At 39.0% G+C, this 72,089-nt stretch overlaps 1 protein-coding gene across 1 annotated transcript; it reads right to left on the bottom strand.

Moving 5' to 3' along the window:
* Positions 1 to 24,524: 24,524 nt before the first annotated feature.
* Positions 24,525 to 55,252, bottom strand: FH (fumarate hydratase). Its single transcript, XM_049633862.1, has 10 exons — positions 55,097 to 55,252; positions 48,120 to 48,254; positions 45,112 to 45,222; positions 43,241 to 43,417; positions 40,484 to 40,666; positions 37,584 to 37,749; positions 32,124 to 32,327; positions 30,058 to 30,185; positions 27,972 to 28,125; positions 24,525 to 24,906 (listed from the first exon to the last, which is right to left on the bottom strand). The coding sequence occupies exons 1-10, from the start codon at positions 55,220 to 55,222 to the stop codon at positions 24,764 to 24,766; spliced, it is 1,527 nt and encodes a 508-aa protein (XP_049489819.1). The 5' UTR covers positions 55,223 to 55,252; the 3' UTR covers positions 24,525 to 24,763.
* Between the last annotated feature and the right edge of the window lie 16,837 nt (positions 55,253 to 72,089).

Below are 72,089 nucleotides of genomic sequence, written 5' to 3'. Positions count from 1 at the left end.
CTTAGATTCTTGTTTATCATTTAGACCTTAAGGCTAATGAAGATCCAAAGACGTAATGTGTTACTTATTGTTGAAAGAATGTTTGTTACATAGCCCATATATATATATATATATATACACCTCACCAGTGTCTTTGAGTTTGAATTTGTGTATTAATAAAGGAGACAAGTTTACAGCATTCGCCATTCAGGTCGTCTTCCTTAGCCAGTATCGAATCTTTGAACACTCCAGCTCTGAGGTGTAGTGAAAAACAAACTCAATACTCCTAGATGTTCCACTTGTAATTCATTTTCCCACTGAAAAATGAAACTCACAATATTGTGTTATATTTTGCTGTGTCGTAACTAGGGAAGCTGTCTATTTTAATTCTCACAGAACTATTTGATCTATTTATCATGCTTGGAAACAGCTCTTCTGTTTAGGTTTTTCAACAGTATGCAAAGCTTCGCTAATGCAAATGCTTCACTAATCAACCAACACGTGGTGTATGTTTCCTCTGGAAAACAGTTTATGAGAGCTTGTTACAATGAGTTTCATGTTTCAATAGGAGACTAAACCAGATAACCTTTGGATGTGTGCCAGCTTTGTGCTTCTGTGGTGTAGCAGCACAACAGGGTTTACATTCAATGCTTGGTCTCCCTGTGAGATAATCTTCCCAAACCCTATTTATCACACAGTTGAAATGAAAACTGAATTATGAAGTGACAGTATTCTAACTGCATATCCCTGAAACACAAAACTTCATACAACTGGGGATAGAACTATAACAGGGCAGCTAAGCAATTGTATATTTGGAAATCTACTTTAAAATAAATTTGCTTTAGGGGCACCTGGGTGGCTCAGTCGGTTAAGTGTCCGACTTCGGCTCAGGTCATGATCTCACAGTTTGTGAGTTCGAGCCCTGCATCAGGCTCTGTGCTGACAGCTCAGAGCCTGGAAACTGCTTCAGACTCTGTGTCCCCCTCTCTCTCTGCCCCTGCTCTGCTTGTGCTTTGTCTATCTCTCAAAAATAAATAAACATTAAAAAAAATAAAAATTAAAATAAATTTGCTTTGACAATGTGGGTAATGATTCCAACTTTCACATTAAGCTAGATTCTTCTTATTATGTAGATTTCTCCCCTTATGCTACCTCTCCCCCCCCCCCCCCCAGCCCCTGCCACAGTAATGGTTTTGTGACTAAGACTGGTGTCACCATAATGTTCTTGGGACAAAATGATAGTCCAATGACTCATCAGGCACTAGAAAGGGAAAATATTCAAGAAACATAACATCATTGGCATTTGAAATATTTCAATACTGTGAATCTCTTCCTAAAAATAAAGACAACTAAAAAACTTGATTCACTGATAAAAGCCACAAATCGAAACAAGTGTGACAGAGTACAGAACAAATTATAATTACTTAAAGAATCATTATGATTACTCATAAATACCTTAACATTTGCCAAACAATTTTTCCTGTCAAAATACATTGTTTCTTCTGGGGCTCATACCCTCAATTTGCCCAATTACTTTCCACAAATGTTCTTTTTGGTGGCTGAGATGCACGATGATATTTTGCTTCCAAAGGCTTTTTTCTGTAGGAACAACATTTGAGAAGCAGATGAATACCTTTCAAAGGCAATTGTAGTTGAGGATGTGGGTGAGAAACATGGAAAAAACATTATCTGGGACTCTGGCTTATGCCAAGAAGTCATTGAGTGGAGCAGAAAGTCTGAAATGCAGCTCACGTAGCTGATGGCATGCAGTATTCAAGATGGCTAGCATCCTATTTTTCTTTCTTTCCCTTGTTTTCCCTGGCTTCTCCCTCCCTTCACTCAATCCGTGTGTCCATCACTTCTCTTTCCCTCCTTTGTCTTCCTTTTTCCGTCCTTCTCTCTGTGCATATTGACCTTTTGAGGTTTACACCTCAGAGACAACTAGGTGTGGGACCTACAAAAATGGGTGTTAATGCCTTTCTGGTTACACCTCTGGGAAATGTTAACCACGCCCAAGATATGATTAATTCCACAGCAACTCATTTCTAGTAAGCTAGAGACTCAGGCACATTAAATGTTGTATCAGCACAGAACTCACCCTGGAAAGTTGTCCATACCTTATTTAAGTGGCTGTTTTCATGAATTTACTCCTTGCTTTGAGTGATCCTCTTCCAATGCTTTTCCCTACTGGCTGTTCAACTGCCTGCCCCCAAAGCACAGCCATGCCTCCCTAACCCAACAGTATCCTGCACTCCTGACCTTCTTTCATCAAAATTATGTCTCATTCCTCTAAGATACTGTTATGTGACTGAAGCCAACTTGGTTGATTACTGTAAGCCAACACCTTAATAATTTAATAGATAATGTTTGCATTTATCAGGGATGGTCACCTAGAATTGAGATTTTCTCAAAGAAGTGATTCAAATAAAGTTCTTATTTGATCAGCAAATATTTATGAAGTTCTTATTATGTTCCATGGACTGTGTGAGACGTTGGTTATTCAGATGCAGACAAAATGTACCTGGTCCCTGATAAGGTTTTGGGGTGATGGTGGTGGGGTTCGGAGCCAATGGACAAGAAAGAATTCTTGAGACGTCTAATAAAAAGGTGATTTTATTAAACCACAGGGACAGGACCTGTGGGCAGGAAGAGCTGCCCAGGGACCTTGAGGAGAGATTTGTTATATACTATGGAGTTGGGGGAGGTAAAGTCAAGGAGAAGTTTCTAAAGAGATTTTCATATGCTAAAGAAGACTCACAGGATACTGGAAGCCTACGTATTGTCAAACTAAGGTTGCTTTTTCCCTCTAGAAAAGTATTAACATTACGACAGTAGTGGGTTCCTGGAGAAACTACTCTGCCTGTCTCAAGTATTTGTCAGTAGACTGCAGGTTATAAGGACATTTAATTTTATCTGCCATTTCCTTCTGCCTTTGTTTCCTACATTAGTCCCTAGGCCCTATTTTCATGGAGACTTATAATGCAGTGGCTTCTTAAGTCAACGTTATACAGAGTGCACCAGACCCACAACTCCATACATTTTCATACCTTTTAAATCACATCAGGTATGGTGACTACCTACTTGGTCACCACATGAATTGCAGAAATTTTTAAGTCATTCTTGGTAGCATTTAGATTCTGGAACACATCCCAGCACAGACAACAATCATGTGAGTTAGAAAATTCTATACTCATTTTGCAAAGGAAATTGGCTTCACAAAGTCCTCTCTACAGTGTCAGGATCTGGAGAAGACTTTGGATCCTAAGTCCATCATTGTCCATCCAACCATAGGTGTCGCTTTAAATCCTTCCCGAGGCCACTTGGATATGTACTCGGTAGATAATCAGGAATCACATGGCATCTTCAGCTTCTCATTAGACCACACCATTCTTTCCCACTGGAATTATAGGACTGCAAGGTAGTTTTAAACTATTACTATTATAATAGCCTTATGCTAATAATGTGTCATTCTTACTGCATAAAATATTCTGGCTAAAGTCATTCAGCCAGTACCATCTTTGTCCTTTATAAACTCACCCTATTTCCATGTCTTCCCCACAAGTGTCAATATGGCACTGTGGGTAGATTACAGTTGGTCTTTTTCTGTCTGGTACTTTATCTCTAGGTACACATCTGCCACCCATTACTCATCATTCTCTTATGTCAGTTGATCAACAAGTGGCTTAGTCCCCCAGCTCACCCTCAATAATCATGCATTACATTGGTGGTACAAGGAGTTGATGAAGCATGAGAAGAGCATGGTACTGCTTTACAATTATTCTATAAATGAACCCAAGATGGCTTCCGTTTATTGGTCCCTAGGTTATTCATTTCTTCACTGAAGACAAAGACCTATTAGTTCAAGAGCCTGCTATCACCAAACTTAAATTTTTACATATCCAATTCTCTTAAATATTGTCTGAAAAAAGCAGATTTTTGGCCATTTAGATCTTTCCTGTTTTATATACCTCATGTAACCACAGCCAACATTTGCTATCAATAGATAAGATAAGCCTCATGTCATAAAGACCTCAAGCTGCTGTTGCCCTTTGGAGCTCTCTGACTCCAAGACTCCTGATGTGCTCTGAGTAGCTTTCCCTGGATACAGAAACCCCCTTTCCAGATTCTCCTCTAACCTGGGAGTTCCCCTGCCCTCCTCCTCTGAGTGGTTTCCTGAACCTGAGACTCTGGAGGGTCTCTCTCTGTGAGGGACTTCCCTCTCCAGCAAATCTGTCAGGATCACCCAGCAAGACTTGTGTATACTCCTGCCACCTTGTGGTCATGTCCTTCCTTGATTCCCTCCCAGATCCCTTAAAACCCCTGAAAATAATCTGAAGTATTTATTCTTGGTTTCATTTGAAGACACACACACACCATACACACAACTCCATACATTAGATGTGATTTTAGCTTTTTATTTTTCATTTACGAGTGGTTTTTGGCAATATTTATTTACCTGTTAGTATTGTGTGGCACTGTCATCACTTCAGAGGCACACAATTTTTATTTTACAGTCTTATTGGTTATAACAGAAGTGAACTAATTCACAGAGTAAATAATTACTAGTCATGTTAACTCATGAATTTTCAAAGGTAACACTTTGTCCACATAGAATCAGTCTTATTTCATCATAGAAATGTTTGAAGATTACATACAGACAAAATGAAGACCATTCTATGGTGCCAGGAAAGTAACGAAACACTCACAAAAATCTGACAACTTGTCACATGAACACAAGGTCCAACCTAAATGGCTGAATTTAGCGAAAACTGAATCACAAAACAGATAATAATAATAGAAATTTTAACATGGAGAATAAAAGTTCATAATGTCATACTGTTACAAATAAATGAAAAAAATAAGCAAGTAACTGGAGAGAAGAAACAGATCTGCCTTACAGTAAGGTATAGGGGGAGGGGGGAGGAGTTAAGATGGCAGAGCAGCATGGAGACCCTGAGCTTGTCTCCTCCTTAAAATACAGCTAGATCAGCACCAAAACATTTCGAACACCTAGGAAATTGATCTGAGGACTAACACAACAATGTGCAAATTTTAGCCACAGAACTAAACTGACAGGTGAACTGAGGGAGAAAAAAGCGGTGGAGAGTAGGGAACTGTTTTTGCAGAGAAAGGATAGATAAAGAGAAAGGGGAAGAGTGCATCCATGGGTATCATGCAAGAAAAACACTCTTTCGAAAGTACCTGGAAAGAAAGAAGGAAAACAATCTCTGGGGACTGAATGGGAAATCTGTCCCCCAAAGCCACTGATGGGAAGAAAGGAGAGGGTTTCACTACCACCAGGATTCTATAAACAGTGAAGCACAGAGCCTGAAGTTACAGAGCTCAGTGTCTGGCAGTGCTCTGGTGAGAAAATAGGGTGAATCACCAAAAGCAGACAGTGGGGTCTAAGGGGTATGTGTGCCACACAAAGAGAAGCAGTTCCCTTGCTTGGAGAGCATTTGATAGAGGCCATATGGCCTCCCCACAGGCAAATTTCCAGCGGACCCTGGAGAGCAATGTTTGCTGGTATCGGGACAAAGACAAGAGAGTGTGGTGAAACCTGGCACCAGCTATGTGTTGTGATTTGCCATACTCTCTGAACTTCTTCCACTGCACGATTGCATGAACATTTTCTGGGTGAAACCAGTACCCAGCCATTGCTTAGCAACACCATCCCCCAGAGAGTTGGCATGGGTTCAAGTGTGGAGTTTTGAAACAGAACCCCATCTAAGATAAAACTCTGGTGGGAGGTGCTGCCTGGCAGGCAGACAACTTGGGCATGGACAGGGTAGAAGCAGGGAGTGGATGGATACCTGAGAGAAAAGAGGAGTGCTTGATCACAGGTGGGTGAGAGCTCAAAGTTCCTGTGCCAGAGACTAGGGAGCTGGGTGAAGCCCTTTTCACCTCTCCCATGCAGGCCCATGTGCACATGCACAGAGATCGACCCACTCCAGCAAGCTAAGCAGTGCCACCTAGTAGAGAACAGAGCAATTACACCAAGCCCCAGCCAACTACACACTCCAAACACATCCCCTAGAAGACCAGCACAAGTCCCTCCACCTGCTTAGTGTATGGACTACAGAGGTCTTCAGAGTTTTATTTCTAGGGGAAACTGGATGTATCTTCATTTGGGTTTCATTCTGTTTGCTGATTCACTTATTTGTTCATTATCTTTGCTTCTACTTTTGCTTAAATTGTATTCTGTTTTCTTCCATTTCATCCTCATTGGATACAGAAAGAAAAATTCCTTTTTATGTTATTTTTTTACTTTATTTTTGATTTTTAAAAATTTTTTATTTTAGTTTATTTTATCATTTTATTGTTTTATTTTTTAATTTTTCTTAATTTTTTTCTTTTTTCTCTTTTTTCCCTTTTCTTTCCCCTTTTTCTCTATTCTAGCAAGCTTCTTTCAACAAGAAGCCCAAAATAAACTTAGGATCTAGCTTCCTATATTTAATTTTTTTGTTTTGTTTTTAATTTTTATTTTATTAATTTTGTTCCTCCTGCAAAATGGCAAAACTAAGGAATTCACCCCAAAGAACAGGAAGAAATTACAACCAGGGGCTAAATCAGCACAGATATAAACAAGATGTCTAAACTAGAATTTAGAACCACTATAGTAAGAATACTAGCTGAGGTTGAAAAAAAGCATAGAATCCCTCTCTGTGGAGATAAAACAAATAAAATCTAGTCAGGACAAAATTAAACATGCTATAACCAAGATGCAATCTCAAAAGGATGCCACAACGGCAAGGATGGATGAAGCAGAGCAGTGAATCAGGGATATAGAAGGTAAAATTGTGGAGAATAATGAAGCAGAAAAAAGGAAGGAAACAAAAGCAAAAGAGCACAATACAAGACTAAGAGAACTCAGTGACTTATTAAAAAAGAATAACATCTGGATCATAGGAGTCCCAGAAGATAGAGAGAGAAAAAGGAGCAGAAAGTTTATGTGAGCAAATTATAGTGGAAAACTTTTCTAATATGGGAAGGACACAGACATAAAAACCCAGGAAGCACAGAGAACTCCCATTAGATTCAACAAAACCTGACCATCACCAAGGCATCTATCAGGCAAATTCACAAAACACACAGACAAGGAAATAATACTGAACTCAGCAAGAGAAAAACAGTCCTTAACCTATAAGGGAAAACAGATCAGGTTTGAAGCAGACCTATCCACAGAAACGTGGCAGGCCAGAAAGGAGTGGCAGGATATATTCAATGTGCTGAATCAGAAAAAGTATGCAGCCTAGAATTCTTTATCCAGCATTGTGTCATTCAAAATAGAAGGAGAGGTAAAGAGTTTGCCAGACAAACAAAAACTAAAGGAGTTCGTGACCACTAAAAGAGTCCTGCAAGAAATTTTAAGGGGAATTCTTTGGAGAAAAGACAAAACAAAACAAAACAGACCAAAAGCAACAAAGACTAGAAAAGATCGGAAACATCACCAGAAACACCATCTCTACAGGTAACACAATGGCACTAAAGTCATATCTTTCAGTACTCACTGTAAATGTCAATGGACTAAACACTCCAATCAAAAGATATAAGGTATCAGAATGGATAAATAAAAAAAACCCCAATATCTATCTATATGCTACTTTACAAGAGACTCATTTTAGACCTAAAGACACCTGCAGATTGAAAGTAAGGGGATGGAGAACCATCTATCATGCTAATAGTCATCAAAAGAAAGCTGGAGTAGCCATACTTATATCAGTCAAACTAGATTTTAAAATAAAGACTGTAACAAGAGATGAAGAAGGGCATTATACCACAGTTAAGGGTTTCTACCAAGAAGATCTAACAAGTGTAAGTATTTATGCCCTCAATATGAAATATATAAATCGATAAATCACAAACGTGTATTGATAATACAATAATGGTAGGGGACTTCAACACCCCACTTACAACAATGCATGGATCATGTAGGCAGAAAATCAAGGAAATCAATGGCTTTGAATGACACACAATGTTTAAATGAATAAACACTTTTTAAAACATTTAAAAAGAACATCAAATAAAGCCCCAAGCCAGAAGGAAATGTGATATGTCACATTAATAAAAGAAAGGATAAGAACCACACGATCCTCTCAACAGATGAAGAAAAGCATTTGACAAAATACAGCATCCTTTCTTGATAAAAACTCTCAAGAAAGTAGGAATAGAAGGATCATACCTCAAGATCATAAAGGCCATTTATGAAAGAACCACTGCTAATATCATCCTCAATGGGGAAAAACTGAGAGGCTTCCTCTTAGTGTCAGGAATACAACAAGGATGTTGACTCTCCCCACTGTTATTCAACATATGGTTGGATATCCTAGCCTCAGAAATCAGACAGCACAAAGGAATAAAAGGCATCCAAATCGGCAAGGAGGAAGTAAAATTTTCACTCTTTGTAGATGACACAATATGTGGAAAATCCAAAAGGTTCCACCAAAAAACTGCTAGAACATGAATTCGGCAAAGTTGTAGGATATAAAATCAATGTGCAGAAATTGGTTGAATTTCTTTACACCAATAATGAAGAATCAGAAAGAGAAATCAAGGAATTGATCTCATTTACAATTCCACCAAAAACCATAGAATACCTAGGAGTAAACCTAACCAAACAGGTGAAAAAGCTACACACTGAAAACTATAGAAAGCTTATGGAATAAATTGAAGAAGACACAAAGAAATGGAAAAACATTCCATGCTCATGGATTGGAAGAACAACTACTATTAAAATGTTGATACTACCCAGGGGCGCCTGGGTGGCTCAGTTGGTTGAGCGTCCGACTTCAGCTCAGCTCATGATCTCACAGTCCATGAGTTTGAGCCCTGCATAGGGCTCTGTGCTGACAGCTTAGAGCCTGGAGCCTGCTTCAGATTCTGTGTCTCCCTCTCTCTGCTCCTTCCCTGCTCATCCTCTGTCTCTCTCTCTGTCTCAGAAATAAATTAAAAAAAAAAAAAAATGTTGATACTACCCAAAGCAATCTACATATTCAATGCAATCCCTGTCAAAATAACACCAGCATTCTTCACAGAGCTAGAACAAACAATCCCAAAATTTGTATGGAACCAAAAAAGACCCCAAATAGCCAAAGCAATCCTAAAAAAGAAACCCAGAGCTGGAGTCATCAAATTCCAGACTTTAAGCTGTATTACAAAGCTGTAGTCATCAAGACAGTATGGTACAAAAACAGAGACATAGATCAATGAAGCAGAATAGAGAACCCAGGAATGGACCCACAAATGTATGGACTACTAATTTTTGAAAAAGCAGGAAAGAATATCCAATGAGAAAAAAGACAGCCTCTTCAGCAAACAGTGTTGGAAAAACTGGACAGTGACATGCAGAAGAATGAACCTGAACCACATTCTTACACCATACACAAAAATAAACTCAAAATAGAGGAAAGACCCAAATGTAAGACAGGAAGCCACCAAGATCCTAGAGGAGAAAACAGGCAACAACCTCTGTGACCTTGACTTCAGCAACTTCTTACTCAACCAGTCTCCAGACACAAGGGAAACAAAACCAAAAATGAACTATTGGGACCTCATCAAGATAAAAAGCTTCTGCACAGTGAAGGAAACAATCAATAAAATTAAAAGGCAACCAACGGAATGGAAGAAGATATTTGCAAATGACATATCAGATAAAGGGTTAGTGTCCAAAATCTATAAGGAAATTATCAAACTCAACACCCAAAAACAAATAACCCACTTAAGAAATGGGCAGAAGACATGAATAGACACTTTTCCAAAGAAGATATACAGATGGCTAACAGACACATGAAAGATACTCAACATCACTCATCATGGAAATACAAATAAAAACCACAATGAGCTACCACCTCACACCTGTCAGAATGGGTAAAATTAACAACTCAGGCAACAACAGATGTTGGTGAGCATGCGGAGAAAGAAGAACCCTTTTGCACTGCTGGTAGGAATACAAACTGGTGCAGCCACTCTGGAAAACAGTATGGAAGTTCCTCAAAAAGTTAAAAATAGAACTACCCTAGAACCCAGCAACTGAACTACTAAGTATTTATCCAAAGGATACAGGTGTGCTGTATATGTTTTTCAAGAAGCACATGCACTCCAATATTTATAGCAGCACTATCAACAATAGCCAAAGTCTGGAAGGAGCCCAAATGTCCATTGACAGATGAATGGATAAAGAAGATGTGGTGTGTATATATATATATATATATATATATATATATATTCCAATATATCACCTGGCAATCAAAAAGAAGGAAATCTTGCCATTTGCAACAAGGTGGATGGAACTAGAGTGTATTATATTAAGCGATATTATATTAAGCAGGGCATTAAGGAGGGCACTTGGAATGAGCACTGGGTGTGATATATGTGATGAATCACTAACTTCTATTCCTGAAGTCATTATTACACTATATGTTAACTAACTTGTGTTTAAATTTTTTTAAGTTAAAATTAAACAAAAATAGAGAATCACTACTAAGCAAATGCCACCACAATAACTGTTGCAGATAAGATCCATTATGGATGCAAAAATTGGTGAGTGACAGTTTGAGGAGAAATAGGATTTGTATAGTTTCAATATATCTACCCCAGATAGTAACTGCAAAGGGAGAGACAGTAACTTTACCGTAGAAAAACCAACAACAGTCATAAATTTAACCATGTGATTCTGGTAAATAGCATTGGTAATAAGAAATAGACATCATGTGCCTCTTGGTATGATACACTGAGAACACCACATCATTTCTGTTCTATTCATGTAAAAAATGGATAATTTCATTGCAAGCATGAGACAATATCAGAAGAATCCAATGGAAGAACATTCTATAAAATAACTGGTCTATACTCTTTCCAGGTATCAAGGTCATAAAAGATAAGAAAAGTGTGAGAAACAGATACAGACTGGGAAAGACTAAGAAGGGTTAACAACTAAATGCAATTTGGGACATCAGACAAGATCCTGGAACAGATGAAGGATAATAGTGAGGCATATGATGAAATTTGAGAACGAGACTATAGTTTATTAATAATATTGTACCGGGGTGCCTGGGTGGCTCAGTTGGTTAAGCGTCCAACATCGGCTCAGGTCATGATCTCACAGTTCACGAGTTCAAGCCCCGCGTTGGGCTCTGTGCTGACAGCTCAGAGCGTGGAGCCTGCTTCAGATTCTGTGTCTTCCTCTCTTTCTGTCCCATTCCCACTCATGTTCTGTCTCTTTCTGTCTTAAAAAAAAATTTTAAAGTAATATTTTACCAACATTAGCTTCCTGATCTTGAGCACCGTACCGTGGTTGTGTAAGATGTTTACATTAGGGGAAACAGGTTGAAAGATGTAAAGGAACTTTTTATATTATTTTCCCAACTTTTCTGTAAATCTAAAATAGTTCAAAATAAGAACCTTATTTTATAAAAAGGAAAACAAAAATAGTGGTGATCAATGAGGCAAACACTAGGATTTTAATGAAACAGCTGGAAAAATGAAGTGAAGTTGGATGACAAGCAGGATTTGATTCAATTTTCAGTTCAAAAAATTGAAATGAAAAAGTGCTATGATTTACCCAAAGCAACGTAGACACAAATACCCTGGTTTTAGCTCAGGTTTGACCATTGCTGTTGTAGGCAAGCTGGGTCCGAGGGCCCAGAGGGGGCTGGGCAGGACCAGCCAAGAGGGTCCCTGGCTACACGCAGGATAGAAATCAAACGTGAGCCAACAGGAAGTGAGAGCAGAGTTTGTTGAGGGTATAAAGAGAGAGCAGATACAGAGTATCTGGGAGACTCAGAAAGGAAAGGAGAGAAAGTCTGGTCTTTGCTTGGGATCTGGGGTTTTTATTGAGGAACATGGTCTAGTGTACGTGTCCTCTCAGGCATCCAGGAACTGGTCAGAACAAGGACAAAGATGTAGGTGTCCTCACAAGTCACTTGTTCCTTGGAGCTGGGGGTCTGGACATCGACATGTCTAGCACTGGGTCTGGAATACACACATGGTGGCTTCATTCGATCATTCTCACCCAGCCCTTCCTTAGATGCTACCTAGTGTGCTGGAAGACGCTAATGAAGTCATAAATCTTTTCTTTTAATGTTTATTTATTATTTATTTTGTGAGAAAGAGAGCTAGCAAGCAGGGAAGGGGCAAGGAGAGAGGGAAAGAGAGAGTCCAAAGTAGGCTCCGCACTGTCAGCACAGAGCCTGACACAGGGCTTGTGCCTACAAACCGTGAGATCATGATCTGAGCCAAAACCAAGAGTTGATCACTTTATTTTTATTTATTTATTTTTTTTTTAATTTTTTTTTTCCACGTTTTTTTTTTTTATTTATTTTTGGGACAGAGAGAGACAGAGCATGAACGGGGGAGGGGCAGAGAGAGAGGGAGACACAGAATCGGAAACAGGCTCCAGGCTCCGAGCCATCAGCCCAGAGCCCGACGCGGGGCTCGAACTCACGGACCGCGAGATCGTGACCTGGCTGAAGTCGGACGCTTAACCGACTGCGCCACCCAGGCGCCCCAAGAGTTGATCACTTTAACCAACCGAGCCACCCAGGTGCGTATCATTAACTCCTTGACCTTATAAGGAGGATACAAGACAAGTGTAAGGTGGGGGTTCAGGTCCTAGAAAGAATAGAAGCAGAAAAAGGAACCAAAAACAAATTTTTATGGAGTCTTTCAGTTTCCTTATCTCATATATATCCTGTGACAAGGATAATTATATAAAATGAGAAAGCATTATGTGGTATATTACTGTGTTTTAGCTTTTGTGACTGTAAAGTTAGGATGATCTTCCGAAATACATGTTCTTTTATGGTTAGGGAGTATTGAAAGTCATGGTGAGGAATGTCAATAAAACTACATCTAATAATTATGAAAATATAAAGTCAAATATTGCTTAAGTTAAAATCAGAATAACCATACACAGTACGTACTAAGTGTGGGGAGTCTGGGGGGGTCCTTCTTATTTTGGGAAAACATCAAAAAATTCCAAGAAACTATGGTCTCTCTATTCTCATCAGAAGGCTGTTAGTAATACAGCAAAACTGTTTATGAAAAATATTTAATCATTAAGATAAAATGTCCATGAAAATTTCTCCCTTAATAATCAGAGTGCCTTTAGGATTTGAGAAAATAAAGAAGTAACTGGAGAATTTACAAGAACAACAGTGATTGGTCATGCAAAATCTTGCCAGATGATTTAAACAGCTTTATAACATGAATAGCACAAGGTGCACTTATTAGACATACTAAAAATGATTTTAATTTTATCTGGAATATAATGAGTTGCTTACTTATGTATTGAAATATTATCATTATGTTATACAAATTGGTGGTTCCTAGCCCTGGTGATCCATAAAAATCACCTGAGAAGCTTTTCATTAAAAAAATGCCAATGCCTGGCATCATTCCTCAGAAATTCTGATTTAATTCATGAGTGATGGAGCAAGACATTGATATTTTTTAGAAGTTGCCAGAGATTCTAATATGCTGCCCTTCCGCCACCAGCTGGGGTGAGAAAAACTGTTATAGTTGCTTTTTGTTCAAATATATCTGTAATGTGATTTTCAAGATAAACCCTGTAATCAAAAATTACATTTTGGTTGGGGCACCTAGGTGGCTCAGTGGTTGAGCATCTGACTCTTGATTTGGCTCAGGTCATGATCACAGTATTGTGAGATCAAGCCCTGAGTCAGACTCCATGCTGAGTGTGGAGCCTGCTTGAGACTCTCTCTCTCTCTCTCTCTCTCTCTCTCTTTCTCTGCACCCCTTCCCCACTTGCACTCTCTCTCTTCCTGTCTCTCTCAAAAAAAAATTGATGCCAGAAAATATGTTAAATAAATTGAATGTCAATAATTATAGTATAAACATGACCAAAGATTATTGCAATCAGAATTCAGTTTGTCATTATCTCATCTCAGTAAAACGAAAACTCACCCTATTTAAGATTTTTTACTATAAAAAATGTGGTCAGTTTAAACACCCAGCAACCCTCTCTGAAAAAGACTATAGTGTGTGAATCTAAACCTGTGTTTTGTTTTGCATGTCTATCTATACATCAAATAGAATCATATGTAGTTACATAATCTAAAACCAAGAATTCAGAACTTATATTTGTTAATATTCTTGATTAATGCATCAATAATTAAACACACACACACATACACACAAGGAAACAATCCTCTGCTGAGTTATTTGCTTGCAAGGCATTTCTCACCTTGTAAAAACTGTGAAATGTATTTGGAATAGATTTAATTAAAATTAACACATTTTTAGCTACTGTTGTGAGGTGACTATTTCCATCATCTTTGCTGTTGGTCTGATGATTGCAAAAACATACAGGTTTTATTTAGAGAATTGATCCAGAAATCTAGGTGGTGGTTTTCTCAGCATTTCAGTATGCAGTACAGGATTAAAATCCTGCAGGTTAGCCTTTGGCTGGAAAGACAGTTAACTTTGTCTATTTTGTCTCTCAAACTCTCTTATCTCTCAAACTACAGCCCTGTCTTTTTTGTTGTTGTTTCCAAATATCTCGAAAGAGCTCAAGAAGAAAGTTGATGGATTTCCTGCACACCAAACATTCAGAAACTCAGCTATTAGGCAAAAGTAAAACTGGGAGAAAATATCTACATGAAATATGTCAAAGAGTCAATCAACTTGATATATATAAAGCTCATTGAAGTTAATATGAAGACAAAAAACCCAAGAGAAAAATAAGCAAAGTTCGACTAACAAATGAATCCAAAAATTAACATCAATGGTAATAGAAGAAATTCAAACTAAAACAATGAGGTATCTTAAAAGGAAAAAAAAAAAACGTTCAACAATTTTTTGACATGGCAATGCTTATTATAAGCTGAAATAGTATCCTCATACAATTGCTACCAGCAACATAAATTTGTAAAACTTTTCTGGAAAAGAGTTTGGTAATACAGCCAATCTTCATTATTTGTGGATTTTATCTTTGTTAATTCACCTCCTGGCTAAAATATATTTGTAACCCCAAGTCAGTACTGCCAGCACTTTTGAGGCCATTGGTGGACATGAAAAATATAGTGCAAAACCTGGGTCACGTGACCTGCACTCCCAGTGCGTTCAAATAAGGCAATCTCTGCCTTCTTGTTTCAGCTTTCATTCTGCAAACAGCAGTGTAGAGGCCAAGGGCAGGCTCCAAAAATGTGCCACCTTGGCATATTGATTATCTTAAATAAAAGTTTGTTATAAACAACCAGCACAAGACACTCAGACTCTCCTCTGTCCCCCTGAAAGCAGGAAACAAATCTCCCATATGAAAAACATTTTCCCTATACTAAGAAGTAAAAAAAAATCCTCAGTCTTTTAAGACAATGACCTTAAAGTTGAAAAACCTGCAGAAATAAACCTTGTTACTTTACCATCTACTACCTCAGCTGCTTAGAATTCCTCAAGTTCATTATTGGTCCTCTGTGTGCACATAATAAAACTTCGGAGGTATTTTCTCCTGTTAATCTATCCCATGTCAATTCAATTTTTGATCCAGCTGGAAGACCTTGAGAGTGGAGGAAAAATTTTCTTTCCCCAACAGTGTTCTTTTCATGGTCTATTTGAGGCTGTGGTGTGCCTCACAGAGAAAGTACATTTGTCAGGTAAGCTTAGTTTAGGCGTGAGTCACAGTGCTGCCAGCCAGGAGTTCTACATTAATGAATCAACAATGTATATTAAATAAAAGATTTTTAAGCATAAACACATAAAACAAGGTATTGATCAGTTGAGGAAGTGTGTTGACCAGAGTCTTGCAGGATCCCAACCTTGAATTTCTTGCAGGGGCGGTCGTTCAGTATTTGCTAACTTGGTCTTTGCCATGACTTTTACAGAACATAACTGCCAGGAAAAATGAGAATCGATGGAATATATTAAAAGTACTCTTACAACTTCATACTCTCAACACCCCAAACCTCCCGGTACTGTGTATCTAGGAAAGTAATTAGAAGAGTGGCCAGTAGTTGATGGCAGTGTTAAAATAATAAAAATTAAAAATAGTCAGTGGTGGTGGGAAGGTGTATGTGATGTGGCCATCCTGCCAGAAAGAGCGGAGGAAAATGTGACATGAAAGCAAATGCAAGCAGCCTCTAGACGCTGGAAAAGGCAGGGCAACAGATGGATTCCTCCCTGGAACCTCCAGAAAGAACCAGACCTGCCAGCAAGTGAAACTGACTTTGGACTTCCAACCTCCAAAACTAACTATAGGAGAATAACTCTGTGTGGTTTTAAGCCACTAATTTTGTGGCAGTTTGTTACTCCAGCAATAGCAAACCAAAATAGGCCTATATTGCATTACACATGGGCAGGAAATACAGGCGGAGCCATCTTGCCACAGAGCATATGGCGAATGATTTGAGCGCACCTGCCACAAGCGTTTTGAGGTTTATTGTATACCACAAATATACAACTATTTACTTATTATTTGGTAAATGGTTTTTTTTAAAGATTTTAATAAGCCTCGTCAGAAGGAATAAACTCAAAAACAGGTTCATTTTTTAAAATAATTTTTTCTTAATGTTTATTTTTTAGAGAATACAAAAATGACAGAATACAAAAACAGAATACAAGCTGGGGAGGGAAGAGAGAAGGGTGGGAGGGACAGAGGATCCAAAGCAGGCTCCATGCTGACAGCAGTGAGCTTGATGAGGGGCTCGAACTCATGGATCTCTCACGAGATCATGACCTGAGCTCAACCCACTGAACCACCCAGGCACCTCACAAAGTGCATTTCCATCTCACTCTGTGAAGCATAGCTTTTTCATTTACTTTTAATGACAATCCTACAAAGTGAATTTCATTTGTTCCTGCTTGCAAGTTTTCTTGTGCTCACACCAGAAGTGAAGCTATAATGCACGTGACTGTGCATTTGTCCAAACCCGTGCGATACTAAGGGGGAACCCTAATGTAAACCATGGTCTCTGGGTGATAATGATGTGTTAATGTAGGGTTATCACTGGCACAAATGTACCAACTGGTGCAGGATAGTGATAATAAGGGCCATTGTGCACGGGTAGGAGCAGGGATAAATGGAAAATCTTTTACTTTCCTCTCAATGTTGCTGTAAACCTAAAACTAGTCAAAGAAAAATAAAGTACTAAAAAAAAAAAAATGAAGCCATAAAGTTGGGTTCATTAACAGAAGAGTTACATTTTTGTATTAGTCATCAAGTGTTTCAAACAGGAAGTCAGTTATCTCCAATGATGATCAAAATCTATTTTTGTTGAGTTGTTGGAAGTGAAAAAGCATCATGAGTATTATTGTAAATGCTATTAAAAAGTTCAACATTGAGGATAAATGTTTTTAATCTTGTAGCAATATAGATACTTATTTTGGTGAAACACAGTGTGGTGGTAAAAACAATGTTTTCACTAATTTAAGAAGCTTATGGAGCAAAAGCATACTTGGAACTGGTTATGGTCTAAACACAATTCAAATAAGCTGTGATATTTTCCTCGCTGAAATAGAAGATGTCCTTATCAAAATATATAAACATGTTACATACTTACTTAATCAAAATTTCTTGCTAACAAGCTGACATTTGAAAATTATTTAAGCTAGGGTAGCACACAATGCTTTTAAAGAATGACTTCATAAATCATTGTGACATCCAGTAGAACTGAATTTTTTGTAAATGCAGCTTCTAAATTGTAATTGCATTTTGTTCAGAATTGTTTGGTGTAGTATGCTAAATAGTGACTGTCAAAGATATCTAGGTCCTAATTTCTAGATCCTGTGAATGTTACTTCATATGGTAAAAGGGACTCTGCAGATTTGATCAAGTAAAGGATCTTGAGATGGTCAGCTTGTCCTGGATTATCCAGGTGGACCCCAAAGGCAGCCACATGTATCTTCACTCTTGTAAGAGACAAAGAGGGAAATTTGACACAGGCAGAAGAGGAGGCCATGTGAGCATGGGATCAGAGATTGGCAGGATGCAGCCACAGGATTGCCCCCAAACACCAGAAGCTGAGAGGTGAGAAGAGATTCTCCCCAGGAGCTCAGGAGGGGTGTGGCCTTGTAGACACTGACTGTGGCCAGTGAGATGGATTTCAGACTTTGGGCAACCAGAACTAAATGTCTGTGTGGTAAGCCATCAAATGCGTAGTAATTTATTACAGTAGCCACAGGTAACTAATAAAATTGGAGATTTTTAATCTACATATTTGATAAATGGAGCACCAACAGCTTTAGGTAGTTCAGCTTTTTCTATTTTAATGTTTATTTATTATTTTTGAGAAAGAGAGAGAGTGCGAGAAAGAGACAGAGTGCGAGTGGGGAAGGGGCAGAGAGGGATACACAGAATCCGAAGCAGGCTCCAGGGTCTGAGCTGTTAGCACAGAGCCCGACACCGGGCCTGAACCCACGAACTGAGAGACCACGATAAGAGCCAAAGTCAAACCGACAAAGTTTAACCGACTGAGCCACCCAGGCGCCCCAGGTATTCTAGCTTTGTAATTTGAATTGCAATGATTGAAAACAAAGCTTGCAAACAAGGAAGACATTGAAATTTGTCCCAACAAAAACAAGAGGACTAAACCAATTCCATGATGAATGCTCCAACCATGCATGATTTCACTTGGAGCATCTCAGCTTTTGAGAAAACTTTTTGTATGAAGTTCCTACTTATAATTGTGCAAATTAACATTCTGTTTTGGAATAGGATGAATACCAAAATCCTACGATTTCACAGCATCCAAATATGGCAAACAAATCATAAATAAAAAAACTTCTGGGGCGCCTGGGTGGCGCAGTCGGTTAAGCGTCCGACTTCAGCCAGGTCACGATCTCGCGGTCTGTGAGTTCGAGCCCCGCGTCAGGCTCTGGGCTGATGGCTCGGAGCCTGGAGCCTGTTTCCGATTCTGTGTCTCCCTCTCTCTCTGCCCCTCCCCCGTTCATGCTCTGTCTCTCTCTGTCCCAAAAATAAATAAAAAACGTTGAAAAAAAAAAATTAAAAAAAAAAAAAACTTCTTTGTTTACGTATTACACTTAGCATGTAACGTATTATGCTAAGCGTAGTAAGTCAGCCAGAGAAAGACAAATAGCATGTGATTTCACTTTGATGTGGAATCTAAAACAAAACAAAACAAAGGAATAAATAAAAAGCAGAATCAGACCTATAAATACAGAGAACAAACTGGTGATTGCCAGAGGGAAGTGGGAGGGATGGGCAAAATGGAGGAAAGAGAGTGAGAGATACAGTCTTCTGGTTATGGAAGGAATAAGTCCTGGGGATAGAAAGCACAGTACAGGCATATAGTCAATGGCATTGTAATAGCGTTGGTGAAAGACCGCAGCTGCACTTGTGGTGAGCACAGCATAAGGTATAGAGATGTTGAGTCACTATATTGTATGCCTAAAACCAATGTAACATTGTGTGTCAACTATACTCAAATTTAAAAATTAAAAAAAAAAAAAAAAAAAAAACCACCTATCAAAGTTAGCCTGAATGGGGGCAAAAAGAGAAATTGGGTCAAAATACTACACATGTCAATACAAAAATAATATTATAAGTATCCTCAATTTAACAGAATTTACTATGAGCTTATCGGGTGCGTCAGCAGCTATAGAAAGACTAATTGCTCAATTAAAAATATCATATAGTCTACAAAGGAGAGTAAATTTAAAATAGCAAACTTTCACATTTATTAACCATTAACACAATTTTAAAGATTACAGACAATTTTGTGTAAAATTTGAAAATAATAAGACCCTACTGGAAAAAATACATTCCTAAAAAAAAAAAAAAGTGACATTTTATTAGAGGAAGATAATCAGGAACTGACCAGGAGTGCCTGGGTGGCTCAGTCAGTTCAGGTTATGATCTCATGGTTTGTGAGTTCAAGCCCCGCCACACAAGTCTGACGACACGAGCTGTGGACATGAGCCCCATGCCGGGCTCTGCACTGACAGCTTGGAACATGCTTGGGATTCTCTCTCCCTCTCTCTGCCCCTCCCCTGCTAACACTCTCTTTCTCTCTCAAAATAAATAAACTTTAGAAAAAAAAAAACAAGGAACTCACCAAATTCTACGAATAGGTACCAAGAGTTTTTGCTTCTATTTTTAATGTTCAGAAAATCAGAATTGTTTAAAATTTTGCTTTTTAATGTACATACACATACATATGTGTTGTTTATTATTTTGGAGAGAATTCTATTTTTGAGATTAGCTTTTGAGTAGCACTATTTGTAGGTCCACCAATATGATAAAAATAATTGGTTCATAAACATTTCAAAAATTGTATAATTTCAATTATTTGATGACCTCCTTTAATTCTACAAAGTGTTCCAGCTTGGTTGATAAATTACACAGCTGGACACTCTTGAGGGGAAAAATGGCCAACTCTGATCTCACCCCAGTCTCATCCTTTTAAAAATCAGTTCAGTATTTGGCAATTGTGCCCATTGTCTTCAAGGAATGAAACGGAGAAGCTAACTGGGGCAGGCATTGTGCTGGGTACTTTATATACTCGCGTGAGCCTAGGGATATAAGTATGAATATGTATCAATAGCTTCATTGTAAGGATAAGGTGATGGGTCTACAGGTCTTGAGTTGTGACCAGAAAGCCCCCCAGGAGGCAGCAGAGGTGGAACTGAACTCCACTGGATCTACCTGCTTTCTCCTCCTCCTCCTCCAAGTGCCTAGAGTATGAGCCACTCCGATTAACCTCCATGCCCACATCTGTCTCCTTCAGTGGTTACCTCTCATTTTCCTTGTGTGTCTTGCTTGGCCATTCTTCATACAGCTTCACATTTCACCTCTGCTTGAACATCTGATGTGATGAATAGCCCTGAGTTGCTGAAGAAAACATGCAGCTCTCATGAAGAAGTGAGAATTCCTTTCTCATCGGACTGAGGCAAAATGAATATTCTTGACCACAGATTCCTTATTTATTTTTTACAAATCATTCCTTTTTTTTTTAAGTTTGTTTATTTATTTTGAGAGAGAGAGAGAAAAAAAGAGCAAGCAGGGAAGGGGCAGAGAGAGGGGGAGAGAGAGAATCTCAAGCAGGCTCCGCACTGTCAGTGCACAGCCTGATGTGGGGTTCAAACTCATGAACCATGAGATCAAGACCTGAGCCAAAGTCAGACGCTCAACTGACTGAGCCACCCAGGTGCCCCTTGACCACAGATTCTTAAAGAGGAGGCTCATCAGTTAGAGTGTAGCGTTTGCATTAGGAAACCTTCATTCTCTCCTACCCTTCAATCCCAGAGACTTCTCATTCCAGAGGCTCACGGGTGGATACGTTTGGTATCCACCAGTGAGCTTTTTGGTGCTCATCTTAGCGAACTGATCTGTAGCTGGGGACCCGTCTCCAGTCTGGGAGAAAACCCTGAAGTGCAGGGTGGGTGCAATGTTGGCAGAGGTCTCCAGGATGATCAGAAGATACCAACACAGTGGCCTCAGCTGTCTGGCGTGACAGTGTTGCATATGCTCTGCCTCTGGACATCACAAATGGCAGACAAGAATCAGCAGCTTCTTTCTCCTCACCCAAACTGCAGGTGGGAGCAGCTTGAGATCAGTCGCTCAAAAGCCAGTCACTGAATGTAAATTTAATAAACTTGCTATTAAAAAACCTCTTTTTATGACGCAGTATGCAATTAGGAGCTTTTCTTCCAAAGTTTAAAAAAACTATCAAAGTATAATTGACATGCAATATCCTGTTGGTTTCAGGTGTACATAATGATTAAATGTTTTCATATATTACAAAATGCTCCACACAAGTCTGGTTGCCATCTGTCACCATAGAAAGCTATTAAAATATTGCTGACTATATTCCCTATGCTGTACATTGCACTCCCATAACTTATTTATACTTGGAAGTTTGTACCTCTTAATCCCTACCACTAAATTCATTCTAGGTTGCCAGTTTTAAACTTGTATCTTTCAAAACATGCATTAAATTTGTCTCTTCCAGATTTCTTGCTGTCATAGTTATAAAGCAAAAGGGCAAATGAAGACATGTAAGAAAAGCCATAGTCAAGAACATGGTCTTTAAAATGTTTGAGTATGAAATATTCTACCAAATTTTTCTGAACATAGATTTTTTTTTTCTGTCAACCAAATTAGTTTATTAAGTGAGCAAATTTAAATTTACCCTGTGACTATGAATTTCCCTAATGCTTCTGTGGGTCAAATTGGTGGTAGTTCCAGGTGGATCATGAATCCCTTGACTTTCTTCTCCTGAAATTAGTTTCTCAAGATAGCCCTTCGTCATTCTACAGGCTTCTTCACAATCACATATGCACAATCCATGGATTGATTTTGTGCCCATTTTAAACACATTTACCCACCACGTTTGTCAGTCCTTGCCCCTCGTCAGGTTTATCCAGTACAAATCTTTGTACATGTTGCTGGGAACAGGTCACTGCAGGCAGGAGCACCTGCGCTTGACTTCATGTTTCACGAACACTTTCCTGCTCACGCTCACATGGAAGTCATGAGACAGCTCACAGTTTCAATTCATCAAGTCACCGCAACTCCAGGACACCATACATACACCAGGAAGTAGTGAAGCCTAACTGAGTGGTGAGCACCTCCAAAGAGAATACTTTTTGGATTTGAGTTTTTCAGTCTCAACACTATTGACATCTTGGGCTGGAAAATCCTTTGCTGTAGGGGCCTGCCCTGTGCCTTACAGGATGTTCAGCAGCATCTCTGGCCTCCACCCATTCCATCTCTGGCCAGTAGCACCCCATCTCCAGTCATCAGAACCAAAAAGGTCTCTAAATATTGCTGAATGTCCCATGGAAGACAAAACTCCCCAGTGTAAAAACAGTGAAGTTGACTTGCAGTACAACCCTTCACCTGGGAATTCTAAAAGCCTTACTTAGGATTACATCAGAAAGCAGTTTTCTTTCCTTCACAAACATCAAAGGCGGCAGTCAGCTCACAAGATTCAGTGACGACTTAAGTCATCAGGACATGACGATTTATAACATGTCATTCAGGATATGGTAGACAGGTGTGCATAGACTGAGACTAGGAACTCAATCCACTATTGTCCTTATTATGTAACTGGTTACGTCTCTAGTTGAGCCCTTGAACAACAGCCTATCTAGATGGAAGACGCCTAAGAAAGAACATCCAACATCACGAAGTTCCACAACTACAGATCAGTTGCCCATTTGGTTGTTGGCTTTCAGGCACTGCTAAGCAATTTGATTTTATGTTTTCCAATAAAAATCTTTTTTTTTTTTTTCCAACAAAACAAAGAGAATGGGCGCTTTGTTTTAAAGCAAACTGCACAAACACCACACCATCCCCATGTGAAGAACACTGGCAGAAACAGTCACTGATGGGCTGAAAAGTAGATCCTATAGGTTCCACAGTTGCATGAAAAAAGCTTTGAGAGGTGCCTGGGTGTCTCAGTTGGTTGGGCATCCAACTTCGGCTCAGGTCATGATCTTGTGGTTTGTGAGTTTGAGCCCCACGTCTGGCTCCGTGCTGACATGTCAGAGCCTGGAGCCTGCTTCAGATTCTATGTCTCCCTCTCTCTCAGCCCCTCCCCTGCTCGTGCTGTCTCAAAAATAAACATTAAAATTTTTTTTAAACAGCTTTGAAATCCTTTTTACAGCTAAAAAAAAAAGTGTCCACTCAAGCTTAAGAGATAAGTTAGAAGAACATAATCTCACCTTTCATCACAATGTTTCTAGAAGTTTTAATTACAATTTTACATGCTATATACACTGCCATCTAAATACTACAGAGAGTGGGTGCTGATGGCCAATTTTCCAGGAATAAATATCAGGGGTAAGTAAAAAACACAGTTGATAGAGGAGATGCGAGATACTTTAACCAGCGGGACTGTCTCTCCACAACCCTGTCATTTATCATGAGAGAAAGTGCAAGAAAGAACAAAACAAACTGTGAGCTCCCTCCACAATGGAGGTTGATTGAGTTAAACAGCACCTTTAGCTTCAGGTTTAGAAGCTAAACCTGGATCAATCTGGCCTGGATCTCCCTAGAACTGCTTGTTCAAAATCCCCTGTGGTTGTTTCAAGCGAATTCCTGCTGAAAAGTCCCGGCAGTGGTGCGCAGAGACCAGGGGGCAGACTCACTTTCCCAACACCCTCCTCACTTCCCAAGTTCAGGCCTGTACCCTGGTCCTTTCTAATTCACATCCTAGAATTCCTGACCCATAGTCTGCGGCCTTTCTGTGGTAATTCAACTAAGGCCAGGTGTGTGTGTGTAACCAGCACATGGAATACACGCGCCCAGTTTTTTTTTAACTGTCCTACTTCCTAATAGACACGCATGTGCACATGCGCATACGTACACACAGACACGGACATCCCCACATAGTGGGCCCAGTGCTTGCTTACCTTATGCCCCCAATCACAGGAAAATAATAGATGTCTAAGTATATCATTAGGAATCAGATAACAAGTACTTTTTCACTACAGGGGAATTGAAAACACCAGCTAAAAAAATTAAAACTCTTTAAAAATTGATATGGAATTTTTATAAAATATATGAATAAACACAGTCACAAAAATGAGATTCAACAACAATTAACATAAAAGAAAAAATGAATCTGTTTGACTTCATACAATTTAATTATTTCATTTTACACTTTTCAAATTCACTTTGGACCCAAGCACATCCCAGGGTTTTACACACCGATCAAAGAGCTCTGCTAGAGACAGTCAAGTTCAGGAGCGGTTTCCTTTCACATTCATCCATTTTTGCTTAAGAAATAAAAGGAGTCTTTTTCATTTTTTTTTTATTTTTTTTATTTTATAGAACATATTTTTTTTTATTATAAATTCATTTAAATCACTTTGGACCCAGCATGTCCTTAGGTTTTACCCACTCATCAAACTGCTCTGCTGTGAGATAGCCAAGCTCAATGGCAGTGGCCTTTAAGGTTGATCCATTTTTGTGTGCTGTCTTAGCAATCTTTGCTGCCTTGTCATACCCTGAAGAAAAATACAACAGGCAACGTAGGAGTTAGTAGTGAAATTTGGTTTTCTAAAGCAAAAGATAATCATTATTTACTTGATACTGAGGCTACTGACATCTAAAATAACATTTTTAATCTTAAAAATATTTAACAGTGATCATCTTCAGAGTTATGTTTGATACAGGATAAAACCTTTACTTTTCTTAATACAGACTTCACCATACCTCACTTTGGACAACAGATTTGTTACTAATTGTAGTTGCCAATGTCAATAGATTTTGGGTTCCCCTGTGTAGCTCTCTGGCTGAATTCTAGTGTATAAAAGTTTTATTTTTTATTTTTTTTAAGTTTATTTATTAATTTCAAGACAGAGAGTATGTGAGTGGGGGAGGAGCAGAGAGAGAGACTCCTAAGCAGGCTCTGCACTACCAGCACAGAGCCTGACACGCGGCTCAAACCCACAAACCAGGAGATCATGACCTGAGCTGAAATCAAGAGTCAGACACTTAGCCAACTGAGCCACCCAGGCACCCATAATGTACAATAATTTTTAAGTGATCAAAACATTATTACCAATCTCAATATTATACCAAAGAATAACTCAGATATTTTTGCAGGGGGAAGAAAAAGAAAATATAGCACCAAGAGATGAAAAAACAACTGAGTAGTAGAAATACGTGTTGTTTCTAACAACATATTTAACCAGAAGCGATCTCTGCACCAAAGCATAACCAGCTAACTGCTGCTGTGCCACAGCAAACAGCACCCTGTGCGGGAGCTGCAGGGACTGGCTCTCAGTGGGAGGCAGGGGAACCAGGGCCTTGGGGAGGGATGCACCTGCCAGCGGCTTCCAACAGCACCTCTCTACGTGCTTCTCTACGGGCAGTGCCTGGTACCCTGACCTCTTCCCAGAAGCCACAAGGACGCAGTGGGGAAGTTTCAGCACAGATGGAATCATGTACTAAGACCCAGGTGCACTGTCTGCTTCAATCATTTGCTTCTGGAATGAACAAAGGGGCAGGGCAGCTTTGCAAGCTGTCTGCACTTAACACAATTTATAAAAAAGGTCAGAAAGCAAAACAAGAAAAAACAGAAAAAAACAAAAATGAAACCAATGAAGGAGGAAAAAAACCCAAATACCCCCAGATCAGAGGACTATGGTCAAAGGAACAAAGCTTCCTGAGGCAACACTATTATGAAGCTGACATGTAACCAGTAACCATCTATGAACTAATTAGGGGCCATTTTTTTACTCAACTGAATTTGTAAATACTAAACATACTGAACAGGGTGCTTACTGATTAGAGGAACTTTGAGGAAGAATGTTCATCAAATGTTCAGGGTCAATATAAGAACGGTGTACATTTATTTTGATGACATTCGCGTCTAGCCTTATGCTAACCATTCAGTTCTTGTCTTCAAGTCCTACAAAACCCTGTTCCCACCCAGCCCACCACATAATAAGCACACAGACAACCCAGGACATGCAGCTGCAAGGCTCACGCTGCACCAGCAAGGTGTGGTTTATCCTCGCATGGCCTTTACCTCACAGAACACGGATTCCAAAAAAGACTAACCAATCGTCCAGCTTTAAGAGCACCTCTAGCTTCAGTGTTTTGGCAACAGGTTCTGAAGTACAGATGTGAGGGAACATTTCTCACATAAGCCTCTGGGATCCCCTGTGTAGCTCTCTGGCTGAATGCTAATGTACAACGATTTTTTTAATGTTTATTTATTTATTATGAGAGAGAGCGAGAGAGCACGAGGATCCCAAGCAGGCCCCATGCTCAGCGCAGAGCCCAATGTGGGGTTCAATCCCATGACCCTGGGATCATGACCTGAGCTGATATCAAGAGTTGGACACTTAACCGGGCCACCCAGGTGGCCCATGTACAATAACTTTTAAAGGATCAAAATATTACCAATCTCAACACTACATCAAAGAATAGGATATATCACATTGGGCTCAGAGTTACCTGAAGCAGTCAAATGAGTTCTTACTTTACAAAACTGAAATTATATGTTGATGTGAGGCCAATAGTAGAAAATCTGCCTTGGAAGTTCAGCATTATAGAAGAATTTTTTAAAAATTTTTTTTAATGTTTATTTTTGAGAGAGAGACAGACAGAGCACAAGCAGGGGAGGGGCAGAGAGAGAGGGAGACAAGGAATCGGAAGCAGGCTCCAGGCTCTGAGCTGTCAGCACAGAGCCCGACGCGGGGCTCGAACTCACAGACTGCGAGATCATGACCTGAGCCAAAGTCGGAAGCTCAACCAACTGAGCTACCCAGGGGCCCCATATAGAAGAATATGTTAAACAGCAAACATATCATGCCAAAATGACTACATCAGAACTGGTTTTAAAACAGAACCATTATTATTGTTGTTGTTGTTATTGTCTCAGCTTAGCAGAAGAGGGGAAAAGGCTTTTAAGACACCATAATGTAATGCAATGAATGTGTCAAGACCTACAAGTTAGACGAGTATCTTTGGTGAGGATCACTGTGGTCAGTCTGCAATCCAAGTCGATATGTTTGAACACATAATAAAATATTTGCAATTCTAGAAAAGGCTTGCAATATAAGAGTCACAGTTTTAGATAAAATATTTGCATTTCCCCCCCTTTCCCTAAAAGCAATGAATACTTAGTCCTTTTTCTTTTGTTCTTATTGGTAGCTTTCCACTTCTGAATTGAATAAAACAAGAAAATCAAAGTGTAGTAGAGCCTCTAGAGAAGGCAGAAAAATGAGTTCATCCCACACTGCTAATCAGCCAGTGCCACCTAGTGACGTTACCAAGTGAGGGCCCAGGCGCTGCACAGAACATTAAGCATCTCAATTCCATTAAGATTCATGGAAGTTTGAACTTCTGAGTTTACCACATTTCAAATAAAATGAAACCTAACGGACAGCATACTAATATATAAACAGTGTCTTTCAATGCAATTTCAAATATTTTATGAGATTTTACTGAAACAATGCCCAAAAGGAATCTGCTGTCCACCTTGATCCAATAATCTCTTAAAAATATTTAGCTTTTAAATTTTGTATTCAAAATGACATTATTATTCCTTAAACCTTACCTATATGAGGATTAAGAGCTGTCACCAACATTAGAGATTCGTTCATCAGCTTGTTGATCCTCTCTGTGTTGGCCTGGATTCCCACAACGCAGTTTTCTGTGAAGGAAACGCACGCGTCCCCCAGCAGCCTGGCTGAGTGTAACACATTTTTAATCTATGAGGGGCGTAGAACAAGGGAGGAGGAGGGAGGGAGAGACACAGAAGAGAGAGGCTTATTAACCCTAATGTTTTTTGTTCACTAGCGTATATTATTTGCTGGCTCATAAATGAATACATAATTTGATAAACAGCACTCCTACAACTTGTAAAGCACTATATCCATGGAACATTTGAGGACACTGAAATCTCAAAAACATAAAAGACATAAATACAAATAAACTGAAACACAAGAGACCCTGTAGTGTGATAAAACATGGGTATGAAATGTTAGCACAGAGAAAGAGAAATTAATTCCAGTTGTAGGAACTGGTGAAGTCCTATTTGATGGAGGGGACTCAAACAACCAGAGATGGAAAAAGAATCCTCCGGAAGAGAAGCAAAGATGCAAATGTTAGAATGTTCAGCCTGTTGGAAGCAGTGAATGAAGTGAGGACTTCCCAGGTTTCACTGATCACATTTTTTATGCTTAACAAAACAAATATTCCTCAGGAACTTTAAAATAACCTTTCACACATTATTTTAAAACCAACAGAAAATCAGTTAGTTTTTTAGTTTTAGCATGTTTTTCCTTTTTGGTAACATTTCTAATATGTATAAAGCTATAGTCACATCCTACTCTCTTTTGTTCTAAAACATCAGGATCTGAAAACTATACTCCCAACAATGGACTCTACTAGAAGGCACAGAACCTCATGGTTAAATTCGATACTAATGACTTTAATGTAAGGCAAATGTTGATTACCCTGATGTATTTTCTATTAAAGACAAAAAAATAGATTTTTGTGTTTTAACATAAAAAGATTAGCAAGACATTTGTTGCACACCTATATTTGCCAGGCAGCTCATATTGTTTGGAATCCAACAGGAAAGCAAAAGCTTACATGTGCGAGTTCTGCTTTGGCCTTTTATTTCTCACAAGAACGTACAGGCCTTGAGGACAAATAAATATCTTGTCTTCCTTATTATTCTACCACTAGTACTCAGTACAGTGCCTGATCTAGATTTGACAAATACACTGAATGAATATTCTCAATATCTGTCATTTGCATGTTCTTATCAAATTAAAACCAGACTTTATACCAGATACAAACTGGAAATGAGCCCTTAATATATTTTAGATATAACACTTTACACTAGTAACAGACTCCACGTGACGACAGCCCTGTTATCCAAAGGAGAGGAAAATGGATGAAAGATGATGTCACCTCATTCCATCTTCATGAAGATGAAGTAAAAGAACGATTTTTAGACACACGAATGTTTTCAAGGTCTGTGGAAGAGGGAAAACAGATGAAGGAAAGCCAGAGAGGGACAGAAGGGCATGGGAGGAGGGTGCTGAGGACGCCAAACAGAAGGGAGTCATGGCTAAGCTCAGAGGTCAGCAAGTCTATGGGCTTGCGGGGGTTCCAAATGACCAGGGGAACAGTTCAAGCACAAGTGGGGCGGGGGAAGCCAGGAGTAATGAATCTGCCTGAAAGTGAATGTGGGTTATTCCTCTAAAAGACTGAACTTGAGAGAAAAATAAAGCAGCAGCATGAGGAGGAGACAGTTGAGGGACAGCCTGAGGAGACCTGACTTATTTCTAGCCACTGGCATCCTCACTGGTGAGGGATAAGGAAGAAACCCACACCCTATTTCCACACTTTTTCTTCCTATTAAATAAAGCAAACCATCAAATTACTTGAGTTAAAAGTCACCTAAAAGTCATCAAATTACTTGAGCTAAAAGTCTTTTAATAGGGCTATCCACACTTCCCCTAGGCTTCCTTCCAGGCTTAATCTGCTAACATTAACATATGCTTGACTTCCAATTGCTACTTCTATCATCCCAGGACCTAATGTGAAACCTCCAAAGACTTTTATGAAAGAAAAAACAATACACTTAGATTTCAGTAAAAAAAAAATTAAAAATCAGATTGAAAGCTTACCATCATTGGCTTGAAAACATTCAACTCAAAATGTCCATTGCTGCCTCCAACGGTAACGGCGACGTGATTCCCCATGACCTGGGCTGCAACCATGGTGAGCGCTTCACACTGCGTAGGGTTCACCTTGCCTTCAAGAAAGCCACCAAGGAAAGACTCACATCAAACAAGCTCGTGAGCGGCTGCACCAGTTTGCATTCCTACCAACAGTGCAAGTTTATATACACAATGGAATACTACGTGGCAATGAGAAAGAATGAAATATGGCCTTTTGTAGCAACGTGGAAGGAACTGGAGAGTGTTATGCTAAGTGAAAATAAGTCATATAGAGAAAGACAGATACCATATGTTTTCACTCTTATGTGGATCCTGAGAAACTTAACAGAAGACCATGGGGGAGGGGAAGAAAAAAAAAAAAGTTAGGGAGGGAGCCAAACCATAAGAGACTCTTAAAAACTGAAAATAAACTGAGGGTTGATGGGGGGTGGGAGGGAGGGGAGGGCGGGTGATGGGTATTGAGGAGGGCACCTGTTGGGATGAGCACTGGGTGTTTTATGGAAACCAATTTAACAATAAATTTCATATAAAAAAAAAAAACCATGCTTGTGGCTTCAAGATTAGGTATTATGTCAAATTATCAAGAAAAGAAGGAAATCTGACTTCATTAAATAAAGTAAGACATGTAAGAAAGCAAGTGTCCAACCATCAGTGCTGATGCAAAGAAGCAAACCAACCAAATAAGGAAGGACAGGTTGCCACAGACCGTGAATGGTTCAACAGCTAATGTGTGAGGAGTTGGGCAACCGCACATTGAGTCCAGCCCACCCCATCTTCTCGGCTTCCATTCATCATGGACATAGTTACGAAGCCAGGCACTGAACATGCAACAGTGGGTGAGAAAGGCGCAGACCCTGCGCTGCAGAACTTGGGAGGCCGAGCAGAGACAGCAGGCAACTACAGGACCTGAGGGGTAAATACAGAGAAGCAGGCTGCTATGGGAACTCTTAGCACCTCACTGACACTTGGGAGACTGCTCAGAGGAAGTGGACGTTACACTGGAATGTTCCTATTCGTCTTGAGTCCCCAGAGTCCCAGTACCCTGGGAGCACCCCTCTGACGAGCTCAGGTGTGAACCTGACATACCAGGTTCTGCCGACCAGTACAAGGCAACACACTGGGAAGGTTATTTCCTCATCTGTGGATCTGGGTTTCTCTTTTCTAGGCAATTACCTTGCATTTGCCATCAACTAAATTGAAGTCATTTTTGAACATGAATTATTTTAAAATCAGATCTCTTCTCATTCTGTACACATGTGTAGATTTAAGAGAATCAACACTCAGGTCTTTCTTCTTCACTATTAGAAGTCACCTTGTCAGTTTTAGCCCAACACACAGAGGCCTCAATTCTGGCGTACTGCTGTTTCCTTACTTGCTCGTGTGACCCACACGTGTTCTCTGCTTTCACCCTCAGTCACCAGGGAAGTGGTGAAGTGGCAGAGACCTGCAGCCTGCTACTGAGACATCCCTCCAGTCTGAAGTCACCTCCTTATTGTCACTTAAGTGTCACTGTTCACCCACTACACTCGTCTAACAGAGCTACCAACACTTCCCCTCAGGATTCAGTGACTGTCACATGAATCTGTCATATGGCTTCCTAGAATCCAGACATCCAAAGCCTGTGTCACTTCCCTTACTGAACAGGCCAAAACCCCAAGCAGAAAATGAAATAACAGGCAACTGGAATAATTCATTTTTATTCAACCCAGGCTGACCACTTTCACAGCTGGTTTCAGAATTCTTCTGGCTTTGGATTGTGAAAGAGAGATTCCTCTATTCTCTAATGTAGGAATCCACATACATGCTATTAAAATTCTCTTTTCCTATAATGTTGGGTGATGTTCCCCAATTCTGATCAAAGGTGGCCCACAAAGATATTCTGAAATAACTGTGACACACACGTCTCTATCTATGTCTGGGATCACGCTTAACACAAGGAGACATGCTATGTTCATGAGAACGCCTGGGTCCCTGTCAAGTTCCAGCGCTAATGTTTACCAGCTAGTCATTACCTGGCATGATACTACTTCCTGGCTCATTTTCAGGCAAGATCAGCTCTCCCAGACCTGAGCGAGGACCAGAACCCAGAAAACGAATATCGTTTGCTATCTTCATCAGACTGCAGGCGGTAGTATTCATGGCTCCACTGAGTTCAACCAAAGCATCATGAGCAGCCAGAGCTTCAAATTTATTTGCAGCTGTGACAAAAGGCAACCCTGAAGAAAAAAATAACCCTATGAGTTATCGTCTAAAATTAAATAGTTTTCTAATTTCAGCAAGATAAATAGAAAGTTCCAGGATATGAAAAGCAAAAACAGAAAAAACATATTTACCATTGAAATAAATGTCTCTCAACCATCCATTGATTTTGCCAGCTTTGAAAATGGGTATTCAGAGTAAAGATGGCAGGACCCTAAGCCTGTCTTGTCCCACAAACACAGCATGATAATTATCAAATCATTCTGAACACCCAAGAAATCAATCCGAGGTCTGAGAGAATAAAAACTGCAAGTCTACAAGTACAAAAGCAACCACCTTTTGGAAAGTAGGAGGTGCGAGGGAGATAGAACTATGGATACGGCAGCAAAGAGGGAGCCCTGCTTACAGAGGCTACCACAGCGGAGCGAAAAACCTGAACTCTTGGAGTCGGCTACTGTGGGGGAAACAGATAAGGAAAGAATCCTGAATGTAGCAAGGGAAAAAAAGTCCTTAATCTACAAGGGAGGACAGATCAGGTTCTCAGCAGACCTATCCACAGAAACTTGGCAGGCCAGAAAGGAGTGGCAGGATATATTTAACATGCTGAATGGGAAAAATATGCAGCCAAGAATTCTTTATCCAGCAAGGCTGTCATTCAGAATAGGAGAAGTAGAGTTTTCCAGACAAACTAGCAGAGTTCATGACCACTAAACCAGCAAGAAATTTTAAGGGGGGCTCTGAATGGAGAAAAAAAAGACTACAAGTAACAAAGACTAAAAAGGATCAAAGAACATCACTACAAACACCAGCTCAGATAACACAATGGCACTAAATTCATATCTTTCAATAATCTCTTTGAATGTAAATAGACTAAATGCTCCAATCAAAAGACACAGGGTATCAGAATGGATTAAAAAAACAAGATCCATCTATATGCAGCCTTCAAGAGACTCACTACTATTGACCTAAAGACACCTGCACTGAAAGTGAGGGAGTGGAGAACCATCTATCATATTAATGGACACCAAAACAAAGCCAGAATAGCCATACTTATATCAGACAAACTAGATATAAAAACGACTGTAACAAGAGATGAAGAAGAGCATTGTATTATAATTAAGTGGTCTATCCATCGAGATCTAACAACTGTAAATATTTATGCCCCCAATTTAGAAGCCCCAAATATATAAATAAATTAATGATAAACATGAAGAAACTTATTAATAATGATACAATAACAGTAAGGGACTTTAACATCCCACTTACAACAATGGACAGATCTAAGCAGAAAATTAACCAGGAAACAATGGCTTTGAATGACACACAGACTAGATGGACTTCACAGATATATTCAGAACATTTCATCCTAAAGCAGCAGCATATACATTCTTTTTGAGTGCCCATGTAACAGTCACATACTGGATCACAAATCAGCCCTCAACAAGTACAAAAAGATCAAGATCAAATCATGCATATCTTCAGACCACCATGCTACGAAACTTGAAGTCAACCACAAGAAAAATCTGAAAAACCCTCAAATTCATGAGGTTAAAGAATACCCTACTAAAGAATGAATAGGATAACCAGGAAATTAAAGAGGAAATTAAAAAATGCATGGAAGCAAATGAAAATGAAAAGATGACAGTCTAAAACTTTTGGGATACAGCAAAGGCAGTCCTAAGAGGGAAGTATATTGCAATACAGGTCTACTTCAAAAAGAAAAGTCTCAAATAATGGTGCCAGAAAAGAAACAGAAAATAAAGCCTGAAGCCAGCAGAAGAAGGGAAATAATAAATATTAGAGCAGAAATAAACAATATAGAAACACAAAAAAAACAGATCAACAAAACTAAGAGCTGGTTCTTCGAAAGAATTAATAAAATTAATAAACCCCCAACCAGACTTATCAAAAAGACAAAGGACCCAAATTGATAAAATTTTGAATAAAAGAAGAGAGATCACAACCACCACCACAGAAATACAAATAAGAGAATACTATGAAGAAATATATGCCAATAAACTAGGACAAATTCCTAGAAACTTACGAACTACCAAAACTAAAACAGGAATAAATAGAAAATTTTAACAGACCGATAACCAGCCAAGAATTTGCATCAGTAATTTAAAATCTCTCAACCAAGAAGAGTCCAGGGCCAGATGGCTTTCCACAGGAATTCTACCAGCATTTAAAGAAGAGTTAATACCTATTTTTCTCAAACTGTTCAAAAAAATAGAAATGGAAGGAAAACTTCCAAACTCCTTCTATGAGGCCAGCATTACTTTGATTCCAAAAACAAAGACCCCACTAAAAAGGAGAATTATAGGCCAATATCCCTGATGAACACAGATGCAAAAATTCTCAATAAAATACTAGCAAATCGAATTCAACAGTACATTAAAGGAATTATTCACATGGTCAAGTGGGATTTATTCCTGGGCTGCAGGGTTGGCTCAATATTCACAAATCAATCAATGTGATACACCACACTATGAAAAGAACCATAGAATACTTTCAGTAGATGCATAAAAAGCACTTGACAAAATACAGCATCAATTCTTGAAAAAACCCTCAACAAAGTAGGGGTAAGATGAAACATACCACAAGATCATAAAGGCCATCTACAAAAGACCCACAGCTAATATCATCCTGAGTGAGGAAAAACTGATAGCCTTTCCCCTACAATCAGAAAGAAAACAAGGATGTCCACTCTCACCATTTCTACTTAACATAGTGCTGGGAAGTCTTAGCTTTAGCAATCAAACAACAAAAAGTAATAAAGGGCATACAAACTGGAAAGGAAGAAGTCAAACTTTCACTATTTGCAGACAACATGAAATCTGTTGCATCTCTATACACCAAACATGATGCAGCAGAAAAAGAAATTGAAGAATCGACCCCATTTGCAATTGCACCAAAAACAATAAGATACCTAGGAATAAACCTAACTGAAGAGGTAAAAGATCTGTACTCCGAAAACTATGAAACACTTATGAAAGAAACTGAAGTGGACACAAAGAAATAGAAAAGCATTCCCTGCTCATGGACTGAAGAACAATCATTGTTAAAATGTCTGTACTACCCAAAGTCATCTACACATTTAATATAATCCCTATCAAAAATACTAAGGGCATTTTTCACAGAATTAGAACAAACAATCCTAAAATTTGTATGGAACCACAAAAGACTCCAAATATCCAAAGCAATTCTGGAAAAGGAAAACAAAACTGGCAGCATCCACGATTCCAGATTTCAAGCTGTGTTACAAAGCTGTAGTGATCAAGACAGTATGGTACTGGCACAAAAACAGACACTCAGATCAATGGGACAGAACAGAGAACCCAGAAATGAACTCACAACTATAGGGTCAAGTAATCTTTGACAAAGCAGGAAAGAATATTCAATGGAAAAAAGTCTCTTCAACAAAGGTGTTGGGAAAACTGGATGGCGATGTGAAGAATGAAACTGGACCCCTTTCTTACACCACATACAAAAATAAATTCAAAATGGATGAAAGACCTAAATGTGAGACAGAAAACCATCAAAATTCTAGAGGAAAACACAGCCAGCAACCTCTTTGTCCTCCATGTAGCAAGTTCTTACTAGACAAGTGGCCGGAGGCAAATAAAAGCAAACATGAGCTATTGTGACTTCATCAAGATAAAAATCTTCTGCACAGGGAAGGAAACAATCAACAAAACTCAAAGGTAACCTACCAAATGGGAGAAGATATTTGCAAATGATATATCAGATAAAGGGAAAGTATCTAAAATCTATCATGAACTTATCAAACTCAACACCCCAAAAAATAAATAGCCCAGTTAAGAAATGGGCAGAAGACATGAATAGACACTTCCAAAGAAGACATCCAGATGGGTAGCAGATACATGAAAACATGCTCAACATCACTCATCATCAGGGAAATACAAATCCAAACCACAATGAGATACCACCTCAGACCTGTCAGAATGGCTAAAATTAACAACTCAGGAAACAGGTGTTGACAAGGATGTGGAGAAAGGGGAACACTCTTACACTGTTGGTGGGAGTGCAAACCAGAGCAGCCCCTCTGAACACTATGTAGGTTCCTCAAAAAACTAAACAAGGAACTAGCCTACAACCCAGCAACTGCACTACTAGGTATTTCTGCAAAGGGTACAAAAGTACAGATTTGAAGGGTTACATGCACCCCAATGTTAATAGCAGTATTATCAACAATAGCCAAACAATGGGGAGAGCCCAAGTATCCATCAAATGATGAATGGATAAGGATGTGGTGTATACATACGTATATGTGTGTGTGTGTGTGTGTGTGTGTATATACATATATACATACATATATATATATATATATATATATGCATACACACAACAGAATATTACTCAACCATCAAAAAAGAATGAAATCTTGCCATTTGCAATGATGTGGATGGAGCTAGAATGCATTATGCTAAACGAAATAAGTCAATCAGAGAAAGACAAATACCATACGATTTCATTCATATGTAGAATTTAAGAAACAAAACAGATGAACATGGGAAGGGGGGAAAAAGAGGAGAGTTTGTTCACAGAGAACAAACTGAGGGTTGATGGAGGGAGGTGGGTGGGGGATGGGCTAGATGGAGGATGGGTACGAAGGAGGGAACTTGTGATGAGCACCGGGTGTTGGATGTAAATAATGAATCAATGAATTCTAACCCTGAAACCAATATTGCACTGTATATGAACTAAAATTTAAATGAAAATTAAACAACAGAAGAATAAAATGGGTATTCAAAACAGCTTTAAAGGGAAAATAATTGTAATACCACCACAGAGTAAACAAGCTAGCACTGACAGATTTTAATTGCATACTGTATGAATCATAGGTGGGAAACTTTTAAAAGGCAAAAGGACTAACATTACCACTTCTTTTTTTTTTTTTCAACGTTTTTTTATTTTTATTTTTGGGACAGAGAGAGACAGAGCATGAACGGGGGAGGGGCAGAGAGAGAGGGAGACACAGAATCGGAAACAGGCTCCAGGCTCCGAGCCATCAGCCCAGAGCCTGACGCGGGGCTCGAACTCACGGACCGTGAGATCGTGACCTGGCTGAAGTCGGACGCTTAACTGACTGCGCCACCCAGGCGCCCCACCACTTCTAAAATAGATATAAAACACACGCTTGATGGGAAAATATTATTTTTAACTTTAAATTCACAAGAATTTAAAGGAGAAACACCTAGAAAATATATGGACCAAAACAAAAATGAGTCACAATTCATATTATCACTAACCTGTGAGTGCAGCCACTTTTGCAGCAACCTTTTCTGCAAAGCCAATTCTAGTATTTAAACCAGTACCAACAGCAGTGCCTCCAGCTGCGAGCTCATAGATTCTTGGCATGGCGGCTTTTATTCTCGTCATTGCATATTTCACTTGTTGAACATAACCACTAAATTCCTGAAAACAGAAGGAAAAGAAGGTGAGAATATAGAATTTCCTAATGGCTGACAAGTTACTCTGACTGCATGAAACAAGAATTCCTTTAAATATGTTTCAGCTACTAAGTTATGAGCTACCAAGTGGTATTTGTACATTTTACTTCATATAATGAGCAAAGTATAAGGAAGAATGAGGATTTGTAAACCTATAAGGTGGGACGATGCCACTGAGGATGATATGTAGCCTGTTTATAATCTCCTCTTTTACTAGAAAGCAAAGAAAAACAACACAGAAAATCAGGATTAAAAAGAACTTTAATACATTAAACTGTTGGTTTATTTGCAGGTGATTTCTTATTTTTTGGTGTATCCTAGACAACTCTCCCATGACAAATGGAAACAGACATTTTCTCCGAACAATTTCAGTTTAAAAACCTAACAGAGAACAGAAAGGTGCTTCACAAGGTCTCAAGAAGCTGAATGACTCACTGAACAGCACAAGCAGCACAAGAAGGTAACAGGTTAGAGTAAGATTATAGCTTCAGGATGCAATTTAATTCTGCTCTTAATGTCACACTGGTTCTCAAAATAGGACATACTTTAAAAAGGTAACCACAGAATTTCTTGTGTCTGAACACAGCAAGGCCCCTTTTAAGAATTATGCAGGGACACTGCTAGGAATTTGCCCAAGGGATACAGGAGTACTGATGCATAGGGGCACTTGTACCCCAATGTTTATAGCAGCACTCTCAACAATAGCCAAATTATGGAAAGAGCCTAGATGTCCATCAACTGATGAATGGATAAAGAAATTGTGGTTTATATACACAATGGAATACTACGTGGCAATGAGAAAGAACGAAATATGGCCTTTTGTAGCAACGTGGATGGAACTGGAGAGTGTGATGCTAAGTGAAATAAGCCATACAGAGAAAGATAGATACTATATGGTTTCACTCTTATGTGGATTCTGAGAAACTTAACAGAAACCCATGGGGGAGGGGAAGGAAAAAAAAAAAAAAAAAGAGGTGAGAGTGGAAGAGAGCCAAAGCATAAGAGACTGTTAAAAACTGAGAACAAACTGAGGGTTGATGGGGGGTGGGAGGGAGGGGAGGGTGGGTGATGCGTATTGAGGAAGGGCACCTTTTGGGATGAGCACTGGGTGTTGTATGGAAACCAATTTGACAATAAACTTCATATACTGAAAAAGAAAAAAAAAAAAGAATTATGCAGGGACAAAGGCATAAACCAGAACTCAGCTGAGCAAGCCAGGATGTATGGTTACAGTAGAGTTGTCTTTTTTTCTGCCTAAAAACACTGAAAAACCATGAATACTTTTGATTAGTATTAGGATATATTACTATTTGAAAAGAAAACATTTTAGGAGATATAACTCCTTTCAGGTAGACCTGATCCATCGATCCAGGATCACTAATACATACACTGGCTGGATTCACTTAAGAAGTCTATTTTTACTGGGGAAAACCTGCATAAACTCAAAAGACAGTTCCAATAAAAGCAAGTGTAAATGCTCTGGTAAGATAAAGTAGAAGAGAAAACGGCTTCTGATGTAACAGGGGGACTGATGATCTTACAGAGGAGGCTGGCACAGCCCAACCAGACTCTGGCATGGTGGTTTTCCCACACGGGACAAACAGAAAGGAAAACGTTAGAAACCAGGGGATCCTCCAGCTTCAGACACACACTGTTCCTCCGCGGGCACCACGCCTAGGGCTAAGAACCCACGACGCAAAGAGAAGACAGACCAAGCCTTCAGAGGCAGCTGAAGCCAGGGAGCTTGCTTCACTCCTAGCATCTGTATTCCAATTAATCATTTCATTTTCCCCACTCCTTCTGTAATGAGATTAAGCTAAGTAATCAAGCTTTTGCAGTGTTCATCCTAGTGAAACTACAAGTGAGAATCTTTTCAAGCAAGCAAGCAGCACACTCTCACCTCACCTCACCTCAATTTCTGCAACTCTATCACTTGATATTTGGTATATATAACCATCTTTTGGTATCAAATTTACGTATGCCCTATCTCCCAAACTAAACTATGAGAGAGTTTTACTATCAAAAACTATTATCCGTATTCCCGTCATTTCCTTCACGGTGCATGCCATTAGACATTCTTCAAGGCACCGATCAAGAAACACAAAAATACCTTCCGGTATTTGGGGGAAGAGAGTAATCCTCTTTCACATGTGGCCCAATACAATCTTACAGAGTCAGATATGCCGTGATTAATCAATTTAAAAGTAATTTTTATGGAGCCTACGAATCTAGAGTAAGAGACAAAAGGAGACAAGATAATTGATCCTGGTGAAGGTGAAGATGGGGATGATGGCAGCTAACACCTGCACGTGCTTATTACTGTGGTCCCCATGGTTCTAAGCACTTAGTGAACCAGTTCATTTGAACCTCACAACGACGCTATGATAGAGATAGCATTCTCCTCATTTTAAAGCTCAGAAAACTGAGGCACAGAAAAGCTAAGTAATTTTCCCAAGGTCCCACAGCTTGTACTCAGCAACGCTAAGCTCTTGACCAGGCCCGACTGCCCCCAGACCGGCTCAGTGCTCCTCCCTCAGAGGATGTCAGTAAAGCTACTGATTGGTTAATGCAGAGCAATCTGTGCCAGTGAACTCAACTGTGATGAACTTGGACCTCTGAACTAGTATGATTTGGAGGGTAATGTGTCGGCCATCTGCAGCAACCCCCAAATTGAATCAAATCCAATCACACTCCTATACCTGCCCAAGAGTGAGTGGAACAGCGTCCTGGGTGTGAGTGCGCCCAATTTTGATGATCTGGGCAAACTCTTTGGATTTGGCTTCGAGAGCATCATGCAGCTTCTGTAGCCCTGGCAGGAGCACCTCATGAACTTCTACAGCAGCAGCAATGTGCATCGCTGTGGGAAAGGTATCATTCGAACTCTGTTGGAAAATTTACAAAAAATGCAAAATGTTAAATCAGAAGCAACAAAAAACACACTTGAATATCCCTATTAAACATCTCGCTAAATGATTACTCGAAACTCATGCATTTAGTGCTCAATTACATTTATGTGTGGCAAGTCAGAGGTCACTTGAGATCAAATAAGAAGCAACCTGGTTTAACCAACTCAGGACTGGATTATATATGCAGCTTACTATCATATATTATTATTGTATCTGCTAATAAATGACAACAAAACCTAAAGAAGTACAATTAACAACTGCATGTAAGGAGAGCAATAATAAAACATCCTACAGTTCTACAGTGCAAACAGTCCTTTACAAACATTTCTTCTTTCATTAAACTTGAGGAAAATTCTTATAAGATAGGTCAACACTTTAAAAACAGGAAGCCAAGCTCTCAAAGATATGTGACTTGCCAAAATATTTAGGAACTGGCAGAACTGGGACCTGACAAGGTAGTTCACACTCCACGCTCTGTAATCAACTGAAACCCCATACTTTTAAACTATTATGTTATTTAAAATGATACATTGTAACTTCTTACTATGGAAAATATCAAACCACTCACAAAAGTAGAGTGAATGGTATAATAAACACTCAAGTACCTACACCAAAACTCGAACAATTATCAGCACAAGCCAATCTTGCCTCACCTGTAGCTCTACCCAACTCCTCCATCAGACCATACATGCTGGATTATTCTCATGCAGACTTCAGACTGAAGTATATATAAAAGTTTATATTTAATTGCAAGTAATAAGTTTGAAAAATTCTTCATACAATAAATTTATGTGAAAACACTTCCCCGTTAACATTTAAAAATATATTAAATAACACCTAGCACCAGATCTTGAGTTCTAAATATTTTCCAGTAAGATCCTCTGAGAGTTCCTTGGAAAAATGGGTGCTGACGGGGGCTAGGACAGGGAAAACACTGATGAGCATGGAACACCTAGTGGTATAAGAAAGCAAAGAACTGCTTTTAAAAAAAAAAAAAGAAAGAAAAAAAAAATGGATGGCACATCCAAAGGACACACAAATGTGGTGGCACATCCAAAGGACACAGGGCCAACCCAGAGGGCTTCCAAAGCTGGAACGATGTGAGCAACAACATAAGTAACAGTACTGGGTTAGGACCTTAGGAATAAAATAAATATTCGCGAATTCATGTCGATACACATCAACAGTTAAATAAATATGTAAGTGGGGGGGGGGGAGGGAGACAGAAGAGGACAAATCTTTACAGACAAGTTTCAATAAATACACGTAGAAGGACTGAGAGGAGTAGAAAATCACCACTAAAACGCCACAGTAGTAACTGCTATAGGCAAGATCCACTATTGCATGCTAACACTGGTGGGCAAAAGTTTAAGGAGAAAGAAGATATTTGCAGTCTAAACATTACATATCAATTCTGTGTTGATTTTAACATATGACCAAAAATTTCTTGATACTACTTCCTTTAGCAAGTGAAGCTTAAGTGCAATGCCTGAGCACAGGCAGACGTCAGTGACTCACTTCCAACAGAAAATGGAAGGTGGAGAAGCCCTGCAGACCCCGCCTAACCAAGTGATTAAAGTCAGCGTCACCAGTCCCAAGTCACAGGCCATCACATACCCCTGCCGTGAAGCAAGAAGAGCCCTTCACTTCTGAACAGTCTTGCCCAAATCCACAGTCTCTGTCCACTTATGAGAGAGCATCAAACAAACCCAAACTGAGGGACGTTCCACGAAATACCTGACCGCTACTTTCACAAGTGTCAAGGTGACAAAAGACAAACTGTCAAGAGACTGGAGTGGACTAAGAGAACATGACTAAATGCAATGTGTAGTCTGGACTGCATCTTGCAAGAAAACAAAAGATGTTGGTAGAAAACGAGGGAAATCCTAAAAACGTCTGTTTAGTTAATAGTATTGTATACCAATATTAATTTCATTGCGTGGTAAATATACCAGGGTTATAAAAATTGTTTGACATTAAGGGAAACTGAGAGAAGGGTATACAGGAACTCTTTGAGGTATCTTTGTAATTCTTTCAGAATTCTAAAATTACTTAAAAATAAAGAGTTTTTAAAAAATAAACCAAATAATGTGGCGCCCGGGTGGCTTAGTCAGTTAAGCCTCTGACTTCAGCTCAGGTCATGATCTCGCAGTCTGTGAGTTCAAGCTCTGCATCCGGGTCTGTGCTGACAGCTTGGAGTCTGGAGCCTGCTTCGGATTCTATGTCTCCCTTTCTCTCTGGCCCTCCCCTGCTCACACACTCTCTCTCTCTCTCTCAAATAGGACTACACATTAATAAATAAACAAACAAACCAAACAATACAAATATACATATACTAAATTCAGGTGTCCTAATAGGGATTTTTATGAAGTTTAAGGCATAGACCCAAGATTCTTAAAAGAAATAAGAACCCATGTAAGAAGTCCTTTCTACTAAAGAATATAAGCCTAGTGAAGCTTCTTTGCCAAAAAGCTAACGCCTGTTTTACAAGAATAATCTCAGGTATTCTTTTCAATTTATAACCAAGAAAAGAGGAGATGGTACACTGACCTGGCTTTTATTAACGTGATCATTGGGATGCACAGGTTTCTTGCTACCAAGTTCACCTCCCAGCATTTCAATTGCTCTATTGCTAATGACTTCATTTACATTCATATTTGTCTGGGTTCCTGATCCAGTCTGCCATACCACAAGTGGAAAATGATCATTTAATTTACCTTCAGCTACCTGCAGAAAAAGAAATTTAAGAAATGAATTTTTAAAAATAAGCAGTATTCAATATTCACGTAAACTACCGTAATCAACTACAAGTAAGTGATCGCCTATAAAGTGCTAAAGATGCCCACTTCTCTCATATGCTACGTGATTTTCAGATGGTGCTGCACAGCTTGTGGTTGTCCAGGAAGTCCAAGCTTCAGGATCCCAGGTTCCAACCACTGCTACTTATAAAACGAAAATTTCATCTATTCTGAAAGATGCAATTTCATGGATTCCAAATGAAAACTGAATCAAAGCTATCTTTCTTCTGTATCTCCAACTGCCTCTTCTAATAACATCCAGATAGGGCCACCTGTAAAGGCTGGCACATGTGGTAAGTTTTTAGGTACACTGACTGCAGTGCTCAGCGGGAACATCCAACAGATGTTACAGCTGGAGTCAGCATGATAATGAACGAATTACTTGAAAATGAGTTTGCTGATAGTTACTTCACTGCAGATGTCCAATGAGTAGCAACTGCCAAGTGCAGAGACATACACACAGTCCAGATCTATCCCTGCTTCTGTCATATTTTTATGTGTCAGTTCTTGAATTATAAGCTAAGAGAGTTAGTGGTTAACTTCAGCTTCTAGAATGATTTTAGCTTGAAAAAAATTAGCATGCACCTTAGAAAATTAGCACCTTAAATAATTAGTTCATTTTAAAGTAAAACTTTTTTCCTAGTTATATAAAAATAATAGATGATCAGTGTGGAACATTTTGAGAAGTGAAAACGTTATAAATTACAACAGCCCTACCCCTCAGGAACAGTGACTCTTGGCACACAATTACGATCATTAAATATATTTATTTAGGGGCACCTGAGAGGCTCAGTCGGCTAAGCGTCTGACTTTGGCTCAAGTCACGATCTCATGGTTCATGAGTTCAAGCCTCATGTCAGGCTCTGTGCTGATAGCTCAGAGCCTGGAGCCTGCTACAGATTCTGGGTCTCCCTCTCTCTCTGCCCCTCCCCTGCTCATGCTCTCTCTCTCTCTCTTCTCTCTCAAAATAAATAAATATTAAAAAAATATTTTTTTAATTTTTAAAAATAAATGAATACATATTTTGCTACTCTCCCCACCCCATACTTCTTTCATGCTAGGTTTATCCTAGAACATTCTTCAAGAAACCAATTTTCTATCGCTTCACAATATAACTTGTATAAGCATCTGTTATGGTCGGATACAGTCTAATTTGTTACTATCATAAATAGTACTGCAATGAACGCCACTACATATACAGCTTTTTAACTGTTATCTCTGACTATGTCCTTAAGATTACATGAAAAGCGGATTAGTGACATTACAATTCCATACATATCATCATCAAATAACCTACTAGTTTTAAAAGGAATCATGTATACATAAAATAAAAAGTCAAATCTGTAAGTTTAACACCGCCTCTTCAAGTTTTCTTTAAATTATATAAATTAAAAGGAAAAGTCAAGAGAATTAAAAAGGCATAAGATCATCCAGAAATTCTGCCACAATATTTTAAACACCATATTAATATTCATCCTAACCAAACAAGAAGGCTGCCACATTACCCTGAAATTCATTAACTCAGGAACTCAGTGGCCCTTTCCTCCGCCCGGGCCTGACAGCATCTCGTAAACGCAAGGGGCCTGATGCCACTGCGTAAACAGCACACTTATGGGCTCCTACCTCATCGGCTGCCTTCATTATCGCATTAGCAATCTTCGAATCAAGACCATAATCCTGGTTTACTTCAGCAGCCGCTCGCTTCAAGATTCCAAAAGCTTTAATAACTGGGATCTAAAATGAATCAGAAAAACATCTCAAATTATCAAGTTTTGTTTAGCATAAAAAATTAAGATTAATATTTTATGCAAGTGCAAAAACTAAGTAAACACTAACTGAAGCAACACTACAGTAACATAGGATTACAGACAGATAGGCGTGGAATGGACCAAGATTCACCATGTACCTGTTTAGGGAACCAAACGAAAGCAAGTATGTTGACTCGTTTTACACATGTGTGTATTCCCTCCACACAAACACCAATGTACCTACCACTCATTCTACTTTTTTATAATATGTTACAATGTATATGTGTTTATATACATAAAAACAAACGGTGCTCAATCATTTCACCAGCAAGCACCATTATTTTCCCTCACTGGATCTCATACCACATCATTATTTTTCTTTTTTCTCTTTAAAAGCAATAAAAATAAAAATAATATTTAACTGCCAATAAGTTTTGAATAACCAGTTATTAAATGGGTATCATTTCATCCCAAAGTCAAAAAGCATGATATTCTAGTTATTGAGGGCTTGACACTCTGTAAGTCATTGAATATTTCTTCAAGCCCAGGGTACTACACACTGATACATCTAACTGAATTTCAAACCCTTTCAGTTTGCAGATCTTTTCACTTCCAGCTCGGAATCACCTCACCAAATTTAAAGGGATGAAACTGAGTAACTTTTGATGACGTTTTAATGAAATGATATCTGGTTTTTGTAAGATGAAAGAATTATGTGTTCTTGCCAAAATTAATAGTGCAGATGGTAGTCTGGATTCCATACCAGCTTTGAAGGGAGAGAGAGTGCAAGCAAGAAAGGAAGGGTGGGGAAAAGAGGAAGGAATAGCACAATGGAAGCTACAGTCCTCAAGGGAAATCAAGGTGAAAAAAAAACAAAAGGAAGGAACAGGACACGTTAAACCTGGGCCAAAGAGAGGATACACTGAGGGGCAAACTGAAAAGGAAATAACTAAAGAGTTTTTCTATTTTGAATTCAAAGAAACTAAAATGAAAACATTTTAAGTGTTCTACCCAAATGAGATAGAGACAAATGGCACATAGGATTCGAAACTTAAAAACTTTAAACATGAAACAGATGCGGGACACCTGGGTGGCTCAGTTTGTTAAGCATCTGACTCTCATTTTGGCTCAGGTCATGATCTCATGGTTCGTGGGATCGAGCCCCCTGCATCAAGCTCTGCACTGACAGTGCAAAGCCTGCTTGGGATTCTCTCTCTCTCACTGTCTCTCTGTCCCTCCCCTGTTCATGCATGTGCTCTAATAAACCTAATAAAAAAAATTAAAAAAAAAAAAACATGAAACAGATGGGAATTGAAATTTCTACAGGAGCACACTGGTGGTGGCTTAAGCTACCGCCAGAGTCCTAAGCGACAGCCTGTCAGCTCTGGCCATCCAAATGAAGTGACTCACCCCAGTGTCTACAGACTCGTAAAAACAAAAGAGGGTCACAGCAGAGTTTCACTGAACACTACTACAATAAAATGGTAAAAGGACACTGGGGAGAAAAGAAGGGTCTCATTACTCTTAATTGACTCACATTGGAAGCTCATAATCTTTTTTGGTTTTGTTTTCCGTTGGACCTCAGGGGCAAAGGGCTGGGTTTACTCATACTACTCAGGTCAGGGCACATCATCGCCTGCTTTATATTTTTAAAAGTTCAGGATCTTAACGGAGATGAAACAAAACGTGACAAAACAGATACCCCACAAGTCCACCTTTTACAGACGTGTCATGTGCATAGCTGCCCAGTCTCTGGAGCAGCAGCGGCAATCACACCCCCCAGAACCCCATCCCTCGCCGCCTGAAGCAGGACCGTGAAGAAGTGACATGCTTGCTCCTACCAACGCTGATTAGGACTGACCTCCTTACTCCCAAGAGTTGAACTAGATGAGGATATTTTAGGATCAGCTGCTACCCTCTGTCGCCTAACCACGTCGCCTGACCCGAGTTTACCTCATCACCAAGACAGCGGTCAGTGACAATGACAAAAAAAGATTTTCCTCAAAGAAGAGTCAACTGCAGCCACTTGTAAAATCGTATAAGCCTGTCAAAGATTCAGTCGTAAAGGCTTAGGAATGGGTTGAAGTTCCATATGGAAGTTAAAATTATTGTATGATAGAAGTGTACTTCGAAGACAGCTATTAAACCATATCTCACCGGAGGAAGGCTGGCTACTCCTAGGCTCCTATCCTACCCTGCACTGTGGCACCGACTAGTGCTCACAGTGCAGATGGGCTCCAGCAGCACAGGTAATCTACTCCTTCAGTTCTTTTCACACTCTGACATCTCTGAAACCAAGGCACATCAATGACACGTCACAGCTCTGACAGCCTTTCTCTTCTGGGGCTACATAACGGTGTATCTTCTAACTGACGTCATCTTAAATTTAACGAAACACGGTAGAAAGTTTTCTAATCAATCATTCGTGTAGCAATGAACATGTACTTATGTATTACCTATTATATGCCAGATATGGTTAAGAAGAATATTTTTATGTATTTGTGTATGCTTTCCTAGAAACTGCAACCAAGAAAGATAGAAAATATAATATTGAAGAAAAATGTTTTCTTTTAAACCAGGTTAAAAAATTAAGTATTGAAACTAAAAATGTTTAAACTGTAAAATTCTAGTAAAAATCTGAATAATCCCAGCAAGAATAAAAAGACAAGTCACTGAGTTCTATCAAATAAAACTCTAAAATATTCAAAGTCACAGCTCAAAATAATAGTATTAAAGTTCAAAAAGCTCTTTGATATTTTAAAGAGAAATATCTTACTATTCACAAAGCCAGTTACATAATAACTTCATGTTTTAACTCTGTAAAATATTTATTTATAAAGTGACTCATTTGAATAAAGCCAATACTTCCACAAAACCACTTACTGGCATGCGCTCCGTCACACCTCCAATTTTAAAGTTCATCGTGGATCTCACAGTCTGGGCGCCATAATACTTATCATTTGGGACCTTGAGTTCACCAAAAGTATCAAACTCTATCCGAAAGGAATTTTGGCTTGCCTAAAGAGAAAAATAAGACGCTATTATAGCTTAAAAAGAAACCGAGTATCAAAGCAATAACACCTTGTCAGCTGTAAGGGGAAAGAAACCTTAGTAAGTACCATAAAGACCAAAAAATCCCATTGGATTCTCATTCTACCACCCAGTTCTTTTCTTGAGAATTTTTTTGTCATTTTTTTTTTTTCAATTTGGATACAGTTGACACCCACAATGTCACATTAGTTCCAGGTGTCCAACATGATGACTCCACAACTCCATGTCCATGCTGTGCCCGCCACAGTACAGCTACCCTCTATCACCACACAACACTGTTACAATACCATGGACTATTGCCTTATGCCGTACCTTTTATTCTGGTGATTTATTCATTCCATACCTGAAAACCTGTACCTTCACCCATTTTGCCCACCTCCCCCATCCCCCACCTCTTTGGCAACCAGCAGTTGGTGCTCTGTATTTATGGGTCTGATTCTGCTCTGTGTTTATTCCTTTGTTTTAAAAATTCCACATAGACGTGAAATCATATGGTATTTGTCTTTCTCTGACTTATTTCACTTAGAATAGTACCCTCTAGGTCCATCCATGTTGCAAACGTCAAGATCTCATTTTTTTTCTATGGCTGAGTAATATTCCACTGTGTATATATATCACATCTTGTTTATCCATTGGTCTATCAATGGACATTTGGGCTGTTTCCATATCTTGGCTGTTGTAAGTAGTGCTACGATAAACACGAGGGTGTATCTATCTTTTTGAATTTTTTTTATTTCCTTTGGGTAAATACCCAGCAGTGGAATTACTGGATCTTATGGTATCCTTATTTTTAATTTTTTGAGGATTCTCCGTACTGTCTTCTACAGTGGCCACACCAGTTTGCATTCCCATCAAAAGTGCACAAGGGTTCCTCTTTCTCTACATCCTCACCAACACTTGTTATTTGTCTTTTTGATGCTAACCATTCTGACAGGTGTAAGGTGATACAACATAATTGTGGTTTTGATTTGGAGTTCCTTGAAAATTAGTGATGTTGAGCATCCTTTCATGTCTCTGTTGGCCATTTATACATCTTCTTTGGACAAATGTCTATTCAGGTCTTCTGCCCATTTTCAATCAGATTATTTGGGCTTTTTGGTGTTAAGTTGTGTAACTTCTTTATATATTTTGGACATTAACCTCTTATCAGATATCATTTTCAAATACTGCAGATTTTAAAGACAGACTGTAGAATTCACATGCTATGCTGAAGTTAAAGAAAGACTCTGAAGCAAAAATAATAACCTTTTCCAGTTCAGAAGTATATCTCCTGTAGGAAAAGCTTTGACCAATTCAATGTGCAGTACTTGGGTTAATCTTTATTTTACAGGAAACTTTAGAAAATGGCCTGAAAATGATACTTTAAAGGTTGTAAATGTTACATACTGAAGCAGAGCTCTGCCATGGTCTACAAATACCAGGCATGAGAGATAGATGAGTGCAATATGAACAGCCCAGGCTTTGCAGTCAAGACAGCCCCCCACTTAGTAGCTGTGTCACCTTCAACAAGTCAACTTTTCCCATCCATAAATTAAACGTACAGACAAGGGAGGATGGGCTAGGTCAGTTCTTAACCTTTTCAGGGCAATGGAACCCTTTGAGAATATGAGGAAAGCTATGGATCCTTTCTCTAGAAAAATGAACACAAATACATATACTGTATGCAAAATCTTACATATGATTTTAGAGAGTTTGTATCTTGAAGCCAATCCACTACCCAGAATAAGAACCCATGATCCCAAGTCCCTATTATGGAGACTCCAAGATTCTATCAAGTACATCAACTTATACTAATAAAAAATAAAAATATATATATTTATACTAATAAAAAATTAACAACTGCTCAACAAATATTTTAGAATACTATAAAAAAGACTTACTGTAAAATAATAAAAAGTTGGAATTTACATGACACTTTATAGCAAGGAGACTCCAGAGAGATACTCAGAGCTTTAATCAGTGTGCATTAATTATGAAATAAACATGGTCAGATGATTCAAAACATTTAAAAATTCCTAGCCAAGTAATTCTGTTTTACTAACAGTCCTCTGAAAAAGAAAAACCTAATTTGTAGTTATACCCTGGGACTAGACAGATTTACAAAACCCTTTATATGTTATAAAGCCTTTTGGATTGCAGAAACAGAAAAGTATCATTGTATCTATGTAGACATATAGTAGTATCACCAATGAGGTACATTTTCTTCTATTGTCTAAAAGTCTGTGGAGGACTGGCTTAAGCCAATAAGAAGCAGCAGATAATAAAAATAATCACACCTCAGCATTCAGTATGCTATGCAGCAAACTCTTCTCGAGCATCACTTTATGAGACTTTTATAATCACTCTAGGAGACTGTGCTATGGCATCTGCACCTCAGAGGAACTGGAGATTTGGAGAGATTAAATAATCTCAGGAGATCACCCAGTTAGCAAGGGGAAAGACCTGAAACCCTCAAAGCCTGGACTGTCAAAACCCAAAAGCTGTTTGGATTTACTACTTTTTTATTACTACTTCCATAAGCCAAGAAATAGAGGGAGTAACTCCAGACTGGCCACAACGGAGCCTTGAGTTGTGCCCCTAACCCCGAAGAATAAAAGGAGGTGGACATGTGTGGTTCGACTTTTCTCTAACAGAGCTTGGTTACACTGACACCACTATACATCACTATAACTTGCTTCCTACCCTGTAGACCCAAAGCACCTGGGGCTCTGTATCTCCGAAGCACTAATGAAAATATTTTGCATTATGATCTCTGTTTTAGGTAGCCTAAATAAATCTTCACGTATGTTAAAGTATACTTTGACCGGATGACACTAGCAATGACAGCAGGGGCACTCAACACATAAACTCAGTGTTCTTCTTCTCATCACCTTGTTAGGAGATAGCAACAAGATGCCAGCTCTAAAAGGAGAATGGTTTCCATCAGTCACTTGTGAAATCAGGTTCAACCCCTTAAATTTACACCACTTTCTGCTTCAAAATTATTAAATTCTCATCATAAGACAGCAGTATCTTTGCCCCCTAAATAACTGGTTGCTCTGATGAAACTCAGATCTATTAAAAGTTACTTCAAAGATCTAGACGAATACATTTTACCACGTTCTTCAGCTTAAACCTTAACAATTTTTGTATTCCAAATCAAGAAACAACAACCTAATCAAATTCTAGGATTCTGACAGTGATCATTAAAAAAGTACAGAAGTCAATCATGGCCCAAATCATAATCTCAGCAAAAACTTCCAAAAATATGCTTACTGTCCCTATAATAAAAATAAACATCCCAAAGTTGCAACAATAAACACCGTCTGCAGCAGCTTAGCTAGCTAGTAACAAACCATTCCAAAAAGCCAAACAGTTATCTCTTCATTTAACCCCAGGAAATATATAGGTTGCATACATTTGTTGAACAGAAACTGAAGCAATGCTGTAAAACACTTTGAAAGGCACCAGGAATTACAGAAAAACTGTAGGGGAGGCTACACTTATGTGGAGTTAGCATCAGTCAGATAAGTACATATATATATATATGGATAGAGGAACAACGAACCAGGTAACTGCCACGTCTCTTCAAACATTCTTTCAAATGTTCTTTACAATAATAACCCACAGAAAAAACCTTCCGACAGTGATCCGGTACATACATAAACACGTGCATACACGCACACAAGGCTGAAACAAAAATTTCATGAAACAGTATGTTATACACCCGTATTTTCTATTCTACGCAATTCTATTAAAATATTAATAATAATAATAATAATAACAATAATACTGGTAGCTACCCACTACACTGATTCCACCATCTACCTATGAGTCCACTTGAGGTCTGAAAAGCACTCGTGTGGTTTTCAAAATCTTCCACATTATCACATACATCATCTCTTCCCAGTGGCCTGGGCATGAAGAGAACGCTCATCCTCAAATAATTGAAAATTATCAGTGCTTTTGAGGATGAAGTGATGAATGGCATCTCTTAAATAGAAGTTTTTGATTCATATAATCCACTGTTACAAAAAAGTAGCATTTCTGAAAACCATGCCTTCATATGCCATAATTCAGAGAGTTTCTAGCAGAAGGCAGTTTATCACTTCAGGTATTTAACACCATGGCTTAAAGAGTTTAACCAGGGGTGCCTGGGTGGCTCAGTCAGTTAAGCGGCCAACTTCGGCTGAGGTCATGATCTCTTGGTCTGTGAGTTTGAGCCCCGTGTCGGCTCTGTGCTGACAGCTCAGAGCCTGGAGCCTGTTTCAGATTCTGTCTCCCTCTCTCTGACCCTCCCCTGTTCATTCTCTGTCTCTCCCTGTCTCAAAAAAAAATAAATAAAACGTTAAAAAAAATTAAAAATAAATAAATAAATAAAATAAAGAGTTTAACCAGCTGAGCATGAGGCAGACACAAAGTGTGACTTCCCAATGGTTCCTGTGAGGCTTGTGCTCATTTAAAATCAGCCCCCCCTTCTGGAGAAGCATGAAGGGTAATGGTCCTGTTCTCTGCAGGCTTATTGCCATTAAGACACAGAAATACCATGTACTGTTAGCAGCCACTAACTCCAGGAACCTCAGAAATTGACGAAATGGTCTCAAAATTTGCATGCCAGTCTAAACCAGAAAAGTCAATAAATACAGGCCTTGAGCCTCTAAGATGTCCCCCTGCACATGCATGTGTAAGATAACCATTAACTAAACCATGGCACTTTCTAAAGAAATGTCTTTCAGATTCTCAGTTTCAGGTGGTTTAAAAGAATATTCAGTGTTCAAGAAAACCCAAATCATTTCTCATGTAAAAGGACAACCTCCAAAGATAAAAATCCAAAGTTTGACTTCACAGCGTTTGGGTTTTAAGTTTCTTTCAGGAAAACTCTGGCTCAACTTAAAATATAGGGTGACCACAAAGTCTTGCAATACTGGCAAATATACAATAAATGTTTTATTGATATTACATTGTAATATAGAAGATATAATCTGTTTCCAGTCTTCATGGCCATCCTGCAGACCATTAAGGAAATACAGAAAAGAAACTTTAAAAGATGTGGGGCTTTCCATCCACCATGCCAGCAAGGCACTGTCAAAGCTGGTCTCCACTACATGTTCTCACTCTCACTGTGCTATTTCTCCTAGGCAGTATTTATCACATTGTAATTAACTGTGTATCATTTCTTTTCTTATTTAAACACCCCCAGTAGTCTCTAAACTCTATGCTTGTAGCAACTGTCTTTTTCAAAGGGCCTGATACATAGCAGGTGTTCAATAAATGCATTATCTTATGCTTGTAGTGACTGTCTTTTTCACAGGACTCAGATGCACAGCCTGCATTCAATAAATGCTATCTTCCTAGTGGATGAACATTTATGGCTCATTTGGATACAAGGTAACTTAGGGCATTTATGGTTATGTAAATTCTCAACAGTAGCAATAAAAAAAAAAGCTTTTAATAAAATCAACACAAAGATTTTGAACTGAGATTACAGGGCAAAAGATAGATTTGGAATTACGGGGGAGGGGGGAATCCTATCTCCATTTGATCTTAGCTAACATTACAACACTAAAAAAGCAAGGCAGTGCTATTTTTTCAATATTTATAACAGGACAGACTCAGTTCTCCAGCCGCCAATTCCCTTTTTACAAAACACTCAGTAAAAAATACATAAATGTTTTAAAGGCTCTAAATGCACTAAAATTATTAGAGCAGGAAACTGCAGGAATATGAAGCACCCCTGATTTTGTAGTTTCAAGTACAGTAATGCGATGAAATTATCTTAAAGTTCACAGTTCAGAACATGTCTTGGGCCTTTGAAATATGCTAGATGGAGGCATTTATTTAATGAGCACCTACTACTTGCCAAACACTGTCAAAGTACTTTCACATGGGCAATCTTGCTGGGTACCTGTAATTATTTCCATTTTACATGCAGACACTGAGGCACAAAGACAAGTTGCCCCAAATCTGAACTTTGAGCAGCAGAGTAGGATTTGAAATCCCATCTCTGACTGCAGAGCTCATACTACAGCACGGTGAACTTGTGCAGAACTGTAACTCTTACTAAACTACCACTTATTCTCCAAACTCCTCCTACCAATACGTGTGTGCCTATGTATTTAAAATGCTCGTCAAAGCCCAAATTACTGAAGGTGACACTCGAAAAAGCAAAGGACTTGAACTTGGACCTTTACCTTCCTTTGGTCTTTCTGAATTAAAAAATACTGACTCAGCTACAGTTCGATCCCATCCAATCTTCCCTAACATACTTAAGGACACTCTGTCCCCCTCAACAAATTTCAAGGTTTTACAAAAGTGGGGAAAACCATCGTCAGCCTACCAAAATTGGCAACTTCGTGAAAAGTAAAATCTTTGAAGTTCCCAAGAACCTTCAACCCCACCCCAAGGCCTGAAAGTTGTTCACCGCCCAGTGGTGATAAAAGGCCGCAGGTCCGGGGCGACGATCGACACTGGGCCTGCTCAGGGGCAGGGGCGGCAGCGGCCCTCGTCCCCCGCCTCCCACCCCGGCACAGTCCCCAGGGCAGCGCCCCAGGGTGGGGGCCTCCGCACCGGCTGGATCGCCGCAGAACGCGCGGCTGGGGTGGGCCCCTACGGAACACCCCAGGGACCCTCGCCGGCTGCTGCAGCCCCTGCCCACGCGCTCACCCGGGGAGGAGGCGGCGCTACGAGGCCCGGAAGCCCGCCACGCGGGCGCGCGGCCCAGGCCGGGGTCGGCCGGGACGCCGCGGGAATCCCTCCCGCCTGCCGGGCCGGCGAGCCGGAGGGCTGAAGGTCACCGCGGGGAGGCCGGGGCTCGGGCGGCCAGCGCTCACCATTCCAGCGGCGTTCAGGGCCCGCAGTGGGAGGACCGGCACGCCTCCGAGGCCGGGAGCTGAGGCTGAGCCGGGAGGCCGCACGAGGCGACGCGAGCGCGCGAGGAGTCGGACGACGCGGTACATGGTGCACCGGGAGCCTGGGTAGAATTTGGGGGCGGTTGAGGCCACGCCTCCACGCCCGCTGTCTGAACACATCCCTCCCACGGCGCCTCGCTCTTGTCCAATCAAGCCGAGGGGGTGGGGTGGGACCAATCGTGAATGGCCAGTAAAGAGAGAGGGGCGGGCTTACCTTCCGTGTTGTTGCGCGGACCCTGGAAGCCCTCGGATTCATTGGAAACTAGGGAGAAGGGAATTATGGGGAAGCAAGTTTACGTTGAAACCTCTTTGAAACAGCTTGATCGCTGTTTGAGGCAGAGGGAGGGCGAGAGTATTAGCTGGTGAATGAGTCAGTGTTGGTTGATGACATTCTAGAAAGATTTATTTATCATATAATCACTCATTACATGTTCTCTCTTTGGAATCTTTTAAAATTTCTTCCAGGGGGCGCCTGGGTGGCTCAGTCGGTCAAGCGTCCGACTTCGGCTCAGGTCATGATCTCCCGGTCCGTGAGTTCGAGCCCCGCGTGGGGCTCTGTGCTGATGGCTCAGAGCCTGGAGCCTGTTTCGGATTCTGTGTCTCCCTCTCTCTCTGCCCCTCCCCTGTTCATGCTCTGTCTCTCTCTATATCAAAAAATAAACAAACGTTAAAAAATAAAATAAAATAAAATAAAATAAAATAAAATAAAATTTCTTCCAGATTACATTTTCCATATAGGAATTTTGGAAATCGAAGCAAAGTATAGACAATGAAATAATAATTATCCATAATGCCAACACTTTAAAAGTCATGTGGAGGTCTCTGCAATTTCCTTTCTCTTCTAAACGGGTACACTCAAGAACTCTCTTTTAAAGTGTAGTGTGGAAGGTGTCCACAGTTACAGGTGATTTTGGAATCTTTATTATTTACATTTAGGTTCTCCCAAGTTTTTTTGCATTGATAATATATGCATGTTCACGTTAAAGGCATATTGTTTTAGTATGAGGTGATGACAGAAAAGCACGAACTGATATAAAATTACATGTGAACCACAGTTTTATCTCTTCTCTCTTCTGCTTTGTATTCCTTGAAACCAGATGACAGTTAATCACGAAAGAAAAACACTGGATGATGTCCAGAAGTCAAAAGTCCAGGACTTGCAAAGCCAAGCTTGTAAGAGTTAGCCTCTGTCAAACCCCTGGGTAACACTGCTTATGTTATTTTGTGATTTATGAATTTGACTCATGCATTTAAAATACGAAAATTTAAATGAGAGAGCATGATCCTTGAACTACAATCAAAACACTCCAAAAAGCTCACCAGAACTCTTTATACCTCAGTGTCACCTCCCTGTGTCAACTCATGGTTCAGAAATTACTAAAATTCTTGATGAGGGGCACCTGGGTGGTTCAGTCAAGCATTTGACTCGGTTTCAGTTTAGGTCATAATCTCATCGTTTCATGGCTTCAAGCTCCACATTGGGTTCTGTCTGCTTGTGATTCTCTTTCTCCTCTTTCTGACGGTCTCCCACTCACGCTCTGAGTCTCTGACTCTCTCAAAAATAAGTAAATGAACTTTAAAAAAAATAAAATACTTGATGAAAAAGTGAAAACAGCAGTTACTTCGAAGTTAGAAGGACAGAATAAAAGAAATTCAGAAATCAAAAGGTAAGGCAATGGTTTCAGAAAGCAATGAACCACCTATCCCATTTGTTTAGGCTTCCCACAATTAAAAGGCAAACAACACAAAGTTTAGTGTGAAAGTAGTATTCTTAGTGTTGTCATCAGTTTGACAGAAAACGACAGGAACATTTACTAACAATCACTATCATTTCCTAGAAAATGCTAACATTTTGATGCACTTGCTGCATATCCTTCATAAACTAAAAGAAATAACAAATTACTAATACTGGAGAGGCATTTTCTTCCCCATCTTCCCAGAAACTATCATTATTTTTGCTGTGTATCCTTTCAGTTTACCTGTGTATTTTTTGCTTTGTATACTGATATGCAAAAACAATGGGTTTAAAATTTTAAACCTTTACTGTTCTATAACTAAACTGTTTTTGAGATCTGGCCATGATATTTTTAACTTAATAGTACTCCTATCACATGAATTTAGCACATTTCCTTAGCAATCTTTTAAACTTAGTATTCCACTGCAGAAATATAAAATGTTTTATTTATACAGTTTCTTGAAGAAGGGCATCTTTTGCTATTATACACAGTGCTTCAGTGAACATAAGTTTATGGTTTCTTCATAGATCATAGAGTAACATCACATCATGGAATGACATCACTCTATATTCCTACTGCTGCTTATCATTTTAAACTCTTTTTTTCAGTATTGATATTTCTATGCTAGTTGGTTACTATTTGCCTGATGTATGTTTCTCATTTTATTTTGGATAGTTTTGTTTCCTTTTTACTTTGAGCATATCTCCTGTTTCCACCACACAGTTTAATGTTTTAAAATCCAAGTTGGTAGACTTTTAATAAATGGTCTGTTTTAATCCCTTCCAACAACCACCTGTTGATGCGTGTTACAATCCAGAAATGTTTCTAAGCACTTTCTGCATTAATTCTTTTAACAATCAAAGCAGTCCTGCAACGTAGGGTCCTATTATTACTTCTGTTCATAGAAGAGAAAATTGATGCTTAGGGGCATTCGACTTAACAATTTTGCAGGCACATTGTGGGACTTATTTTCTGCATCATTATTAATATTTCTCAGGAAATGGTGCCTGGCCCTGCACAGTGATTAAAAATAATTAAAAATATAATAATAAATGTGGTGCCTTGGTCACTTAGTCAGTTGAGTGTCCAACTTGACTAAGGCCCATGTCATGATCTCTGTGGGATCATGGGATTGAGTCCTGTATCAGACTCTGCACTGAGCATGGAGTCTGCTTAAGATTCTCTCTCTCTCTCTCTCTCTCTCTCTCTCTCTCTCTCTCTCCTTCTCTCTGTCCCTCTTCCTCACTTGTGCTAAATAAATAAATAAATAAATAAATAATATAAATAAAAGTTGGGGCAAAATTTATTTTCCTAATAGTGTTGTAACAATATCTCCCATTCCATATGCCCCCCTATAGTATGAATTTGCCACAGGAGAGTCGAAATACCCTCCCCTTTAATATTGGCTGGCCTTATGCCTCGCTGATAACCAATAGACTCTGAGAACAGTGGCAGCTGAAGCTATGTCAGAAAAGCTCATGCTTCTTCCCTGTGGTTTCTTGAGACACTTGTTCTGTGGTAAGCCAGCCACCATGTAAGTAGTTCGACCACCCTGGGGCACCTGGGTGGCTCAGTTGGTTAAGCGTCTGACTTTGACTCAGGTCATGATCTCATGGTTCATGAGTTCAAGCCCTGCATCAGTCTCTTTGCTGACAATGTGGAGCCTGCTTGGGATTCTCTCTCTCCATCTCTCTCTCTCTCTCTCTCTCTCTCTCTCTGCCCCTCCCCTGCTTGCTTGCTCTCTCTCAAAATAAATAAATAAACTTAAAAAAAAGAAGTTTGACTACCCTAAGACAGTCACGCCAGAGAGGCCACACACACAGGCATTGTAGTCAGCAGCCCTGGTTGCTCTCCCAGCTGACACCTAGCTTCAGTTCTCAGCCTTGTGAGTGAGCCATCTTAGATACAGAACTCTGATGGACTTGCATAACTGGAAGCCCACAAATAGAACAGATTCCAACCTCACTGTTGTAGTTCTGCTTCTCTTCTTGGTTCTGCCCTTGGTTCTGCCCTTTTGGTTTTGAACTTCATCAAAAAGATGTGACCACTGCTTGACCCATGAGCTAGACCAGTGTATTCGGAGGCTCCTAATCCCCTCCCCTGTCCTTGGAATGTCTTTCCTGTCCCTAGAGATTGCTCCAAGGACATAGCCTTGAGATGATGATGTGCTGAAAACATCGCGGAGTACACGTGACTGAGCCCAGTTAGGACCTCTTCACAAACTTTTAAGATTTGGAAGTTGGGTGTGGGGATCCATTAGTCTTGCCACAACTCAAGATAAGCCTCATACATAAGTTCCCTTTGCTTATTAAAACAGCTACCTACAAACCCACAGTGGCCTACCTAGCTCTTGGGTTCCTCCCTGCCCTCTACGTTTGGGGGTGGGTTTCAGATTACACCGGGGAAAGTACCAAGAAGGCTGTGAACCAACACCTTTTCTTTGTGTAGGTTTCATCTTCAGGGGGGACAAGATGGCAGCAGCCATGCCAGACTTTGAGTCTTTCACTTTCAGTGAAAGAGGGGAACTCTTCTTTCCAGAAACTCTCCCCTGAGATGTGAGTAAGAACTTTCCCAGAAGACCTTAGCAAACCTCTCTTCACATCTCATTGAGCTATATCAGATCATATGACGCTTCCAAATCAATCACTGGCAAAGCAGAATGGGATAATCTAGTTAAAATATTAAAATGCCATGTACTATTTTTTTAATTTTTTTTTTAAATGTTTACTCTTGAGAGAGAGAAAGACAGAGAGAGTGTGAGTGCAGGAGAGGCAGAGAGAGAGAGGGAGACACAGAATCCAAAGCAGGCTCCAGGTTCTGAGCTGTCAGCATAGAGCCCGACACAGGGCTTGAACCCATGAACCACGAAATCATGCCCTGAGCCAAAGTCGGATGCTTAACAGACTGAGCCACCCAGGTGCCCATAAATGCCATGTACTATTAATTCTATTTAAAAATTTTCATGTGGGAATGCAAGCTGGTGCAGCCACTCTGGAAAACAGTATGGAGGTTCCTCAAAAAAACTAAAAAAACACTACCTTACAACCCAGAAATTGCACTACTAGGCATTTATCCAAGGGATATAGGTGTGCTGCTTCGAAGGGACACATGCACCCCCATGTTTATAGCAGCACTATCAACAATAGACAAAGTATGGAAAGAGCCCAAATGTCCATCGATGGATGAATGGATAAAGAAGATGTGGCATATATATATACAATGGAGTATTACTTGGCAATCAAAAACAATGAAATCTTGCCATTTACAACTATGTGGATGGAACTGGAAGGTATTATGCTAAGTGAATTAGAGAAAGACAAAAATCATATGACTTCACTCATATGAGGACTTTAAGAGACAAAGCAGATGAACATAATGGAATGGAAACAAAAATAATATAAAAACAGGGAGGGAGACAAAACAGAAGAGACTCATAAATATGGAGAACAAACAGAGGGTTACTGGGGGGTTGTGGGGGGGGTGGGCTAAATGGGTGAGAGGCACTAAGGAATCTACTCATGAAATCATTGTTGCACTATATGGTAACTAATTTGGATATAATTTAAAAAAATAAAAAATAAAACAAAACAAAAACAAACAAACAAAATATTATCAGAAGCATAGCTTTGAAAAAAAATTCATGAAAACATCATTTTTAAAAATTAGAGATATATCAGATGTACTCAACACAGTAATATAACTTTTCTAGAATTGTCTTTCATGTAAAAAGTTTTCATTTAATTCTAATGGGCATCATTGCTCACTGAACCTTTAAAGCGTAGAGACAACTCATGAACACAGTTACAAAAATATTTACTGAGAATATGGTTTAAAGTTTTAATAGGATATATGCTTTCCTACCTTTTTATATCTCTTGTTCCTTTTTTCATTATACTTTGCCTGCAACAGAACTATTGGAAGGTGTGAAACTTAGATTACAAATTAAATCTTCTGCATAATTCACAGCATTATGCCGCATTTTCAGAATTTCAGCTGACTTTGACTGCCACTCCCAAGAGAGTTTCTTAGGTTTAGTTTCAGTCTGGACCGGATATAGTCTCTGGTTGTACTGTGTCACTAAGAGAGGAACATTTTAAATTTTATTCTTTATTCCCATTTCTATTCAATGTCTGTCTACTTCAGGAAGATCAAGACTCTCCATATAAGGAGTCATGTGTGCAAATCCCTGTTTCCTGGCACCCTACCTGCAATGTGTTCCAGGGATATTTTGATTGCTCCTGCCTAGGTTGGCACTCTGCTTTGATACCCATCTAGCCCCCTCTTTCTAGGTTTCTAAGCTCAATGAGTCACCTCTGCCTTGTTCGCTGGGAATATTACATATTGGTCTTATAGGACTCATGAAAGTAATTTTTAAGTTGGAAGGGCACCTGCGTGTCTCAGTCAGTTAAGTGTCAGACTCTTGATTTTGGCCCAGGTCTTGATCTCATGGTTTGTGGGATCAAGCCCCACATAGGGATTCTCCCTCCCTTTCTCTCTGCTCCTCCCTTGCTTTCACATGCTCTGGCTTTCTCTCTCTCTCTCAAAATAAATAAATACACATTAAAAAAAAATTTAAAAAAAAAAACTGTAACTGGTTGTTCTAGCCCTCTCAGACTTACTTTGACACTTTTTAAATTTCCTATGACTTCTGGTAAGCCTGTTACTGGGAACAGAGGAAAGGTGATCATCACTAGGAGTTTGTTGGGGGAGGAGCCCAGCTCACCTTGCATCATCCGATGACAACTTGAATTTTCTAGAAATGGAATTATGGCTTCATATATCAACTTTTTTCTGTTGTTTTTTTTTTTTATGTGCTTTTTTTGGTTCATTTCTTCTTATTTTCTTTAGGTTAGTTTTGTGTTTTGTTGGGTTCTCCCCCCCCCCCCCCCCCCCCCCACCCATTTCCTGACTTGAAATCTAATTCAGAGTTTCTGCAAGGGTGTGATGTATACCAATGTTCGTACCCCGGTGATTGAAGGTGATTAGTTAACATTGATCATTATCTCACTTTTTATTTTCTTCCAGCCTTACCCATTTAGTAAGAAAGAGTCTTTTTCTTTTTTTTTCTTTTTTTTTTTTTTTTGGTGCAAATATATATTTTACACCTTTGTAACACTTGCTAATATCTTTTTGTAAAAAAGAAAATGTATATCCTTTTGTAAAATAGAGGGAAAGTCTTTGGTGAAAGTTCATCTATAGGTATAGAATTCTGCTACAACTTCTATGTTTCCCTTCTACTCATCAATGAAACTGATTTTCCGTTTGAAACTATAATATAAACATATTTTTATTTAAATAAAATGTACCTCAATTTGAAATAAAATATTAATTATATTACGAAGGTGTTATGCAATAATTGAAATTTGGTAAACAATGGCCAGTTCATTTATTTCATTACTTAATGAAATTATAATGTAAATACCTTTGAGTTAATCATTGACATTATATATTTTCATTTTCAGATACAAACTTTTATCCATGTGAAAGAAGTTTTTTTATTTTATGTAGAGGTAGTTTTTTTTTTACCTTGAACTTTGTCTATAATAATATTGACCTGCTTTCTTCTTGTTGATATTTGTGTTTTGTTTTTGTTTCTATTTTGTTTACTTTCTGTTCAAGTCATAACTTGATGTCCTGCCATGAGCCAACTGAACAATGCAATAGTTTTCTCTTTCATCTGTCCCAAATCTCAACAGCTTGTTGCCAAAATTGATAGTAACTTTTGATTTATATCAATCTAAATATCCTCATTATCCTAAGTAAAGACTGAAAATTCTAATTTAGGATATCTCCAAGCCTGGGAGATTACTAGGAAATTTCTTAGAAGAGGCTTGGTAGTAAAGTGGGAAGATTTGGCTCTAGAAGTCTTCCAGAAAGTAGAGCAAAGAGAAGAAAATATGAGACAAAAGTTAATAAAATTAGAAATACAGTCCATTATGTCCAACATCTCAATGATTTTGGAAAACAAAGTAGAAGAAACCATTAAGCAAATAAATTTAAGAAAATATCTTAGAACCAGCAGACATGAGTTTTCAGAATAAAAGCCTACCAAGTGACCAGAACAACTGGGAACACAGGACAGAATAAGTCACATCATTGAGAAATGTTAGAACATGGGGAGCAAAGAGAAGAGTCTCCAGAGAGAAAAAGTAAATGAGCCACATGCAGAGGATTAGGAATCTATACTACTTCTCAACCACAACACTGGAGGGTAGAGAGCAGTTGACTGATGTCTTCAAATTGTTGAGAGAAAATTATTTCCAGCTTAAAATTCTATACCCAGCCAAATCAAGTGTAAGGATAGAATAAAAATATTTTCTCATGGGCAAGTTCTCAAAAAAACTTGCTTCCCATCTATCCTTTTTCAGAAAACCCCCAGAGAAAGTGATCCACCAAAACTAGGGAGTAAACCAAGAAAAGGAAGGCATGGGCTTCAGAAAATAGTCTCCAACACAGGCAACAGAGACATGGAGAATTCTCTAGATGAACGTATGATAGCTTGCCCTTAGCATATAGAACAACCATTACAGAATGAAGCAAATCAGAGGCCCCAGGAGGTATTTCTTCCAGAATATAAAATCTTTAGAGCCTGGAATATATTCAGAAGAGATTTAGATTATTGGAGGAGAATTTGGAAATTGAATTTCTGATAAGTCTTAGAAAATTCAGCAAAGGAAAACAAGACAACTATTAAACCAAGAAAAAAAATAGTTGTATTTCTCAGGAAAGGAAAAATAATCATTATTACATTTGAATAGTCAATTATAATAAATAAAATATTGAATATGGACCTAACCAAAATTATGATGTAATGTTAAAAGAATAAAGAGATGAAAACACATTAATCCTCCTTTCTGATAGTGGGGAGTCATTACCTAAAACCGTAAACTAAAAGAAACAAGAAATAACAGTACTGGCATGTTATTTAGAGACATAGACATATACCTGGAGCTGGAAATGATGAAGGTAGAGAGTGATTATTGTTTATGTTGAATGTCTTTTAGAACTTCTTGATTCTTAAAACAATCTGCATGTACAATAACCTTGGCAATACACTACAATTAACAACAACAACAACAACACAAGCTGACTCTGTTCCCTAAGAAAAATAAAGGGAAAAAAATCAGTTCTTCTACTAATATGCTGGATTCCATATCCTCCCAAAGATATTGCTCCTTTCTTTAAATTTTTAAACATTTTTATTTATTTTTGAGAGACAGAGAGAGACAGAGCATGAATGGGAGAAGAACAGAGAGAGAGGGAGACATAAAACCTGGAGCAGGTTCCAGGCTCTGAGCTGTCAACACAGAGCCCGACGCCGGGCTCGAACTCATGAACCGTGAGATCATGACCTGAGCTGAAGTCAGATGCCTAACTGACTGAGCCACCCAGGTGCCCCATAAAGACATTGCTCCTTAAATTTTCCATCCCTCTCCCTCTATCATCAGTTTATTGGACCATTGCCACGAATTAATGCTATAACTTCCTGTATTCTCTCTCATGTTCAAAAAACAAACCTGCCTTGACCTTGCATCCCACTTCAACTACCTCCCTGTTTCTAGGACATACTGTATTTATTCATCATCTTCACATCTTCAGCCCTTATTCTCTCTTCAGTGAGAGGGCCTGCCTCAGTCACAGGCTGCCTTCAGTCCCCATCACTCCACTGATAACTGCTCTTGTCAAGGTCACCAATGCCTTGCACTAACCAAGGGGCAGGTTCAATGGACAGTTTTCTGCATTTTCAGCAGTATTGATGCAATTGACATGCTCTCCCTTTGAAAATATCTTTCTTGATCTTTGTAATTTTGAACTCACCCTTTATTTCATTGGCTACTTCTTCACACTATTTTTTCCCAGCTCTTCTCTTGTAGATGAAGTGACCCAGGGTTCAATGCTAGATGATCTTTCCTTTTTCTTCCTTTAAAAATTCTGCTAGAGCTACCATAGAGAGGTTTGAGTTAACCACACTCTTAACTTTATACCACATTACAAAGTATAAAGTCAATTCATATTTGATTTCAATATTTTTTTCTTTTCTATTCATCCCCTACTACTTTTAGACTCTAGAAAACTACTATAATGTTTTTCTATCATTTTATTTATATGTATTCTTATAAAATATGTAGTTTTGTGCATTTTACAAATTTTATGTAAATAGGAATGAAATACACATGCTATTATTCTCTTTCTCAGCCATCTTCCTAGCCATTCCTCTTCCACAAGGTGAGTTATCCCTTCACATGATTTTCAATATCACCTTCATGCTTATGTACAGATGCCTCCAAACTTATTTTTCTAGCCTAGCCTTGCCCTCTGTGTTCCAGATTTATGTATCAAACTACATACTTAATATCCCTATTTAGTTACCTAACTCAATACTCATATCTCCAACTTATCCCAAAAGATGTCTTAGCTGCTATCGCCCCCCCCCCCACATTCTTTCATATTCAGTAAATGGTTCCAACAGTTACTCAAGCTAGAAACCTGGGAGTCTTCTTTGATTTCTGAACTCTGCTCTCATTCCCCAACAAATGCAGACAGTATGCCCAATTTACCAACAAATCCTGGCCATTCTACCTCAAAATTATATCTTGAGTCCATCAACTTTCTTCCCCATTCACTTCCACTAGTATTTACTTGCTAATGAAATAAGTAAATAAATAAACCAGGTTTCAAAAAATAGTAAACTTCATATAATAGTAAAGGTAATAAAGGAAATAAGCAGGAAGATGTTTAGAGAACGATGGAGGGGGCACCTCTTTTATGCCGAGTGATAAACCTAGGGATATCGTGTTTGAGCTGAAAACTGAACACTGAGAGCTAGCCATACAAAGACAGAGGCATTCCAGGAAATAGCTGCAAGTGTAAAGGCCCTGGTGAAATGAATAAACAATTATTGAGCAAGCTGCGTTCGTCAAAGTGAGATAATATTCTATTTCAACCATAGGAGAATGACGAAAACAACAGAGCAAATATTGTATTAATTAATCTCTGCTAAATTTTTTTATAAACTTTTATTCTTCCCAATAATACTGATTTATTGGTATAAGTAAATATATAAATATATGCAGAGAGAAATGGAAATACTGTCTCTTGTAAAGCATACTATAAAGTACGCTCCTCTTGGAGTCATTCTGTTAGAAAGGACCTATTTTAGGGATTAACAGGTAACTGAATCCCAATGAGATTGACTTGCAGCTGCTCCTGACACAGCAGTTACCCCATAATCCCTAGCTTGTCCCACAGCCTCCAGTTCTTCACGCTCAGAGGATGGGAGAAAACCAGGTTCTTCATTTCTCCTCACCCTCAAGAAAGCCCTCCAGAGAAAGAAGGTGTGATAATCTTTAACTTCCTGAGGCCTCCCAGGGGCAACTGTTTCTACCTGACTTTTAGGAACAATAGAGGGATAACTAGCCATGCTCAAAATTGTAGTTTCATAATCAATAAACTTTGTTCAAGCTTTTGACACCCTGTTATCTTACCAGGCACCCAAGACCTTCATGCTATCTTTCAATTTCCAAAAGTCATAAATTATGACATTCTACCCAAATCCGTTTTCCCCTGCCCAACCTTATACAAAAAGTTAATAATCGCTTCCTTCTTACAACCCAAGGGACATCAAATCCACATTATTCAGATATCGTTATAAAATGTAGCTACTTTATACATTCAAATTTCACTTAGATTTGGATTGTCAAAAAGAAAGAAGAAAGAAAGAAAGAAAGAAAGAAAGAAAAAGAAAGGCAAGATGTGACTTGAAAATTGTCACCTACCAGGAGAAAGTCCTGTAATATGGACTCTCCCTGTTACAGGGACTGAGGGAATTCCTGGGAGTTAACAGTACAGAGTAATTTTATCTATTCCGCTGAGAATGAAATGAGAAAAGAGCCTGGACTTACAAAAAATAATGATAATCATTACCTGTCAGTCTATCAGCATATTGTTTAAAGGCTGTCTAGAAATGCATAATTCATTAGTAATCTATTTTATCTCTTTTACTTGTTTGATACATGTTTCTTTGGCCCATAACTGGAAATTAATTTGACCCACCTCATAAATAATCTAGAAATGTCATAGAACAACAGCTATCGGCATCCTCATAGTCCATCTCACTGTCATAAATCATCATTTTAATTACATCATTTGTGAGGTGAGCCAATACAGACATTCATAAGAGTTGAAGTATCAATTTAAAAGTTATTTTTTAAGTAATTGAGATGCAATGTTACTCAGATAATGATATACTAGCAGATGTGCTTCTTTGAATAGAAGAGAGAGGGCTCTCCAGCTATTAAAGAGAGAGGGCTTTCCAGCTATTAAAAAGAGAATTATGTGTAAATGTCGAGATGTCTTATCTGTGCCCAACTGCCCATATGAGTACTTCCATGACTAGTTGTCTTCCAGGTGAATAACATTCAAAATGGGCACATCCCTGTTGTATAAAAAATGTTTTGAATCCCTAGGCTAAAAGAGGGCAAATAGAATGAAGGCCACTAGCTTAGTCTCATCTGGACCCATATAGATACTAAAGGAACAACTATTCTAGAAACAGAAAGATCCTAATTTTACCCACCAAATAAGTGCTGGAACACCCACAGAAAATGGCAGAAGCAAAAATAAATCCTCTCTAAAGCATTATACTGGTATCCTAGGCTTCAAACTACCCCTACTTTTTTCTTTCAAATACAATTTTGAGCGCTCAGTTTAAAATGTGTACATGGAAATTAGAGATCATGGGTACCTGTCCCCCGGCCAAAATAAATAAATAACCAGGGGCCCACACCCACTATAAGAATTATAGACACAGACCCTAAGGCAATCATGTTTGTTATGTTAAGTTACAAAAGACAAGTTTGAGAATTTGAGGAAGGATACTAGAAAATAAAAATTAGGCAGTAGATATGAAAAAGAACCCAATAAAAATCCCAGAACTAAAAATGACAATAGTCAAAATCAAGACCTCCATAGATGGGTTTATCAGATGATTAGACACAGAAGAAAAGAGAATTGATAAATTGGGAAACATTTAAAAAGGCTATGCATAACAAAGCACAAAAAGTCAAAAAATAAAAATAAAGGTGAAAGTGTAAGCAATGTGGAAATCTGAACAATATTTGAAGAGGTAGTGGCTGAGATTATTCTAGAACTGATGAAAGAAACCAATACACATATTTAAGAAACCAAACGGTTCCCTATTAGGATACACAATCTTTACCTAGCTCTATCTTAATGAGACCATAGAAAACAAAAGACTCAAGTTAAAAGATAAATATTGTGGATTGGATTTTTAAAATATTTAAATGAATGCTGTTCACAAAGGCCACATTAAAAACATACAGATACAAGATAGTTAAATCAAAAGTTTGGAAAAGATGGGAATGCAAGCTGGTGCAGCCACTCTGGAAAACAGTATGGAGTTTCCTCAAAAAGCTAAAAATAGAACTACCCTATGACCCAGCAATTGCACTACTAGGCATTTATCCAAGGGATACAGGTGTGCTGTTTCGAAGGGACACATGCACCCCCATGTTTATAGCAGCACTATCAACAATAGCCGAAGTATGGAAAGAGCTAAAATGTCCATTGATATATGAATGGATAAAGAAGATGTGGTATATATATACAATGGTGTATTACTCAGCAATCAAAAAGAATGAAATCTTGCCATTTACAACTATGTGGATGGAACTGGAGGGTATTATGCTAAGTGAAATTAGTCAGTCAGAGAAAGAGAAAAATCATATGACTTCACTCATATGAGGACTTTAAGATACAAAAAAGATGAACATAAGGGAAGGGAAACAAACATAGTATAAAAACAGGGAGAGGAACAAAACAGAAGAGACTCATAAATATGGAGAACAAACAGAGGGTGACTGGAGGGTTGTGGGAGGGGTGATGGGCTAAATGGGTAAGGGGCACTAAAGAATCTACTGCTGAAATCATTGTTTCCCTATATGCTAACTAATTTGGATGTAAATTAAAAAAAAATAAAATTAAAAGGTTGGAAAAGATATAATATGTAAATGCTAAACAAAGGAAATCTGAATATCAGACAATTAAGCTTCAAGGTAAAAGTCATACCGTGAGATAAAAAGGTTGTTTCATAATGATAAAAGCTTTATTTTGCCAGTAATATATAGCAATTTTAAATGTGGATTGTTCCATATAGAAAAAAAACTCTGTGGAAATAGACAAATGCCAATCAAGGGTAAGATTTTTAACACACCTCTTTCAGTAATTGACCAAATGAGCAAACCAAAATTCAGTAAGAATACTCAAGTTTTGAACACATGATTTTGACCTAATGAATATGTATAGGAAAATGCCCACATTAACTGAGAGCACACACTCTTTCAGGCACAAGTAAAGCATTTATGTAAACTTACCTTTTGCTGACCATAAAACAAGTCTCAACCAATTTCATATGTTTGAAAATGTATTGAGCATATTCTCTGACCACAGTGAAATTTTGCTAAAAATCAATACCAGTAGGATAACTAGGAAATCCTATCTACTTAGAATGGAAGAAATGTACTGCTATTCCATTGAACTGTGGGACTAGCCACCACGGTAAGACAATCATTCAAATGATAGGAAATAAAAGAAAAGAATAAAATACTGTCATTATGATTATGGTAGGAAAAAAACACCAAAAAATGTACAGATTATGAATATTAATAAGAGTTTTGCAGTGTTGCTAGATACAAACTCAACAGACAAAAATTAATTATATTTCTATGTATCACCAACAGCAGAAAGCGAATTTAAAGATATCATTTACTATAAAATTAAAAACAAAACTATAATTACCTAGAAATAAATCTAACAGAAGAGGGGCAAATCTTCTTTGAGAGAAAGTATAAAATTGGAGAGATTTTGAAGAAGACCCAAACAAATGGAGAGAGAAGCCATGTTTCTGGATTGAAAAACCCAATATGCTAAATATGGTATGCTTTCCAGCTAGAAAGTATCTCAGTAAAAAAATCCCAATAGGGTTTTGTGTGTGTGTGTGTGTGTGTGTGTGTGTGTTTTATGGAATTCACCAACTGATTATAAAACTTAGATCGAAATGCAAAACACTAAGAATAGTCAAGAAAATTACTGAAGAAGAACAAAGTGGGTGAAATCACTCAAAATATCAGGGTTTATTTCATTTTATTTTATTATTATTTTTTATTTTTTTTTAACGTTTTATTTTTATTTTTGAGACAGAGAGAGACAGAGCATGAATGGGGGAGGGGCAGAGAGAGAGGGAGACACAGAATCAGAAACAGGCTCCAGGCTCTGAGCCATCAGCCCAGAACCCGACGCAGGGCTCGAACTCACGGACCGCGAGATCGTGACCTGAGCTGAAGTCGGCCACTTAACCGACTGAGCCACCCAGGTGCCCCTATTTTATTATTTTTTAAAGTTTTATTTATTTTGAGGGAGAGAGAGAAAGAGAGAGGGGCAGAGAAGGAGAGAGAGAGTTTCAAGCAGGCTCCCTACTGTCAGTGTGGAGCCCGAGGTGGGGCTCAAACTCACGAACCATAAGATCATGACCTAGCCAAAATTAAGAACCAGATGCTTAACCGCTGAGCCACCCGGGAGCCCCTATTTTATTTTATTTTAAATGTTTATTTATTTTGAGAGAAAAAGGGATAGAGAATAAGTAGGGGAGGGTCAGAGAGACAGGGAGAGACAGAATCCCAAGCAGGTTCCACACTGTCAGCACAGAGCTGGACACAGGGCTCAAACCCACAAACTGTGATATCATGACCTGAGCCAAAACCAAGTGTTGGACACTTAACCAGCTGAGCCACCCAGGCACCCCTATGAAGGTTTATTTTAAAGCTACAGTAATTTGGCTATGGCATTGGCCCTGGCATAGGCACATGCAGAGTAGATGGAATGAAATAAATTAGAAACCTGGAACCAGACCCACACATACATGAACACTGTAGCTATGCCAAAGGAAATACTAGGAAAAGGAAAGTCTTTTCACTGAATAGTGCTGGTGAAAATTGCGTATTCATTTGGAAAAGAAAATGAAATTTGGGCTATGAAAAAGATTATAAAACATGATATAAAGCAAAAGCCACAGAGAAAGACTGATAAATTTTCATATAGTAAAATTAAGAATATCTTTTCAGGGAAAGGCCAAGATGGCAGAGCAGCATGGAAGTTTTTTGCATCTCTCGTCCCTGAAACGCAGCCAGATCAACACCAAACCATCTTGCAATCTAGAAAATTGATCTGAGGACTAACTCAGAAATCTGCGTAACTTGAACCACAGAACTCAGCAGGTACGCAGTGTGGAGAGGTGAACTAGAGGAGACAGAAGCTGTGGAGGGTAGGGAGCTGTTTTTGCTTATGGACAGAGGATGGGGGGGGGTGTTGCTGGGGGAAGTATAGGACAGGCACTTGGCCTGAAAGCAGCTGGAGAAACAGAGAATGAGTGGAAACACCCATTAACAAGAAAGGGAGAAAGGAGAAAGGAGAGGGTTTGGATACCATTAAGAGTCTATAAATAGAGGGAGTGTAGAGGCTGAAATTCCACAGCTTGATATCTGGCAGAGCTCTGGTAGGAAGCACAGATCCCCAGGAGCAGACAACGAGGTCCGAGGGGTTGTCAGGTCACATGGGTAAAGGCAGTTCCCCTGCTGAGATGACATTTGGTAGAGGATGTGAGGCCTCCCTACAGGCAAAGGTCCTAGCAGACTCTGGAGAACAGCCATGTTTGCTGATGTTGGAACAAGGATGTTAGACGTGGTGAAGCCTGGCACCAGATGTGTGTTGTGATTTACCATAATCCCTGAAAGGCTGCAGCTACACAATCCCACGAACTTTTCCTGGGGCAGGCTGGCACCCAGCCAGTGTCTGGGCATCTGCAGCAGCACAGTTATGCGAACATTCCTGGGGGCGGCTGGCACCAGCCATTGCTCGGTGAGACCCTCCCTCCAGAGGGTCAGAGTGGGTCAGAGCTGCAGAGCCCTCAGAAGTGAGAAGTTTGGAAACACAGCCCCATCTGAGATAGAACTTGAAAGGGAGGTGCCACCTGGCACTCAAAATCAACCACAAGAAAAAAATTGGAAAGACTACAAATACTTGGAGACTAAAGAACATCTTTCTAAAGAATGAATGGGCTAACCAAGAAATTAAAGGGAAAATTTAAAAGTACATGGAAGCCAATG

This window comes from Panthera uncia, chromosome F1 (genome assembly GCF_023721935.1).
Source record: "Panthera uncia isolate 11264 chromosome F1, Puncia_PCG_1.0, whole genome shotgun sequence".
In the NCBI taxonomy this organism is placed as follows: domain Eukaryota; kingdom Metazoa; phylum Chordata; class Mammalia; order Carnivora; family Felidae; genus Panthera; species Panthera uncia.
Note: the sequence above shows the minus strand (reverse complement) of the source record. Positions and strands in the feature narration are given on the sequence as shown.

Coding starts and splice junctions, on each gene's coding strand:
- FH (XM_049633862.1), bottom strand. CDS start 55,222: ATGTACCGCGTCGTCCGACTCCTCGCGCGCTCGCGTCGCCTCGTGCGG. Junction 43,418..45,111: donor TAATGAAGGCAGCCGATGAG/GTAGGAGCCCAT, acceptor CTTTTTCTGCAG/GTAGCTGAAGGTAAATTAAA. Junction 37,750..40,483: donor TTCCACTCACTCTTGGGCAG/GTATAGGAGTGT, acceptor TTCTGTTTTCAG/GAATTTAGTGGTTATGTTCA.